Here is a 72,089-nt window from a genome sequence, read left to right as displayed (position 1 = left end):
AAAGAAAACATACAAGTGTTGGTCTTATGAAGAATTAGAACATTATGCTAATGAATGTAAGAAAGCTAATTCTAAACTAATGGAAGCATTAGGAAGTTGGGATTACATAGAAATACTAGAAGAAGAAGCTTTAGAATTGGCTTTAAGTAATAATAAAGGAATAATAGAAATAATAGAAGAGGAAAATGAGTATAATGAAGAACCTGAAGATAATGATGAGTTTGAAGATGAAAGTTATGAAGAAATAAATAATATGATGGAAGGAGAAGTATAAGAAAACTCAGAATCAGATGACAATGATGAGGAAGCAAAATGACTATAGGTCAACTAAAAAGAGCTGAGTATTCATTTGAAGATAATGACCTAGATTAGATAAACAAAGAAAGATGGAATTTCCCCCAGATTACTAAGGATAAAATATTTAAAATTTCTTTCTTTAAAATTGGAACCAAATATGTATGTGAAGAAATGGAAGGAAGTATAGTAATCGAAGATTGTGAACAAAAGGCTATCGAAATTAATATCATAAACTAGAAAAGTATTAAAAAAACATTAAGAAAAAGGAAATTATAGTTATATTTGTATTGGTGCAATACAAGTATATATAACTCCTTTACAAGATTTTGGCAAGGATGTTAGATGCTTGAGTTTTATTTGTGATATTAGACATAAAGAATTTTATGATCAAATAATTAGTGGTATCACATGTAACTTAAGTCAAGGAACGGTAAGCTATATATGTGAACCTAGATATTATGTGAACTTAGAGGATTCATTTGCGTCAAAGTTTTTAGCTATCAAGCTATTAATAGAAGGAGTGAAAATGCATAAAAGAACGCGACCCATACAATTAAGATGGAAGGCGGTTTATAAGTTGGTAAACACTATAGATTCATCTTTTAAAAACAAACAGTCGATGCTCAGAAATATGAGCAAGGAGGAGGTCCTAAGAAGAAAATTACACCTAAAAAAGTAAATCCTAATGAAATTGAAAAAACTTGGGAAGAATTCTTTATGAACCCTGCAATTAGTAATAGATCAAGTAAGATGTTAATTGATAAATCAGGATTACTTAATATTTAAATGACTACAAAACCTAAAATACAGAGAAATATGAGTCTTAAAACACCAAGTCTTAGTAGACAAAATTCAACAATAATAAGAATGAAAAAACAAGGTGATTGTAGACACCCAAATGTGTCTCCCCAAAACCAAACCCAGTGATGAATACCTTTCATGTCATTTTATTATCGAACGAAGCGAAAGTGTGAAAATTCTAGTGATGAGGATGTTTTTATTAAAATATCTCTTCTTTCTGTTTTTGAAAATATTTCTTTTCTTACCCTATTTTTGAAAAACGTGCATTCTAGTTTAGTTTGGTCCATTATATGGGTCCAATAATAGTGTAGTTGGATGGGGCTTGAAAACACCTTTCCAACGATATATTATAAGCCCAATTTCGATGAATAATGAGGAAGTTATGGCCAAAATACTAAACTGGGCTCAAACCGGATTTTACCTACGACCCAATAATCATGTGGAGGGTCCAAAGGTTTAATCCTATTCCTAAACTAATTAGGATTAATTAGAAGCTTCTATAAGTTTTTAAAAGATCTTAATTATCCTTTTTGAAAAGATAAGATTAAAGAATTTGAGTTAAATAAAAACTTTTCTTTTTTAAAACTTTCCTTTTCTTAAATCCTAATTCTATTCGAATTTAAAGATGTTCAAAGACAGTCAGATTTTATTTTCGTGCCTCATAATATTTATCCAAATTTTATATGTTTGGATAGATCTTGAAATTATCTTTCCAATGATATATTATAATATTAAATCCGAGCAATAACGAAAAAGATATGAATGAAATATGAAACTCTATCCAAAACTAACACCGTCCCACTATTTTGGCCATATCTTTTTATCTACAAAATATTTTAATCTGATTCTAATTGGGTTGGAAAGTATACTACAAGAGATTTCCAAAGAAATATTATATGCCTTATTTGGAATTCTAGGTCAAAAGATATGATAAAAACCAAATCCGCAAAAACTGTTGTCCATCAAGTTCTATTTCGATTCGAATTCAGATTCTTTTCTTTATTTTTCAACTATCTTTTTTCCTATAAATAGAGGTCATATCTCCCCTTTTTCAATCATCAACTCTCATCAAGATATCTTGATTTTCTCTCTCTTTCTAAACCAACCCTTTTACAAACACAATTCCTCATACATAAGCACTAGAAACACCTAGCATTGTTCGAAGTTGCCTTCGCCCTAGACGTGAAAGGTTTGATATTTATGAGGGTTTGGTCCCAAATCTCTCTTTCAATTATTTAATTTAATTGTTTTGTTTTTATTATTTTCCTTGAAGTTACTAACGTGTGTATTTTTTTATTAGAAAGAGGTACGAGGCATCCAAGTAAGTGCTTTAATTGTTTAATTGATATTATGATGTAGAAATCATGCTTAGATTGTTACTATGATTCCTAGTATCATGTTAGGATGCTTTTCTTAATTTGATGTTTAGGGTGACAACAATAAATTCCTAGTATCATGTTTGGGGTAAAGAATATAATGTCAATTATGATTTCTATGATGCCTTTTATTGTCTTTCCTAATAGTATCATATTACGGCTAAAGCTTTGATTTTTATTGTTTAGTGACATGCTAGGGTTTGTTATTAATCTTGTTAGTATCATGCCTAGGATCTTGCTATTAAAATTATGCTTTAACATGATTATTATTATTATTATTATTATTATTATTATTATTATTATTATTATTATTATTATTATTATTATTATTATTAATTTTATGATTATAATTATTGTTATGATTATTATTATGTTGCTTGACGATATTTTATTGTTATTGCTTGATCACGCCTTTTATGCATGTTTAAAGGGAATTGGTACTTGTAATCACGCTTAATAAGATAATTGATAATCTTGTTTAGGGTTAATATGATTATAATTCAAGTGATCGCCAATAATAGTTTTATTTGTGCATTAATATTCAACCAACATAGATAAATAGGTTTAGGATTAATCCTATTGATTGCATGTTAATCAGAAAGCGCACATGAATACGATCAGAATAAAGTAGAGGCCTATTATTAGGGCAGGTTCAATCTCTTTTAGGTTGGATTTGTACCTTCATCCCCGAACTACCAGTCATGGTTCCAGACCTACTGGAGTTAACGATTTCTTGGATCGTTAAGGGGTGTAACCTTCACCCTGTGAACAGTTTACAAGTTCCTAAAACTTGTTGGCGACTCTTTTGATTTATCTTCTTTCCCTTTGGACGCCACCGTACTTTAGTGTATGATCACAATAGGGTTCAAGTTTGGGGTAATGCTTGAAATATTCCCTACAGTGATGAAAATCTAGAAGAGGATGAAGAAGAAATATTAGTTCTACTAAAGAAACTAAATGAAAAATATGAAGGTAAAAAAGCCTTAAAACAACCATCAAGGCATAGCATTGATATGGGGTCATATTCTAATTTAGAGTTAAATGAAGATCCAAATAATCCTATTGATAAAAGGAAGATAATTGGATATAAGACCAAAATGGTGAATGAACCAGTATACGAAGATGAAGTTAATATGCAAATGGAAGCTTGTAATGAAATGTCCAGTACTAATCCTAATAACATTTTTATTCCGATTAATGTATGCATTGAGGGTTATAATAAGTATAAATTCATGTGCATATATTGATAGTGGTTGTTCTACATTGGAAAGAGGTCATTATTTCCAGAATTCTTGTGGAAAAAGACTAAAAATCCTATGCAAGTTAGAATTGCTAATAATAGTGTCATGATGCATACGGAGATAATTGAAAAATTACCAATAGAAATTGGAGGAGTTCAATGTGTTATTCCTACTTTATGGGCAACTGATCAACCTACGCATGATATGATAATAGGAAATAATTTTCAGAGATTATACACTCCATACACTCAAACCATTGATTAAATAATCTTTACCATTAATGGTCATTCTCTGTTCTTATACAGAAAATAACAGAGGCTTATACTCATCAGACTATGGAATTTATGCACAGCCAATATGGTGATAGGGTTACTCCTACACAACGAGAGGTTGCACTTAGAATTTTTGAGTGTGATTCATCATTAATAGTCCAGATAAATAAGCAGCAGGAAAAATTATGTGAAAAATTATATTCAATCCACTAGAACATTGGGAAAAGGATAAGGCATTTGCTAAGATGACTCTAACAAATCCTAATAAGATTATTAGAGTAAGAAAATGTCATATACCTACCAAGATATACATGAATTTGGTGAACAAATAAAGAATTTCTGAATAAAAAGATAATTAGGAATAGCAAGAGTCCTCATAATAGTCCAGCATTCATGGTAAGGAATCAAGCAGAAGAGGAAAGAGGTAACGCTAGAATGATCATTAATTATAAACGGCTAAATGACAATACTGTTTTTGATGGCTATTACATTCCTAATAATAAAATTGTGTTATTTAATAATATACAAGGAGCCACATGGTTTTCTAAAATGGATTGTAAGAGTGGCTACTGGCAAATTAAATGGAAGAAGATATCATTCCATTAACAACATTTAGCGCCCCTCAAGGGCATGATGAATGGTTAATAATGCCTTTTAGATTAAAAAATGTCCCACAAATATTCTAGAGAAGAATGGATAATATTTGTAGAGAACTTAATCATTGTTGTTTGGTCTATATAGATGATATTCTAATATTCTCGAAAGATTTAAAACAACATAATGATCTTACAGAGGTAACTCAAAAATGTGTTGAGCATGGTATAATCCTTGGAAAAGATAAATGTGTTTATGCTAAACAAGAAATTGAATTTCTAGGACTAGTAGAAATTAAAACATGACAAATAATATTACAAAAGCATATTTTGGAAAAGATTGAAAAATTCCCAGATAAAATTGAAGATAGAAAACAACTATAAAGATTTCTAGTGTGTTAAACCTATGCTTCTGATTTCATAGAAAATATTGCTCTATTAAGGAAACCATTACAACAAAAACTCAAGAAAGAAATAACATGGAACTGGAAGAAAAGTGATTCCAAAATAGTTCTAGATTTAAAATCTATGTGTAAAGATCTTCCTGTACTAACACTACCTACTTGTGAAGATGATTTCATCCATGAAACATATGCTAGTTATGAGCACTGCTGGAGCGCTGTGTTAAAAAATCAAAGAAGGAGAAAGAATTTACAGGTTCAGTAGTAGAAGTTTTAATAAACTGAGTTAAATTATCCTATAATGCAAAAGGAAATCCTTGCAGTTATTAGAGGAATCGATAAGTTCTTAATCTTCTTAGCCCCTAAACAGTTCTTAATAAGAACTGATTGCAAAGGCATACTCGGTTTTATTAAAAAGAATTTGTCTAATATGCAAGCACAAGGGAGACTCCTGCGTTGGCAATTATGGATTAACCAATTCTCTTTTCCTATTAAACATATTCAAGGATCAAAGAATTCTTTGGCAGACAGTTTGACCAGAAAATTAGCTAATGTCGAATGAAGAAACTCAGGGCAACACAAAAGCCTCCTACATGCACACCAACTTCAAAATATGGATGCAGAGAGGAAAACTCCCATTGATGAAACATAAAAAGCAAATGGAGCGAGTTTCACCCTCCAGTTGGGCCTTGATGCAAGGCTTGATCATTTCAGCAAAACAACAATCACGAGATGGTTTAATCAAGGGTTTCCATCAAGCAGTCCAAAGGCTATTGATGTTTTAAGTAACAATCATGTTATTTCGACTCATCCCTGATATACAAAATATAATACTTAAATAAAATAAGAGATAATGATTTCAGAACATGGTACGAGCTAATAGTTACCAGATCCAGTTGATTTTATGATCATAGAGACTTATGGAGAGAACGAGTAGAGTTTCCTACAAACTCTAAGGTAGCAGCATTATGCATCAATCCATATCCTCTTACTCAAAACGCTCCATTCGTTAAGATACATTACCAAGCTTGGGATTATGGAATACATATGCCTTTCATGATTTCCCTACTCCTGATGACTCGTTCTTTTCAAAGCTTACAAAGTTCCAGCAATATGCATTTAATAAAGTCCGAAGGTTTTATTATGACAAAAAAGAGTATCTTCAGCTAGCAGCAAGGGTGCAATGTGCGAATATGGAAGTTGTGGAAGGAAAGGTCAGTCCGCCTCATTATTTGATAATGTTTGGGAAAGTGGCCTTTAGTACTCAAGATCCCATACTAATTCGTCAAAAGACTGTTAAAAATCCAACTGAAGCCAGAGCACTGGAATTTTTCTACATTTCACAATATCTTAACGATTTTATAAAAAGGAAAGAAAATCAACCTGTTATATTTCATGCTGGTAATACAACAATTGTGGCACCTAACGAGATGAAAGAATATTAAGTAGATGGCATAAACAATACCGAGTCAATCTACAAATATTTAGAAGATGTTGAAAGTGGAAGGTTTATGTCATTTCAAGCCCATGAGTATCTGTTTGAAGCCTTCATAACTTGGGATGAATCATATCCAGCCAAATGTGTTGTAGACTTTGCCATAGAAGAAGAGAATCCTATGTGTGTTCACTATGAAGACAACAAAGATAGTGAGGGGATCCTACAAGATATGATGATGGATGAAATTTGTGAATGCTTGAGCCCACGCCAACAATAATTCAAGAAACTTTCACTGTAGCCACGTTTTGTTAAATTTTCAGTCTTAAAATATCTTTGTAAAAAGCAATGGTGTATAATTGCTTTCATGTTGAGTTAGGATAAGGATCCTGTGTAGTTTTGTTTCCCTATATAAAGGGACTTAGGCCAAGAAGGAAGAGGCAGAGTTGGAAGAGTTAGCTAGAGAATTTCTCTGAAAGCATTAGAGAGTCCTCTAGAGAAAAATACTCACCTTAAGAGACAGATTGGTTCTCAATCTCTCTTAAAGTAGAGAAACTCTAGTTAAACTTATGTATGTTTAAGCTTTCAGTTTGTGTGTTCGTTGTAATATATGAGTGTTGTAATATTTTCAAATTAAATAAAAGTTTCGTTCAAGAAGGGAACGTTATCCCCTTGAACCTTATATACCAAATGAGTTATCTTTATGTTTAAAAAGTTCCATCATAAACACAGTAAGTATTGTTTAATTAGAGATTACGATCTAAGCTAAGGTAGGAAATGAAATATATCTATGCTGTGCCTAATATAAGGAAGACAGGGTTGGGATTAGCTACCTTGGTAAAATCGGAAGCATGGTGGGCTATTAAACTAAAGCCAGAGGTTCCATTGTCGACTAAGTTCAGGTATTGGTTAAAACTCTCTAGTTAAAGAATTATTATTGCGAAGCATGGTGGGCTATTAAACTAAAAGGTTAATTTGTTTTGATATATAAGTAGTAGAGTTGTGATAACTAGTACCGTTAAAAGTCAATAATCGAAAAACAAGTGATTATTACTCTTAATTAAAAAAACGTTATTACTAAGTGTTTCCTTTAGTAGTACTATTAATATTGTCAGCGGTATTATATAGAGTGTCGGTAATATTATTGAAAGTTCCGGTAGTACTATAAAAGAGTCCCAATAGTATTGATAAAAAATAAAAGGGGGACCACTTGCGAGATAGATTGCTATATCTCACAACACTCCGAATCGAACACCTCAGCACATCCATGAGACCATGAATCAACACTACACTTTACAACAACATGATATGACAACTTAGCAGTAACATGAGCTTTAAGTTTTTCCCATATACTACCTCCGTTTCTTTTTAGTTGACACGTATTCCTATTTAGGAAGTTTTTTTTAGTTGATACGTTTCCTCTTGGGGTAACTTTTTTACCTTACATGTACAAGGTACCCCACTTGCTTTTTCCTTCTCTTTCAGTCTATCTCTTCTCCTTAATATATGTGCCTAAATCAAACGCGTCAAATAAATAGAAACGGAGGAAGTATATAAATTAATATCTGACCACCATAAGCTAATTTATGACGATTAAGACCTAATATCTGACAATTATAATCTAATACATGATAAGTATAATCTAATATCTGATCATTATTATCTAATTTCTGACACTTATAATCTAATATGTGATATTTATTTATTTATTTATTTATTTTTAGTGAAAGAGATTTTTTTTTTGGTGAAAGAGAGGGGCAAGCCCCGAGACAAAACAAAAAGCAAAGAAAACAAACAAAAACAAAAATGTAGACACCCATTTGTGTCTCCCCAAAACCAAACCCAGTGATGAATGCCTTTCACTTCGAATCATAATCGAATGAAGTGAAAGTGTGGAAAGTCTAGTGTTGCGGTTAGTTTTTATTAAAAATCTCTCGTTCGGTTTTCGAAAACCTGCTCTATTTTAGGAAAATAGAAAATCCAGTTTAGTTTGGCCCATTACAAGGCTCCAATAATACTGTAGTTGGGTTGGGATCGAAAAGAGTTTTCCAACGATATATTATAAGCCCAATTCCGATGAATAATGAGGAAGTTATGGCCAAATTACTAAATTAGGCCCGGTTTGATCTTTATATGCGGCCCAATGATCTAGAGGAGGGTCTATTATGAATTATCATTCCTAATGCAATTAGGATTGATTATAGTCTTCTAGAATCTTCTAGAAGGTTCTTTTGAATCCTAATGGGATTTAGGGTTGATAATTAAGTTTTATTTGGAATAAAAGAAGTGTTTTAAGCGAAATTACGATTTTATCCCTCGTACGGACTTTTACAACTTAATTTTATCAAAAAATAGAAAACGCATGGAAAAATCTCCTGCAGCGCCAAACTTCAGGCTGTCGCGCGGCGACAGGAGCTGTTGTTGGCGACAGAGGCGTGTTTTATTCCTTTTCGAACTCTGATTTCTTTTTATCAAATCCGGACTATTTCATTATAAATAGCGTCCTTAGACCTTCGTTTTTAATCACCAACTCTCATCAAGAATTTCTTGATTATCTCTCTCTCTTTCTAAACCAACTTTTTACAAACAAAATTCCGCATTCACAAGATCTAGACACACCTAGTCAAATTCGAAATTGCCTTCGCCCTACACGTTAAAGAAAGAGGTACGAGGCATCCAAGTAAGTGCTTTAATTGTTTTATTGATATTATGATATAGAAATCATGCTTTGATTATTTGATTGATTCCTAGTATCATGTTAGGATGTTTTATTGCTTCCTAGTGTCATGTTTAGGGTAACAACTAAAAATTCCTAATATTAATTATGATTTCTATGATGCTTCCTATTTCTTTCTTAATATCATGTTAGTATCATGTTAAGGGTAAAGCTTTGATTTTTATTGTTTAGTGACATGCTAGGATTTGTTATTAATCTTGTTAGTATCATGCCTAGGATCTTGCTATTATTATGCTTTATTTTTAACATGATTATTATTTTAATTATGATTGTCATTTCAATTATGATTATTATTATTAAATATTATTATTATGTTGCTTGGTTTATATTTATTATTTATTGCTTGATCACGCCTTTTATGCATGTTTAAAGGGAATTTGTACTTGTAATCACGCTTAATAAGATAATTAATAATCTTGTTTAAGGTTAATTTGATTATAATTTAAGTGGTCGCCAATAATAGTTTATTTGTGCATTAATATTCAACCAACATAGATTAAACAGGTTTAGGGTTAATCTAATGATTGCATGTTAGCTAGAAAGCGCACATGAATACGAGGAAAATAAAGTAGAGGCCTATTATTAGGGTAGGTTCTTTCTCTTTTAGATCGGATTTGTACCTTCGTCCCCGAACTTCCAGTCTTGATTCCAGACCTATTGGAGTTAACGATCTCTTGGATCGTTAAGGGGTGTAACCTTCACCCTGTGAACGGTTTACAAGTTCCTAAAACTTGTTGGCGACTCTTTTGCTCTAGCTTCCTTCCCTTTGGACGCCACCATAGTTAAGTGTATGATCACAGTGGGGTCCAAGTTTGGGGTAATGCTTGAAATATTCCCTACAAAAACGAAACAGGATCTAAAAGCAAATAAACAACTAGGACTAAGGCTTGCTCGAAGGAACCAACTGCACCCTAGTTACTCCACACAAGTCCTCCAATAAAACGGTCCGAAGATCCTTAGGGACCGCCTCAAAGATGACCATCTTCCGATCAACATGAACATCATAGTTGGCTAACCAATCAGCAGCTCGATTAGCCTCCCTATAGCAGTGAATAATAGTCACTTTCTACTCTAGCCGAGAGATGAGTGCCTTGCACTTTTGAATAGTGTGAATGAAAGGGGAGGAAGAGGGAGAATCCTCAACCAATAATCGGACCACAACTTCCGAATTAACAGTCAATTGTACCATCCTATGACCTTTGTTCCAAATGAAAGCCAAGCCTCGCAGTACACCCAAAAGTTCAGCCTTTATATTGGAGCAAATACCACACTTAGTCGCAAACAAACCATGAAGCTCACCATCACTACCTTAAATCAAACCCCAACACCAGCGAAGCCCGGGTTGCCCTTTGACGCACCATCTGTGTTAAGACGAACCCAACCAACTCTAGGAAAATTCCACTTAATTAGCATCTTCTGTCTCCTTTTCAAATGATCCTCATCATAAATAATGGAATTATCCATGGCCCTTGGAACATCACCAATTCGAGATATCAAGAAAGTCACTTGATCAAAAGGAATGTCAGCCTCTCTAGCAAATGTTTTTTCATTTATCCATCTCCACAACCACCTAATAATCACACCAAAGGTTGTCGCCCTCTCTTCCTCTTGCCAAGTCCCAGACTGAATATTATACAGGATCCAATCTGAACACTCCATATTAGCATATACCTCACTGTCTAACCAACCAAGTTTGCGCCATATGCTCCTAGCAGCTTGGCAGCCCCGCAGAATATGGTTAATCGACTCATCTCCCATCCCACAAATGGCACATCTAGGGTCATTGGTAAGCTTTCTAATGAAGATAACCTCATTAGTCATCAACCTATTACGAACCGCAAGCCAAATAAACATTCTAATTCGCTGAGGAACTCTTAAGTCTCCAAATATCATTCCACCCCTTTTTCTGAGCAACATCCATCTAATACCTATTGGGAGTAATGCAAGTCGAAAGATTTGATTGTATTAAGCTATGTTTAATGATAAGTTTCTTTTCTTGCTTGCCCTGGCAGGGCGGAATTGCCCTGGGGGTGGGGCGAAGAGAAGTAGGCTATTCATCAAACTAGTTAATTCCATACTTTCAAGTTTCCCACTTGCCCGGTCAGACCGGAAAAAGCTTCGAACAACTTTGCAGACTTCTGACCTCGCGCGCCCGGTAGGGCTGATTTGCCCGGTTAAACCGGGCGGAGCCAAAAAAAACCGGGTTTTTTTCCCTGTGTTCTTCGCGCCCGACCGGGCAAGGACTCGAGAACGCGTTTTTTCTCGGGATTTTATTTCCTTATTCTTGATTCTTTTTCATAACCTATAAATACCCTTGAGCTATTATTTTTATAGAGACAGAAAAACACAGAGTATTGTGAAAACCCTAAACACAATAAACACAAAACCATTTCTATAGAGATCTGAGCAATTCTTGAAGTAATTCCAACCTTCCAATCGGGGTACGGAGTTGGAAGGTAGCTGTGTTACCCTTGGGAAGCATTCGTCACTGAGAGCCTCGTACCGGTGGTGGCGAAATACGCTTCTAGGGCAGCCGTAAAACGCGTCACAGCTTTGGTGAGATCTACAATGGAGTATTGTATTTTTGCCCTAATTTCTACATTATTTTCATGGTTACAACATCATATTTCCAACAATCTAGAAGCGTATTTTTGTTGTTACCATGAATTGAGACCTCTTTGTGTTGAACTTTATTTCGGTTGATGCAAGAGTTGTATATTGAAAGCTAACTAGGAAAATTCGTAGTAAGTTCAATTAATAGGGGATTGGGAATTATTGTGATGATTTCTTATATTTTCGATTGACGAAGGAACCTTGATGACTTCAATACTGCTACGTCTCATAAGTTTCATTGGATCTTGATTATGTGATTAATCACTATCAATCATGGAATAGCGTGCATAGTGGAGTGCTGATTGAATCCAAGTTAAAGTTTGTATCTTGCGTAATATACTTCTTGAACAGGGACAAATTTGCGATATCTCCTTTTCTTGAGATATAAATATTAAATGTATTTCCATGATCACATGTTATTGGGATTTGGGAACGTGATAGTGGATGTCCAATGTTGGATTATCTTACGAGTATGAGTGATTGAGTGTAAAGAGATTGTTGTCAATAGCTTAGTCATGTGGTGGCTAGCAATGTATTTGCAGCACATTATTTATGAGAATTTGAGAACGACATGAGTTTTGTATTGCAACCGGTGCTTATGTTTGAGCCAAAGACGGAGTCAAGCCCTCATTGCCGCATCTACGCCTAAGATCGAAGTTTCTTGATGGGAGCGGAATTCAGCCGCAGGCTCCCCTACGGGCTGGCAGAACCATCGACCCTTGGTAGCTGAGCGCGGGTTTCACCCGTGGGTTTGGGCTGCGGGCGCGGGCGCGGGGTTAGGTTGCGGTCGTCGAATTTGGCGGGTATTGCAGATTTTGCATATCATGGTACTAAAGAGTTGAAGCTATATACAGTGGCATTCATAATCGAGAGAACTGCTATGCTCAGGGAAGTTCAGTTCTCCACTCACCTTTTATCTTTGAGCTTTAAATTATTTACATGATTAATTTTGTGTGCTCACATATGTGATACTTATATTATTAATATAATGTGTTATGTGGGGTTTTGGAGCTTGTGAAAGCTTAAATCATACTAGAAAGTTAGTAGGGGTTTGCTGTAATAAGCAGGCAATACTTGATGATTTCCTTGAAGGCTTATTATTTAGTTGTGGACCTTACCTTTGTTAAAAGTCCCGTACTTCTGCTTATTATGTTGTATATTATCCATCGATTAGGTGCATTGATTGATTAGGACTTGTATGTTAGTGTGACTCTTGATTATTCATGAGTGATATTCTTATATATTCTTAATCCAATGGCTAATGGATATTATAATTGTTTAATTTAACTAAGTCCTTTGTGTGAACCTTACAAGTATGTGATTTGAAGGGCAGTTGAATTATATGTGTTATTTCATGGGTACTTAGTTAATTTGTTAGACTTGGAGATGGAGTAGAATTGTAAATGTGTTGCTATTCTACTTGTTGATGTTTGCGTGAAGCATAACTTCTTTTGTGGTCTAAGTGAGACAGTTGTTTATATCTCCTTGTTTATATAGCAGAAGTAAAAGTGTTACCTCGACCAAAGCCTAAAAGAGTTAGGTTGGTCAAGGTTGTTTTTTAGAGAAGAAATCCACAATGAAATAAATAAAGGTATGGTCCTATTGTTTGGAGAGGCCATTTAAATTGCTAGCGTTTTAACGTTGGTTATTGAAATTTATATGGAGGTAGCAATTTATTGTTTTCAACTCTCTTTGTTGGCTAATGGTTTGTCTCACAAAATGTGTTTTAGCCCCCCTCTTGATTATCAGATTGGTTATATATGGGATAACTAAATGCTTGTTGTGTGGGGGTGTTTATGGAAGGTGAGATGTTCCTTATTGTGCTTCGCAGTTTATATTTTAGACTCTGCGATGTTGTGATTATTAAACATGCTGAATCTAATATTGTTTATTTATTCACTCATGTGAGTGATCTTTTCTTAATTCATTCATGTGGAATGTGGGTTTCTTTAGCATAAACCTTTATGATATTAATTTAAAGGACCTAATGTGTGGTCTATATTGAGTTATGCTAATGATATATGAAAATCAATTAAAGCAGAACATACTGGAAATTATGGAAGTAATGAGATCTATGCTGCTTTACTTATTCTAGTTCACAAGTTTAATGTATGTGGAACTATGAGTTAGGTGTTTAAGTCTAGATGACTTTGATATGACGAATCATGTATGTGAAGTTTCTCAAGTACGATTTATATCATGTATTAACCTTGTTGATCATGTGGGTGCTTACTTTGTTTCTTAAGCTTTGGTCTGAACAATGTAGTTGATGAGTGGATCAACTAAGGTAAGTATTATGGCTAAAGCATGAACTAGTTGAGTTCCGTCTTGTGTTTACTTTCATGTTTGAAAGGTTTAGATGGATTGTTTCTTGGTATTCCAGTAATGGTGGATAAGGATCCGAAACCATATGAACATACCATGATAAATGTTACTTGAACTAGTTTGAAGAGAAGAAATATGTGAACATAAACTTAAGCTCTTGTGGAGTCTTCTGCTTGAGATTTATATGTCTTACCTTACCATGGAATGTCCTTCGGTTGTAAGTGCCTTTCAAGGAAACTTGTAAGGTTTTGGTATACCTTGGAAGGGATTGAGGTTAAGATATTGTGTTTTCACGATATACATGTAAGTTTGGTATTGACCCAATGTATTACTCACTTGTATTATGAGCTTGTCACTTTTGCAGTCAGGTTGCGTATGCTTCCTAACATGATTGATTAGAAATCATAGTGTTTGTTAGTGATGCAATCATATGAGACAACTCAAGGTATGAGGCATAACCTTCATATATTAAATTAACTTTTGCGGTTAATGTGGTGAGTGGACTAGACAAGTCATGTGGGGGTCAAATGTAAGTACCCAAACTATGTCAAATGTTTTTCATTCTTGACATGCGAATGTAATGATGTACTACATGTGTGTTTATTATGATGAGAATTGATGTTAGTCAAATGCTAGTCTAATCGTGTGTTGTTGATTACACATGTACCGATTGATTGAGATTTAAGGTCTTAATTTTTATCTATGCCAAGATGAAAGTACGAGATGATGAGCTGAATGGTGTGATTCTAGATGGTAAGATCATTGAATCGACCAAGGTATGTATTGAGCTTATTCTCACTATGTAGAGAATTTGATTTGGTTAATATATTGTTCATGTTGAAACCAGAGTTGTTGGGTATAGATTAGCCTTGATGTTTATTTCAATATGCTAATGATTTGCAAGTTAATTGATGTAACATATTATTCTTGACATGATGTAGCTTTGCAAAAAGAAATTTGTTGGTTCACTTAATTTATCTAGACAGCATCATCCAATCGCTGTTAAAGTTGGGGCAATGCAGGGGATAAAGGTTAAGTAAAACAACAAAAAATATGATTGCCCTATCAGTGTATATTTTTACATGTTTATGGGTTGTTTATTTTAAGTTATTTGCAAAGCAAAAGTGTGATACACTATCCAGTTGGAAGCAAGGATCATTACTAGGGATGATAAGTGTCAAGAATATGAGTTATTGCAAAATGAACTCTGGAAGTTGGACCATTGTGGGGGTAAGTTGATCCTCATGTTCTCTACATTATTTTTCACAAGTGTCATTGTGTGTGTTATCGGGAACTATGGAGGTAGTGACAAAGTAAGACATGGCTTGTGGAAATAGTACTCTGGTTGGAGTATGTAAAGCTAGAGAAGAACCATACAATTCCTTAAATAAGGAATAAAGTATGACTTGGTAAGAGTTTGTCGAAGGGAATGAACTAAAAATCCTCGTGGTACGTCATTCTCATGGTAATTAGTTGTGAGGATGAGTTTATGCTCTTAATATGTCTATAGCCCGAATTGGGTGGTCCTATTGTGAAGGACTTGATAGACGTACCGCCAATATTTATCTATGAGATGAATGTTATTGTTCATGATGAATCTATAGCCCGTATTGGGTGGTTCTATGAGAGAACTTGATAGATTCACCATCGTTGTGAAGTTGAGCTTCATGTTGAATGCATCTAGCCTTATAGTCATCCGAGAAGGGGTTGAACTATAGGAAGCCTAGATAGATGTGCCTATGTGTTTGATTGTGAGATCAAACATCAGTATTTTGATGTATCTATAGCTTCTATAAGTGGTCCAAATAATCGGACTTGATGGATACACCAATGGATAGGTTGGACGTTGTCCTTAATGTTTCATATCCCTTTTGGGTGGTCTATGGGGCATATAGACTAGATGGGGCACCTATGTGAGTGATCAGGGTTGGCATCCTCCTATGGAATCTATGTAGGTTCCTAACAACACTCACTAGAAATCCAAGGGAAAGTTGGCCTCGTATGACGTTTCATGCGGACGCGGAATTATTTCAAGCCTCTAAAGGTATAGTGTGTGGTGTCGGGTTCTTTCAATGATCTTAGGAGTTCAATTTATACTCTATAGAATGTTGAACACCCCACTCCACTAATGTGTTAGTTCAATCCTTATGGGTTATTTCACTTATGCCCTTATCCTTTCATTTACTGCTCAGATTTCTAGATCTCATGTTCGATTGCATTTGTGGGGGATTGTTGGGAGTAATGCAAGTCGAAAGATTCGATTGTATTAAGCTATGTTTAATGATAAGTTTCTTTTCTTGCTTGCCCTGGCAGGGCGGAATTGCCCTGGGGGTGGGGCGAAGAGAAGTAGGCTATTCATCAAACTAGTTAATTCCGTACTTTCAAGTTTCCCACTTGCCCGGTCAGACCGGGCAAAGCTTCGAACAACTTTGCAGCCTTCCGACCTCGCGCGCCCGGTAGGGCTGATTTGCCCGGTCAGACCGGACGGAGCCAAAAAAAAACCGGGTTTTTGCCCTGTGTTCTTCGCGCCCGACCGGGCAAGGACTCGAGAACGCGTTTTTTCTCGGGATTTTATTTCCTTATTCTTGATTCTTTTTCATAACCTATAAATACCCTTGAGCTATTATTTTTATAGAGACAGAAAAACACAGAGTATTGTGAAAACCCTAAACACAATAAACACAAAACCATTCCTATAGAAATCTGAGCAGTTCTTGAAGTAATTTCAACCTTCCAATCGGGGTACGGAGTTGGAAGGTAGTTGTGTTACCCTTGGGGAGCATTCGTCACTGAGAGCCTCATACCAGTGGTGGCGAAATACGCTTCTAAGGCAGCCGTAAAACGCGTCACAGCTTTGGTGAGATCTACAATGGAGTATTGTATTTTTGCCCTAATTTCTACATTATTTTCATGGTTACAACATCATATTTCCAACAATACCCGACTATTATTATCTAATTTCTGATAATTAAGATTTTTTTTTTCCTCAATTTTTTTTTTATAATCTAATACCTGATAAGTATAATCTAATTTATGACTATTATTATCTAATTTCTAACACTTATAATCTAATATCTAATATTTATAATCTAATATATGATTCTTTTATCTAATTTCTGATAATTAAGATTTTTTTTTCCTTAAATTTTTTTCGAGTTATATGACTGGGCTCACGTGAGTTCGTTCTACACAATACTTTGTGAACAACCAGTGCATGTACGCAAATACACTATTTGGTTTTAAGATGACAATTATAGAGTAGTCAATTATAAATTTGCACATTTTGATCTTTTCATAGTGGTTCTGCATGAAAACACAAGAGCTTTCATTTTAGTGATTCATCATTTCAGACTGCTTTGCTACTTGCTAGTACATCTTTAGTCCAAGACACAAGATAAACGTTTTGCAAATCTCATGATGATCTGGCAAGTATCGCTAGAAATGAGTAGTAGTCTTGTGTCTTGGTTATTTACTCCGTTGTTAAAAAAAAAAATCATGATGATTAATTTCCTATCAAAAATACTGTCTAATCAGCCATTAATTGCGAACTACTCGAGCTTGGTTAAAGTTAAAGCTCAATCAAAGATCCACTTGATCAAGATCATATCTTAATGAGCTCAATCTACCTATTGCGAATTTAAACAATTCTTAAATTTATTACATTTATTTTTGCTCTAAAAGACCTCTAGTGATTTAACAATCTATGGATACCTACCCAAATTATCTCAACGACCTAATCATATACTAAGTATAAATTAAATTGTGACTCAAAATCTAATAGGGTTGAATTTAAACGCATATATCTCTCAAACTACAAATGATTTTGAGGTGATTTAAGTTGGAGTTGATAGTTTGGTTCAAGAGCTTTCAACCGATAGGTCATATGCCCAATTCTGATAAAAAATAAGAAAGTTATGGTCGTTTTACGAAGAACTGACGTTGCTGGAAATATGCTAACGAAGTACACGATAAGGCACAACCGTGCCTAAAAGAGATACGCCCATGCCTGGTCAAAATTTCAGTTTTTTGGATCCGGTTTCAACTTAATTATTTTAGAGATAATTTCCTAAAATTATATCTTTTCTATGACGGCTATTTGAGTATACTTGGGGAACAATCTTAGGGTTTTATTAGGGTTTCCTTGTGTTATAAAAGGACCCTTTAATTGATCAATTAGATCATACCTTTTTGAGCCATTAGATTTAAGACTCATTGTATTTTTCTCTCGTTCTTTCTCCATTATAGTGAAAAAGCTTTAGAATCCCCCACCCGTGGATGTAGGTCTAATTTGACTGAACCACGTAAATCCTTGTGTTCTTTATTTAATTATCTTCTTTATTGTTTTTCTCGTTCTTATTTTTCATTGATTTGTTCCGCATTAATTAAACACAATTACACCTTTATTTCCTAACAAGTGGTATCTAGAGCCAAGGTTTTAAGATCTTAGGTTTTAGGTGTTTATAGATTAGTTTGATTAAATTATGCCAATGAAATTTGACATTGAGAAATTCGATAGGCAAGTGAATTTTGGCCTATGGCAATTGAAGATGAAAGCCATCTTGGTTCAAAGTGGTTGTCACAAGGCTCTTGAAGGTGTATCCAAAAAGCCTCCGGGCATGACAAAGGATACGTGGGAAAAGATCGATTTGAAGGCTCTTTCGGCAATTCAATTATGTCTCTTTGATGATGTTTTGAGCGAGGTTGCCAAGGAGACGACTGTTGCGGGTTTATGGTTGAAGTTGGAGCCACTTTATATGACAAAGAGTGTGACAGACCGTCTACTAATTAAATCTGATCTAGACTTCATGATCTTTGTCTAGAAGAAGGTAAACCTCTTAAGTCTTATTTAGATGAATTATTCTCTATTATTATGGATTTGCAAAACATTGATGTTGAGATCAATGATGAGGATATGGCTATTAGGTTTTTGTATTCTTACCCGTCTACGTATAAGCACTTTCGAGATACTTTATTGTATGGTAGAGATGTTTTGAGTTTGGAAGATGTTAAGGATGCCTTAACCCTGAGAGATTTAATTGACAATAAGTTGGTTAATAAACCTAATAATCAAGCTCAAAAATAATTCTTTAGTTGCTCATGGTGGTAATAAGAATTTTGGTAAAGGAAAAGTTTGTAACTATTGTCATGTGAAGGGTCATATCAAAGCCGAGTGTTGGAAATTAAAGAAGAAGAATGAGGAGAAGTCCAATGAGGACAAATCCGCATATATTGCCAGCACCGACGATGATGATGATTATGCACTTTAGGGTTACGAGGTTCGGGGTTGCGGTTTGTATGATCTCTTCATGATAAGTGCCCCTTTGAGATCTCTTGGTAAAACGAGAAACCGTGTGGATTTTTTGGTATGGAGTCTATGATAGATTGTTTTTTTATTTTCGTTTGTAATAAAGTAGCAATCTTGGTTATGCATTAGATTTTGATCTAGTTATGCTATTTCTTGTCTCAATTTTGGTACTTTTTATGATTTATTAAGTACAATTGCAATTTAGAATTTCTTGATGTAATGTTTATTTTTCTAGAATTGCTTAAGTTTTTTTTGTTTGGTTTTGAGATGAACGAAAAAGTGTTTGAAGAGAGTTTGAATTGGTTAATTTTGATAAGCATGCTTGGCGTTGTGACATTATACTCTCAATCTAGATCATGTGATGGTTTTGTGTACGGAATTTTGTGTTCGGAGACGCACCGGTTCACAAGTTATGGAAGATGTTTGTTTTGTTAATTGCCTAATGTGAGTAGGCTTATGAAGTTTTATTTAAGGTGGAGGTTTTATGTTTTACTATGAGCATTACTTCTTGGTTTTTTGGTTCAAGGTAAAGTAACCTTGTTTGGTCGATTTCAAGTCAAGGTGGAGATTGTTAAATTGTGACTCGAAATCTAGTAGGGTTGACTTTGAAAGCAGATATCTCTCAAAATACAAATTATTTTGCGGTGATTCAAGTTGGAGGTGATAGCTTGGTTCAAGAGCTTTCCAACGATAGGTCATATGCCCAATTCCGATAAGAAACAAGAAAGTTATGACCGTTTTACAAAGAACTGACGTTGTTGAAAATATGCTGACGAAGTACACGATAAGGCACAACCGTGCCTAAAAGAGACACGCCCATGCCTAGTCAAAATTCCAAATTTTCGGATCCGTAGTCCACAAGGGAAGCTGGTCTATAGAAAAGTAAATATGGAGTAACTTTTGATTTTTCTATGAACTGAGGTGGTTAATGCGCGCAATGCATCATAGCTAGCAATATTAGGAGAACTCCTTCAGTTTGGCCTTATACTCCCTCCGTTTTTAAATACTTGCTCCATTTCTCCACGCGCGGAGTTTTTGGAGAAATTGGATAAACTAATAAAATATGGAGGTAGTGGGGTAGTTGAGAAAATAAAAAATTGTAAAAAGCAAAAGTAGTGAAAGAATAGGAGGAGAGAGAGTATTATATTGGGTCCACTAAGTGTGAGAAATTAATTCAATATTGTAAAAAGTTTCCATAAAAGGAAATGGAGCAAGTATTTAAAAACGACCGAAAAAGGAAAGTGAAGCAAGTATTTAAAAACGGAGGGAGTATATAACACAACTTTAGTGGTTAATAGCATTACTGAGAAAAACTATATAAACAAATATTTTTAGGGGTATAAATATCCGTCACACTATTAGAGCTATAAATATCCGAATAAACATTTTAGAGGATATAATTGTCCAAACACTATTCATAAGAGTTATCTCATACTTTTTTTTTTTTTTTTTTTTTTTTTGATTGATGAAGCAAGTTATCTCATACTTTTTAAAAGGTGAGGGATCTTATACGGAATATACTGTAATTGACTAACAAGTCAAACCAAAGTCAACACATGCTATATCTAGTCTTCTTTCTTAATTTTATCCAAACCTTACCTATAAGGCTATACTTCCTCCATTCTGTTAATATTGCAACAAGGAGAAAATTACGCATCTCAAAACACATTTTATATGCTAAATATCTATAATTGTGTAAAAGTAAAAATTATAAAAAGTTGATATTGTGAAAGTATTTTATGAGACGAACCCAACAAGATCCCACTTGACTATATTTTGCTTAACGTATAACTCATATTATATGGTCAAACAAGAGTGATGAATAGTGCAAAAAGTCCATTGTTGCAATATTAATAGAACAGAGGAAGTAATATATATATTCCTTATATTGTTAAAACTTAAGTTATAATAATTTGTTATCCCTACCTTATAAAAAGTGGGAAGTTGTTCTTATGAATAGTGCACGGACCTTTTTGCCCTTCAAAATGTTTATTTACCTTCTTACCCCTTTATAATCCTTACCCATTAATGAGTTTTGCACTTTAATTTCTATCTCCTCAATCTTTATTCACCATCCCTGAGTAGAAGAAAACCCAGAGAAGATGAAGCACAATAGCTCAATGGAGGCTATATTTTTAATTTATTGCACAACATTTTACGTTATCAATCTGTCATATGAAGATTAAAATAGTACTCCGTACTTAAAAATAATTTGCAATAATTATTCCCATAAACAATAATTGTAACTCAAGAATTGCTAGAGTTTGTAACTTTTTTTTTTTTTAGGAAACTGATCGTTCTTTTATAATTCCAACAATTTATATACTTGGCTTTCCTATTTCTCCTTCATCTTAATGTCTCCTTCACCTTTAAAAAAAAGGTTAGTATTGTTCAATGTATTATTTCACAGGGCGACTAGCAAGAATTTGAAGTAATAGCTACCACCTTGGCAACCAAGCTAATGTACGTTTAGATTGCATTAACAATATCCCTAAGACCCTAACTAGACTTCGGGTTCTAAAGTGGGCTATCAAACACTAGTAGAATAAACGTAATGGCAAGCGGTTCAAACCCCCTAATGGCAAGCGGTTTTGAACCGCATGGGATTAGGGGGCTTGCCATTAGCCATTTAAATGGCAAGCGGTTCAGAACCGCTTGCCATTACTAGAGAAAGGGCAGCGGTTTTGGCGCCAAACCGCTTGCCATTTATAATTTTGGAAGCGGAATTGCATAACCGCTTGCCATTTGGGGCTTCCCAGCCATTAACTATTTTCTACTAGTGAAAGTCATTTCCTTTTCCTAGACTCTACTAGAACAACTTAGCAACAACATGAATAAGTACATATGTTTCTTCATACAAGAACACTGCCACATACAACATATTATGCTCAATGTTTGGTTGTAATTGTTGCTTTTGAACATTTTGTTTGTAACATTTTCAAGGTTATGGTTTAAGAATATTATGCGTTAGGTTAGATGCTTTAGTTGTTCCAATAAACCTTAAAACTATGACCTAAATTCGTAAGGCTTTATTAAAAAAAATCACTTATTTTAAACACATAATGTAAAATAGTAATCGTCCACAACTAAAGTAATCGTTGTTCCACCCAAACACTGCCAAGTTTTAGCTACACTTGTGATAATTACGTACACATGTGATAAATGGATATTGTCATTCCTAAATACAAGCTGAAAAAAAGCTAACTCGAAATGGCTTGCCATTCCGCGCGCAGCGCGCGCGTTGGCTGCCCTAGTATCTTAAAAATACGAAACATCATGACTATGTTATGTTATAAGGCTATAATCTTGGATCGAAAATGAACCAGGAGGATGATGCAACAATAATACACTATCCAAAAGGTTTGCCTAGCAGATGAATAGATAAATTCACACTTAAATTTTGGGGTTGGCTTAGAGTGTGTGTGAATTGTTCACAGCCTAGTGCCCCAAAGAATCATTCACAAACACCACAATCACCACCTTTTAATTAAACAAAACATGGCCAAAGTTGAAGTTCCTAACAAGCAAATCAACATGATCAAGAAAGAGATCATCTAAAGATATCACGAATATATTTTTTTTTATGCATAAAGTAATCCCATTTCACCACTTAAAAACATCCACACACAACTTTAATTTGTTCCCCTCTAACTTAAATAAAACAAGTTAGCAACAATTAGAATCTCATATTACTATACATCAATGATCTGAGACATCCAATAAGCTACTTACACTACTTATACCACGGCCTCTAGCTTTCCTGGGTATTTATTGAACTTGTAATATATATTTTTTTATTAAAAATTCAATAATTAAATGGAATATTGAAACTTTTTGTTGAGTTAGTGATTTATACGAAGTACTTTATAGTACCATTTTAAATAAATTGTCATAACTATTTGACTTTTTTTACTATTCACTTATACAATAACTTTGGCTATAATTTTTAATAATTAATGCATTAAAAAAATTATACTCTATATTATGAAATTTATTGTTAAATACAGGTATTAATAAAAAGATTCAACGAAGTTTTTTGATAAACTAGGACGGCTAATGCACGCATCATAGCTAGCTATACGCTGGGAGCTTTTTGGTTTGGCCTTATTGCCAGCATTGATAATTAAAAATACCTAAGCAAATATTTTTAGCAAATAAATGTTTACCCATTATTCTTAAGAGTTAAACATTAATATGGCCAAGGGGCATAATTTCTCTAGATTATTCATAAATATAGAACAAATATATATTTAAGTTATATATGTAAGTAAATATTTTAGGGGACATCGTTGTCTCAACACTATTCATAAAAATGAAGTATAACACAAGGGTACGTAAATATATATGTAAAAATGAAGTATAATACAAGGGTAAATATATATGTACTACCTCCGGTCCAAATTACTCGCAACTTTGGGGTATTATTTGTGAGACATAAAATATTCCAAAGTTGCGAGTAATTTGGATCGGGGGTAGTATATAAACATGTTAAGGGGCATAAATGTCTCAATTGTTTGTTAATACTTTTGAAAAAGGTAGGGGTTTACTTCGGAGTAATATTTTGTACTCCGTATTTAATTCATTTGCTTATCAAATTTTCTCAAATAGCGTGTTAAGAAAGTGTGTTGGTAGTGTATAAAAGAAAATTGTATAAATGTATTCCCTCGATATTTTAATAAGTTTTACATTTTGACCAAGCATGCATCCCAAGACACGACTTTGACCATTAATTTATCGAATTATGTGTAAGTAAAATTATAGGAAAATTGATATTATGAAAGTATACATTAATAACGAATCCAACAATGCATCATACACTCAGTAATATTTGTTCTTTTTATGTATTTGTAAATTAATCAAATCAAAATCATTATGTAAATAATAAAAAAAAAGTCATAGTGTAACAATTAATAAAACACAAAGAAAATAAGGTCAATATATATAGGACATTTGGCGCCATGTGTGTTAAATTGGACAATCTCTTCTATTTTGAACAAAGATAATACTCTCAATCTATAATCTATAATATTATTAAAACTCAAGGGATTAACATGCATGTTAACCACATGTGTTATTCTTATGTCATCACTTTATTCCAAAATTAATGTCACTTTATTACTTAATTTACATTCATGAATTGTAACTTTTGATTAAGTATTCTAAAAGTTTTTTAGCATTATATGCAATTCCCTACTTAATTGTAAAACAAATACTACTACCTCTTTCTATCCCCAACTAATTTTTACCATTTTTATAAATGTATTTTTTTTTTTCACTTTTTAACATAACATGGAATATCGCACTATCGCCCAAACTCCAAACTAGTTATAAAATAAAACTTTAATTTTACCCCACGCAAAATATAAATTAGGGTCTATTCACTTCAGTTTAATTTCAATTCAATTAAGCTCCTATCAGTCCAGTTCAGTTCAGCTCCAATCAATTCAGTTCAGTTCAGTTGAGCTCCTAATTTCATTATCCCATAAAATATTCATTTTAGCTCTATTCAGTTCAGTTCAGCTCCAATTAGTTCAATTCAATTTAAGTTCAACTTCAATTAGTTCAGTTCAGCTCAAGTTCGACTTTAATCAGTTCAATTTAGCTCAATTCACTAAATTTGAACGGACCTTATTTTCACGGAATACTATTGATTTGTCAACAAAACCTTAATAAAAACACATAGTACACCTTTAATTTATTCTCCCTCCAAATTTAAAACCCTAAAAAAAATTAAACAAAACACATATCCTCTGACACTCTGACACATATCACACCCCCCTTTACACTTTGCATAAATCACTCCCAACACTCCCATTTTCACTTCACTCTTTCACTCCTCCTCCTTTCTCTCTCCTCCCCTCTTTTCCGCCATTGTTAAACCTTCAAAACCCTAACTCCTCCATCAATGGCGTCGTCAATCGATCCTCACTCATACACAAATTCATCTCACCCTTTCACTACCCACATCTCACTCTCTCTCTTCTTCGACTTCTCTTCCTCAATCATCTACTCCTCCGCTCTTCTCTCTCTCTCCTCCCCTTTCTCCGGCGACCTCTCCCTCGATACTCGCGCTCTTTCGATAACCTCCATTATCGACCCTGATACCAAAACCCCAATTCCATTTTCTCTCTCCTCTGAAATTGACCCCATTAAAGGTGCTCTTCTCACTGTTACTCTCTCTGATCAATCCAAGTTTCTTGTTTCGTTTCAAACTTCGCCTAATTCTTCTGCTCTTCAATGGCTGACGCCTCCTCAGACGTTTAATAAGACGTTGCCGTTTGTTTATACTCAATGTCAGGCGATTCATGCGAGGTCGATTTTTCCTTGCCAGGATACTCCGGCGGCGAGGATCACGTATTCGGCGAAGATCAATATCCCTCGGGTTCTGTCTGCTGTTATGTCTGCTCGACATGTCGAGCGCCGTGTTCCTACTGCTGGTGAGATCATTGTTTTTTCTTACTATTATGAATTAAATTAATTCTGTCAAGTAATGAATACTCGCAACCATAAAGAATAAACCAATGTTTAGAATAGTGAAAGTGTATTAGACTATTGAAGAAAGGTTTCAATTGGTACCATTTTTTTTTTATCTAAGCTATTGTAGATTGCGAAATTTGGAGAATAAAATGGACAGTTAAGTTGGAATGGAGTATGAATTGTCTGCTTAACAATTTTTTGATTTTTGGTAAATCAAGAAAGACTTAATATTTTATTTATTTTTTATTTTTTTATTGGGTTGGGTCACTGGGTGGGTAACTGTATACTTCGTTTATACATTTATGAAGAATGTTTCATTCATGTGATATCTTGGTTTCTAAGAAAAAAAAAAAAGTGATATAAGATTATATATTCTGTCCTGTGTATGTCTCTGATATTTTTTAAGTGGCTTCTAAGATGGAACTTTGGCCTTTATACAAAAGTAAATAGGATGAATAATAAAAATTATTTTTGAAGATGAGTAGTTTTGAAGTTGCATATCTTGTTTTTAATTATGAAGAATGTTGTATCTATGTGATATCTTATTTTAGCTTGTAAAATTGTATCCTTTGCCTGGTATATACGTCTCTAATTTTCCTTTTGTGGTGCTTGAGATCAAACTTTGACCTTTGCTGTAAACAAGATGAATTATAGAATGTTTTGTAGAAAGTAATTTTGAAGGTAGAGCAGGATCTTGCTCCCACTCTATAGGTGGGCATCATAGCTTCACAAGAGCAATCACTAATGATAATATGGTCACTTTTATCAAAGGTTGATTTCAAATGTGTGCGCGCCCATGCGTGCGAGTTGGTGGGGAGCAGGAGGAGGGGGGTGGGGTTGGGGGGCTTTTATGGAGTGGTAGGAGTAGGACTGTAGTACTGTCCATACATCTTTTTGTTTGGTCTTTCCATTGTCCCTGGTTGTGGTCAATGTTTTGATATACTTATTACATTTCTTGGTTGATTTATTTTGTTTTGAAAATCTGCAGCAGTGTCCTGCTTAGTTAGTGGAGTATTAATGTTCGAATCTGCTTATTCTAGTAAATGACAGAATTTTTCTAGTGAAAAGATTTGGCCATGAAAAATCATGCATGTTTCTTACTATCATGTTACTCATACTGCGTATTTTAAAATTAAATATAAATTTGAACTTTCGAAGTAGTATGGTTAAGCTCTGTGACATATCAATGTTCCAAGTTTTGATCTACATTATGATGGACAATGTTGATTCACAGGTGAGGCAGGAGCAGCATGTGATGATTCAATGTGGTGTGCGGAAGATAGGATTGTGGAGGAGTTTGTCATGGAGCAGCCAATACCACCATACCTTTTTGCATTTGCAGTTGGAGAAATTAGCCACAGAGAGGTAGGTCCAAGGACGAGAGTGTATGCTGAGTCAGTGCCTTCAGTTTTAGATTCAGCTGCAAGAGAGTTTGCAGGAACTGAGGATATGATTAGACAAGGGGAGAAGTTATTTGGACCTTATGATTGGGAAAGGTTTGATTTGTTAGTTCTGCCTCCTAGCTTTCCATATGGAGGTATGGAGAACCCAAGGATGGTGTTTCTAACACCTACGGTCATTAAAGGGGATGCAACTGGAGCGCAAGTGGTGGCTCATGAACTTGCCCACAGCTGGACTGGAAATTTAATTACCAATAAGAATAACGAACACTTTTGGTTGAATGAGGTACATCTTACCCTGTTGACAATATAGGTTTTATGCATCTCAATTTCATTTCATCACTGTCTACCAAACATGCAATTCAGTACTTCTGGTGTGGGTATTCGGAAATACGTATATCATATTGCTAAATGTTGGACTATTTTCATATATTTTGTTGTGTGCTTGATTCAGAGTGATAGCTGCAGTAATCATATGACCATGGATGTTACTGTAACAGGATAATTGTCCCTGGTAATTGTTACTTTTACTTTAGTCAATAGTGAGAGTTTACTGTTTGTCAAGGGTCAAAACAGATTTTAAGTCAATAGTGAGAGTTTAGTCAGTTTACTGTTTGTAGTGAAGAGCGTTTTTATCTTCAGATACTAAAATAAAATGATGAATAGAGAATCAAAGGTTGCAATACTTGCAAACCTTCTTTCTTTTATTTTGTTGGGGAGAGGGAGATTAAAACAAATAGAGTAAACGTGTTGCATACATATTAAATTCTGTACTGCAAATTTACAATAAATTACTATATATTTGTATTGCTTATCTTGAAAGTACATGTAAGCTAAGTTTGCTATTTTACCAGTTTGAAATTGGATCATGAATGGAATGTCTCCAGGCCTTAAAATTGTTCAATTTTGGCCCTTGAAAACTTAATTGGTCATCATGTTTGAAACTGCTAACCTTTAATATCATGTATAGAACTACTAACCTTTTCTGTTTGTGATATTCAGGGTTTTACAACTTACGCAGAAAGAAGAATTGTTGAGGTGGTGCAAGGGGAAGACAGGGCTGCTTTAAATATTGGTATAGGTTGGAAAGGCTTGAATGATGAAATGGAAAGATTTAAAGACAACATGGAATTTACAAAGCTTAAAACAAACCAAGAAGGAGTGGATCCAGATGATGTATATTCACAGGTTCCATATGAGAAAGGCTTTCAGTTCCTTTGGCGCATTGAACGTCAGGTTTGTTAGATCGACTTTATACTTCATAAGTAGTATGTTACAAGGGTATTAATGTTTACACAGATTAACTAGGGATATATGCACTCTGTTGCTCTATGATTTTGCAGATTGGCAGACCTGCTTTTGATGAATTCGTTAAGAAGTATATTACCACCTTTAAGTTCCAGTCAATTGATACTGAGACCTTCTTGGACTTCCTGAAAGCTAATGTCCCTGACATAGAAAAGGAAATCAATTTGGAGCTGTGGACTGAGGGCACAGGAATTCCACCTGATGCTCTGGCACCGGAATCCAAGCTTTATACTAAGATTACATCCCTTGCGCATGAATTCATAAATGGGCGGATGCCAAGGGATGACGAAGTTGCTGAATGGGGAGGGCAGGAATGGGAGCTGTACTTAGAGTTCCTGCCTAAATCTGTTGAAGCTTCACAGGTAGCATTTCCTCTTGTTGTCAAAGCATTTCTGCTGTCATTTATTTGATCTATTTTTCCGCTTGTAATTATCATGCAAAATTTTTCCTTGTTATATCACTGATATATTTTAAACTGTTACTGTTGTTGAGTTTGGTGAGATGTCATTTGTGCTTGAAAGTAGCATGATTGTGGGATGCTATAGATTATTTAACAGGGTATTTGCATTGTTTCATGAATCTTTGGAGTTATCTCCATTATCTTAGAATGGATTAAGAACAACTGCAGGAATCATATTATGTTAAATTTTATTGATTGGTCATAATTTTTTAGTCCATCGTCGTCCAAGTGGTCGCTGCTCATTTCATCAGTCGATAGCCTTCTTATGTGTGCAATATTTAGCAATTTACTCCATGTCACATCACCACTCCATTTTCTGTGAATCTCTCTCTCTCTGTACTAGAAACCTCCCATTACAAATATTTTGTTCTTTTTGAACTGGGTCATGAAATAAGTTAGGTAAACATGAAGCTTTGGCTGTTTCTATTTTCTTGCATGTCCTATCAGAAGCATAAGGCATATGGAATAATTTGAAGTCGTGTTTTAACATTGATGTAAAGTTGTCACATGTACCATGTATTATTGAACCAAGCATAAGGAATCTTTTGATTGATTAACAGGTGTCAGCACTGGATGCACGCTACCGACTTGCAGAATCAAAAGACTATGAAGTGAAAGTGGCATTTCTTCAACTGGCAATTTCATCTGGTTGCCGAGATTATTATGGTGAGGTAGAGAAGACCTTAAAGGAGGTTGGGAGGATGAAGTATCTTCGCCCCCTTTATACTTACCTTGTGCAAGGTCCTGGAAAGGAAGAAGAGAAAATATTGGCAAAAAGGGTGTTTGCAGAAACACGGGCCTGCTATCACCCAATAGCGCAAGGCGTGGTGGAAGCGATTCTATCCAAGCATCTGTAACTCTGGCTAGTTACAACTTACAAGTGGGGAACAAGGTTTTTAACGCTTCTGCCTTGTTATATTGGCACTCCTCTGTGGTTATCAATGCCCGTTTTGCCATAGGACTCGGAAGTGTGGAGATAAAGCATGGAAGATTGGGAGTGCTTATATCTGTACCTATAGGCAATTAGCCAATTAGTCAATGAGTAGCTAACAATGTGAACGTATTTAATCTTGTTTTGGTGTTTAAAAATTGTGCATTGAATACTTAAAGAGTACTACTTTGCCCTTTTATGAAATAACCAAGCTAGGTCATGAAACGAATTGTTCTTCAAAGATTCAAAGGGGAAAAGAATCTAATAAAAGAGCAAGAACCGAACACATCAGATACTTATTTCTTAATTAATTAACAACAATAATAATAATAATAATTAAAAAAAAAACTTTCTGAATAAGTAGTTCTAAATAACATGTAGTCGACACAAAATTCTGTGTTTATATTTACTACTGGTATTACAACAGTTTTTGTAATTTGTCAACTGGTGACAGCATCATAGAATAAAAAGAGACAGCATTTTTTTTGGAACAAGTCTGGTGGTGAGTACCAAAGATATAAGTCTTCTTTCACAGAAGGGTTGTGCTGTACAATCAACATCCTGCGATCAACGTCCTGCTCCCACAGAAAAATTTGAACACCATAAGTATGAATTAAATCAAGAAAACCTAACACGCTAGCTAACAATGATTGGGTATACCCCATAATCGTTAATTTGTTAGCTAACATGTTAGATATATTTTTGTATAATAATAGAACGGTATAACTGTATATGTAAGGGTAATAAACTAATAATCATTTACTAATTAAAGCAGGGCATTGCAGTCAGACAGAGTAATTGGCATAATTGTTAGATATTTAGCTTAATTCTTAGACCAAACCGCTTTACAATGATGTGCTATATGATGTGATATTCATGAATTCAGATTTTAGATAAACTTAAAGAACTGTAACTACTTTAAAATTTTAAGGGGAAAGGAAGTGAATTCTTACCTCAAAGAATGATAGCTTTAATGCTTTGGAGTTCACCGTAAGCATCAGTTATGCTCATCCGATCTTGAGCTGACTCCATTGAGCATGTCACCCCAATCTCCATCACTGAGACCATGTAACTTATCCTCTGTGCACTTGTAGCTTCTCTATAAATTCTGGTATCGCTGACTGCATAATCAAGATTGTCCAAAAGACTTGGATCAACAATCTGCATCACATTATCAGGTAAAGCTGTCTTCACGTAAGTGTGAAGGTTGAGACCTTCAATGAAAGCTTCATCAGTGGGTCGTTTGCCTGTCATCATTTCTAGAAGCAGGATTCCAAAGCTGTAAACATCACCAGCTGTTGACGCATCAGCTCCAAGCCCATACTCTGTCCACAAATAATTATTCATCAGATAAGACTGATACAGAAAAAACTTCTCTTATGAACTCATGAACATAAGAGAAGAATAGCTTCATACTAAAAGGAAATACTCCTTTAATATACTGCCTCTGTGAATAAACACATTTTTATACTTTTGGGATAGTCACAGTTGGGTGTTCCTATTTTGTAATCTTATATTTGATGCATCACCAAAATTTTGCACCAATAATAAAGTATTGAGTAAAAAAAAATAATAATAATAATAATAAAATAAAAACAAAAAATAAAAAATAAATAAATAAACTAGAAAAAAAGTAGTCGGCTTACCAAATCTGCTTTAGATTTCATATATTTATGCAGGCTAAAAAGGGAGGTAATAAAGAAAAAAGTTATGCTAAGGAAGCAAGGAGATAGAGTTTAGAAAGGAAAACGAGTCATTAAAGAAGCAACTTTGTAGAAACTACCTGGTGCAGCATAACCAATAGTCCCTTTAACTCCAGCTGAACTACTCTGATTTGGGTATGAGGATTGTGGAACAAACCTTGCTGAGACCAAAATCTCCAACATGAGCAACCATATCATTGTCAAGTATGACATTGCTTGGTTTTAAGTCACGGTGCACAATAGATTTTTCACAGCCATGGTGGAGATAATCAAGTGCACAAGCCACGTCAAGAGCAATATTCACCCTCTGAAGAAGGGTGAGCTTTAATCCAACTTCAAGAATCTCATTGCTATTGTCCTCAATTGAGTGCAACCAGCTCTCCAGGCTCCCACCATGCAGAAACTCATACAGAAGAGCTTTAAAATCATTACCCTGAAAATCAATACTAGAGCAAGCTGTTATGATTCTGACAAGATTTCGATGACGTATGTTTCTTAATGCCTCGCACTCTTTTAGAAAACTCCTTGAAGCACCTTGCTGTTGAAGCTTGAGTACTTTCACAGCAACCACCATTTGGTTTGGCTCAAGCACCCCTTTAAATACAGACCCATACGTACCTGCACCAAGTAAATTTGATGTAGAGAATCCATCTGTTGCTTTTAACAGCATATTGTACGACACTTTCAAGAAAGGCTCCCTAAAATATGATCTGGTGAGAGAGAGTTCTTGTTTCTTTTTGTGATGAATCCAATACAAAGAAAACAAGATGGCCACACCAATAAATGCACAACCACAAGATATAATCAGTTTGAGCTTGAGAGAGAGTTTCTTTTTAGTTGCTTCTTTTCTTGTGCACCTTGGTAGATGCAATTCAAAGATGCCACCACAAAGCTTTTCATTTCCCATGAGGGACACCACACTTGCATTAGCAAAAATACCATCTACAGGAACCTCACCATCAAAGTCGTTATACGATAAATTCAGATATGTTAAGGCAAATTTTGAAAAGTACCCAGAAATATGGCCAGAGAGCTTGTTCAGAGAAAGGTCAAGTTCCTGCATACTTTTAAGAAAGCTCAATGAGGAAGTAATAGGTCCGTGGAAGAAATTACCTTGCATATACAAGTACAACAGGCTGACACAACTAGCAAGGCCACTTTGTACTTCACCAGACAACTTATTGTTAGAAATATCTAACCCTACCAGGCTCAATTGCTTGCTTACCTCAAAAGGAAGTGGTCCTTCCAGATGGTTTTGTGCTAGACCTAATTCAACCAGGTTAGTTAAACCCTCAAAAAGTTCCTTTGGTATAGTTCCAGTGAGTTGATTTTGAGTCATAATCAAGAAATTAATATTTTGGCAATTCCCAAGACTAACAGGTATGGTTCCTTCCAATAAATTGGCATACAATTGAAGCTCACTTAACTTGGATAAGTTCCCTAAAGACTCAGGAATTGTGCCAGTTAATCTGTTTGAGCTAAAGTCTAGTCCTCCTAGGTTATGAAGCTTTCCAATATCAGTAGGAATTGTTCCTGTTAATTGGTTGCCATACAGGTTCAAGAGGACAAGGTTAAACAAACGACTCATACCTACAGGAACTTCACCAGATAACATATTGTTGTCGAAGCCTAGTGATCTAATTCTGGTTGACAGATTGACCATGGATTTTGGTAATACACCTCCAAAATAGTTGGAACCCACATCAAGAGCCGTCAATTCACTGCAATTGACCAAGGAAGCTACAAATTTCAAATCATCAGCATCTCCACTTCCTAGGTGGTTGTGATTGATAAGTAGTGTCTGGAGATGTTTTACGCGTCCAAGGTTTATTGATACTTTACCCTTAAATCTATTTTTACGGAGTTCAAGGCGAGTAAGACCCGAAAGATTTGACAAGGAAACTGGAAGAGGTCCAGAAAACTGGTTACCAGCCAGGTTAAGAACACTAAGGCGTGGAAGTGTGGATGCTATGTTTGTTGGAAGACTTCCATGAAGTTGGTTGTAATGAAATGAAAGCACGGTAAGATACGAGAGATTATAGATAGAGGGAGGGACCATCCCAGTAAGATGGTTTGACCCAAAGGCAATGAAAGAGAGATTTTTCAGCTGACCTATGGTTTCAGGAATTGTTCCCTCGAAGGAATTAAATGATCCAGATAAGAATTCTAAAGAGGTAAAGTTCTGAATAGTTCTAAAAATAGGTCCCTTTAAATTGTTGCTATGAATATACAAACCTTTAAGCATAGAAAGGGAGCTAAGTTCTTGGGGGAATCTGCCAACCAGATTGTTCTCACTTATATCAAGATACTCAAGGTGAAGGCACTTAGATAAGGTGACTGGAATTGCCCCAGTGAGTGAGTTTTGGTATAAACTCAGGCCTGACAGCCTGAGTAGGAAACCGATCTGAGCAGGAATTGAACCTCCTAACGAGTTGTTATGAAGAATTACATTATGGAGAAATGTGAGGTTTCCTATATATGGGGATATGGTACCAACCAAACCTCTTGACGACAAGTCTATGAGGACAACCCTTTTGTGGCGGTGGCCACATGTAATCCCTTCCCAGTGACAATGATGAAGGGAATGATTCCAGGAATTTAAGGCCCCTTTTGGATCTCTTTGTATCTTGCTCTTTAAGGCTAACAGTGCAAAATGGTCAGTCATGTTACCTCTGGCATCAGAACTAATGCTAGAGGTAGTAGCAGTACCAGCACAAGTAGCAAAATACAGTATCAATAAGATAACGAAGAACAGAAGGTGTTTCTTATGAAGTGAAGAAGAAGGAACATATAAACGGAAATCACTCATGGAAAAAAGAGTAATGTTCTCTCATAGTCCACCCCCATTTTTTGTTGCTGTTGTTGCATATTATCTTTGTATTATTTTGTGATGTTTGATAACTCCTAGACTTTTAAATTTATACTACATTTTATGACATGGTCTAAAGCTGACTAGCATTTAAAACACAAGTGAAATGCACGCTAGCTAAGTCTTCTAGGATAATGTCCAGGAATATTCTAGGAATTCCGTTAACTTTGTATCTTCTTAAATCTGTCCATCTGATGGTGTTGGAACCCAATATGTATCACTTGTGAGTGTCCCACATTGGAGAAAGAGGAGATGTGGTTCCACTTTATAAGGTAGAGGAGTAACTCCTACTATTGCCAATTGGTTTTAGTATGGAAGCTCCAAAGCCTTGTTTGTGGACCAAACTCTCCTCCTCCTTGTTCGGGTAGCCCAGGCCCATTTTCATATTGTTTCGAAATTTAACTCTATATTTCCCATTCATAATAGTTGGTCACATTACAATATATATAGACAGTAGGAATACCTAACCCTAATATTCCTTATTATCTTAACTTCCTAAACTCAATATCTTACGTATATCTTTTCACAATAATATCTTATATGATATTATTCTCATAATATCATATCACAATATACATTCCTATCTCAATAGATGGGACTATATGGTGAGGTTTTTGACACAACGGCCTTGAATTATGTTACCCTGCAATTCATGAATATGAATGCAAAAATTCACCTTGAATATCTAACTTCTCAAATCACGTTTAAGGTAGCCAAATTTCAACTATTAATCTTTACTCACACAACTTGCAATCTGAACGCAGAGATTCGACTTCAAACCACAGATTTATAGGATTATAGGAAATTTACATGCTAACCTTTGTTCCCTGGATTTTGGTAGCAATGGTCAAATCATACTTGACTCTTTTTTTTTTTCTTTCCGCTGACTATGGATTCAGAATAATAGCCCTCGCCAAGGGGCAGGAAGAAAATGGTTCATATTAGGTCAATTCTATCCGCTGCATCATTATAGTAAAAACTAAAAAGACCAATTGACTCGTACTAACCTTAGTCATTAGTATTGAATAAGCCAACAGTAGAAGTTATACATTTTGGGAAACAAGTATGGGATGCTGAAGACAGCCCATTTTGTACTCTCTATTGATATAAAAAATGATGAACTTCTAGTTCCTAATTTCCTACAAGAAGTGCATAAGCTACAAAGAACAACCATAAGTTAGAAGCATATAGGAACAAACATATGTTACTCCCTCAGTTTCTATCTGTTGGTTACGTTTGAATTCTTATTGTGAGAAAAATGGTCAAAGCATAACCAACAAAAAATAATATAGGGATTATTAAAATGTTAGATTATTGGAAAAACAAAGAAAATACAGGATGATAATCAAAAAGACATGTCAACTGTTTTTTTTTTGGAAGGAGTCAACTGTATCTTTGACTGTATTGCTTGACTATGTTCATGCTTGACAGTATGAATCTAAATTCAAACCTAATAATGTTAGAAAAACAGGAAAAAAAAAACATAATTGTCGTGGCATCTTCCCTACTCTTCCTTATCTTTTGAGGACAACGTTTCCTCTTAAGTATTTTCTTACCAAATAAGATTACATTATAGAAACTTTTCCATTAATTTCCGAGTCACTTGGAGAAATTGTAACACTATAAAATTTGAGAATCCTCTTAAACAAAGATCTACATTTTTGACGCAGCTTAATCTGTAATATACACATTCCATCATAGAAGTAATTTCAGAGATCAGATAAGTTATTGCTTTAGTTCAAGCATTGGCATTTTGTTTTGCTTTGTTTTGAATTTTTATTTTCATATGTCCCCCAATTCCCTTAAAATGGGTTAGAATATTAAGTGCATACCTTTTTCCATAGAAGTCACAAAACTCACAATCAATGAAAAGTGCATCACAAGAAACATTATGTGGTTTACGTATCACTGATAGTAACAATCCAAGTGTGATAACAAGAAATATGAAACAGCACAGAAGGAACAACAAAGTGGAAAAGAAAAGAATACTATGGTTGACTAATAGAAATTGACTCTAGACTTGCCTTTTCCTTGGCCCATTTATATCCATGGAAAAGGAAGGAATTTGGTTGACTAGGAGATAATTTCCATCCCAATTGTTACTCCTTCAACCTTTTTAAAGCAAGATGCAATGCTGCCAGCTAGATTGAGTATATTCTTGACCAGGCAGTGAGGAATTGAGTCAAATCAGTATTAACATTCCTGGCCCAGAGCTCCTAACTAGAGCAACAATGAAATGATCCTTCACAATCACGGTGTCACTTTCATAAGTGATTGACCCTTCAACAAATTCTCAATAGAAACAAGATATATTTTACATTTACACCAACAGAACTTTTCACACTTGTTCAGACATAGAAGCAAAATACCAATCCTCTCTTTAGGTAGTCAGGTGTTCCATTTTCCTTGGATTAAGAAGAGAAAGGCAGAATGGCTAATATGTTAACCATCTGACACTGAATGACTAAAATCAATATCCTTTAACCCCATTAAAACCTTTGTTTTACTTAAGAGAATTCAAGGTTTTTTTTGCTTAATAGTAGTTAGTTGGTTACACAAGTCAGATGAACAGTGAACTACTAAAAATTTGAAACACTGACCATTAATTATGCTACTCATAGTTCTTTAGAAAGGACCAAGTGTAATGAAGCAAAAGGGGTCATGGAATCGAGGGATGAATAAAAATCAGAGTTTGCAAATTTGCAGATCTTGGAAGTAATATAATCTGACTTAGGAACGATTTGAACTCTGACTAATAAGGGGCATTTTTGAGCTAAGATTTATGAATTTAGAAAGTTCTGTATCCTAGATACGAGGCAAAAGGTGAAGCCATGAAGGCATACAGTAAATGAAACAGCTTGCAAAAAATTTGACCAAAAGTTACATTCAAATATAGAGTATTTTATACGAACATAATAAAAATAAGCTTTATGAACCAATAATGTTTCACAGGGATGCATCATAAATTCATAATGCCATGTCGTAGTAAACACAAAAAAATAATAGTGTCCCAGATTTTCCATTTTCATTAATAAAATTATCTCTATAATTTTATTTTTAATTCTAATTTGGCACATTTTTGCTAACCGTACAATTTTGACAAATTATACCCTTAGTTGTCAATTAGTAAAAACTTTCTATAAAAAAAAAATAAATAAATAAAAATAAATAAATAAATAAAAAAAAAAATCCTTTTCTGGAAAGTAACAAATCCAATAGCAATTTACACACCAAGCGAATATTGTTATAGTAGGAAATGTAGGATATAACCAAGCAAAGACAACTTGGTAGCCACTTTGTTCATAGCCTTGTGGTAAAGAAGGCTATATAGGTAAAGGGAGTGATATGTAGCAACAGTGGTCAATATGATGGCATCTCCCTTGTGAATTTGTGATACTAGGCAACTTAGATGCATTATCAGTAACACATACGCGCAACATTCCACTATTCCATGTAAAATTATGTAAACATAAAATTCTATTCTTTTAGTTTATGATCTTGTACCATATGAGATACTACCTCCGTTACATATTATTTGCAACGATTTGACATAAAGTAGAGAGGAAAAATGTCTAATCGTTGCAAATAATATGTAACGGAGGTAGTATATGAACTTTGATTCAAATACTAAGATTAGTAAGATATGAGCAAGTATAACAACTTAGCAGTTAGCACCCATCTCTAGCATGTAAATAGATAAGTTACAATATTCTGAAAAAGAAACACAGAATGACATATTAAAACAAATAAAAATGGTTTGCATCAAGAACAAAACAGTTTTTATATGGGTTGAATAACTAACCTGAATTTGTAAACCAGGAACCATTTAATAAGCAGTTTTACATTTCACCATGAGAGATATCTCATTTCCCTTTCATCAACTTCGATACGTAATTACCTGCCATTGATATGCATCTGCAAATAACAAATGCATTATAATGTCAAATCTACTTGACAATCTTCTTCAGGATAGACAAATTTCTACTGGATGCTCCAATACAAGAGAGACCATAATGATCATGAAACATAATAGGCAGTTATTTTTTCTGACACAATCCATCATGAAACAATGGTCAAAAAACATATTCAAACCAATTTTTCCCAAATATTTCAAAAATTAGGTGTTATGGTACATTTATCATAATAATATTCTTCTGATTTTCTCATCTTGTCAGATGATCCAAAATTATTATTGTGACTCTGCTGTTTTTGTCAATCAGTGTACATTACATTTTAGAAGACAAAAGAGAGGATTGACGGTAGTCATGATCTTCAAAGAGTGAACATACCACTGTAAAAGGGAAGTGAGCATTTTTTCATACGAATATATTATATGTAATCCAGAGTGGGGTATAAATAGCATGATCTCTCTTCACAATTTAGCAGATACAAAGTAATTACTCAACTAGACTTCCTTTGTGGGCTGCAAGGTCAGCTCAGCTGTGTCTACAGGTGAAGCCCAAGAAGGGTGGAATAGTCCAAAAACAAACTTGGCAGATAAGGAAGAAGCTATAGGAGATAAGCAATATCCTCTGCAATTACTACCAGAAAGAATTTGTAATAGACTAACATTAACAAGGGTAGTTTGGGAATTTTAGTACTTTTAGGTTAGTAGCCCTTATTTCTAACTAAGCCTTAGTATAAATAAGGGATAGTGTATGCATTAGCTATCATGTGAATTGTGAGGAAAAATGTTGAGAGTAGTAACCTCAAGTTACTAGGAGAGTGATAACCTAAAGTTATCAAGAGAGTGATGGCCTTAAGCTATTAATCTATCTTTTTGTATCCAAATTCTGCCATTATTAATCTAAATTATCAAGCTTTTATATCTTAATTAGTCCTTAAATTAGAAAATCCTAAGTCAGTCCATAACAGAATTGACCACTTGTGGGATGGGGGCTTCCTTTTCTGTAACTGAGTTAGTTCAAAATAACTACAAAGATTTCAAATTACAATTCAACAGCAATTGCAACAAATCAAACATTGTAACAAGTAGTTGCAGAGAATCAAGCATCTGCAGGACAGGCATGGATATTTTGGACAAGATGGCTCTAAGTTAAAACATACGAAGTATATCCATAACATTTACATCCAATTAATAACTTTAAGGCCCTAATAATCTTGGAATATCATCAAAACCATGCAATATAGCAAACACAATAAAGGATCTCGAACAGAAAAAAATAAAAAGTAAAAAATAAAAAATTCAGAAACAAGCTGAATAACAAACCTTTTTCATGTTATTCTTTGACATCTTTGGTTTCCTTTGAATACACAGCATGCTCTAACCAATTAAAGGAACCATAAACAGGATAAAATAATGCTACAGAGTATATACAGAATAGTTCATCTGCAAGCTTGCCTGTATAATTGTAGAAGTATTCCTCATCAATAAGTCTGTCAACAGAAACGCGCATGACATTTCAGAACAGAAAGTGGACTTCGCAACAGAGAGAAGCATCTGAAAGGAAGTTGCCATCATGCACCTTAGTATATTTCAAATAACATCCCTTAACTATATATATCAGACGATACGCTGAATAGTGAAAATAAAAAACTCACTGGTGAGAATGATAGATAGTTAGAGACAGGGAGCTGCTTCTCCCATAATCATATTACTGCAACATATATTTTAACATTTACATGCTGATGCTCAAGCTATAAAGTATCTCCTTCAGTGAATCGGAAAATACATTGCCAGAAAATTAAAAAGATCCATAAATATCTCCTTCAGTGGATTTGGGTAAAGTGACTTGGATTTGGGTGTCGTGTCCGACACAGCGTCAGATCCTCCGACACTCTAGGTTTTACAAAAATTTCATATACAGGACACCATATATTTGGGTGTCGTGCCATGTCAAAGTCCCGGAAGATTCGACACGCAACACCTGAAGTACAATAGGGTATCGAAGTGACATAGCCTGGGGCTAAGCCGCTAACCTTCTAGGAAATTATTTACTAAGGCTTAAATCACATCCTTCAGCTTAAAACAAGAAGAATAATCACTTGCTTGTCTATTGAACGCATCTTCAGACACTAACCATTACAATGTCATGGGATCTCTTATGCAGCTCAGAATTACAATCTCTGCGATAAGTATAGGAACAGTAGGCATGACAGCAAGTTATATTGAGGTTAGTCAACAGCAATTCCCTGATAACAACAACCACCATGGTTAGTACTTTTTTTGGGGGGTGGGAGTAACTAACCAGCAGCTGGTTGAACTAAATATTACTTACGATTTTGGTTGTTTAAAGCATCCAAGAAAAGGGACCTCCATAGAGCATGTTTACAAGCACTCTGATATCTTCTTTCACAGGCTGAACAAGTGCTTCACATAAGACATAACCTTACATTTCACTCAACTCATATCTCAAGGCATGCCAAAGCACATTAAATGGCCCAATTTAATGCCTGTGTTCCCATATATCTTCTGCAACACCCATTCCATCTTCCTGAGTTCAATTAACACATAGACCATAGACTAACAGACAATGCCACAATGGTAGTTTGGTCCACATAGTACATAGCACAAATGCTGTTTATGTACTTACACAGGAATACGAGGAACTTCCACGTCGCAGAGATCAAACAAGTTTCTTCATATGACACTCAGCCCATATTTTTCAGTTAGCTTCAGAAACTTTAGATCCAGGACATTTGTTAATATTCTATGGCAACTACTTGTATTGAATATAAATCATTGAGGGCTTGAGGTGGTAATGTATACCTCTTCCTAGAAGGTAACTAGGTGAGCAAGATATCTTCTCTTATGCAATATGAAGAACTATCAATGTCGACATGGTGTTAGACTCACATAGCCCCATAATCGTTGTATCTTCCTGTTTCTAGCATTGATACCATTACATTCAACAAAAGACAAAGGCAATATCAACTGAGCAAAAGAGCAAAAAAAAAAAAAAAAAAAAAAAAGAGCATGACTCCTCATAGAATCCACAAGTAAGCAAGCCAAATAAACATAAATACATATTTATAGTGTATATAATTCGTAAACGATCTGAAAAACTCTTGAAGGGGAAGCAATCATTTCAACCATCCTGCAACAATAACAAGGACCTCCACAATACATCAAAAAACCCAAAAAGACACTTAAATCATAGCCAAAAGTAATTTGGTTCTATTTCATTAAAACTCATGATACAATTCACCAATTCCAAATTCCAACCTCTACAATTCTCCACTACTAAGAACAACATAAAAATTCCCAAATAAAAATAAACCTTTATAAGAAAAACACAATTAAAAACTTACAACAAAATAGACAATAAAATCATCTCAACCCTGCTACTGCTGCTGCTCATCCTCAAGCTTCTTAATATAAGCTTTCAAAACCAGCACCAAATCCCTAGCAGGAGCCTGAATTGTACCCACAAGAGCATTCCCAGGACTCTTCAAAGACCCAAGCAATTTCGCGAAAACCTCAGCTTTAGAAGGCATAGTTTCCAATCTCTTAACTTCATCAGGCCCATAAAACTTACCCTCAAAACAAGCACCAGTAAAATCATTGTCCTCAAGCTTTCTCTCCTTCTGGAAAGTTCTATAAGGCTTAATTGCAACTGGGATTTCTTCAGAATGAACAAAAAGCCAAGCATTCATACCTTTCATACAAGGTTTAATGGCTTCCCATTGGGTATCCTGAACTGCTTTCTCAACAAGGGTGTTCTTAGCAACAAGTAAAGTAGTGTTTTCTGGGAGTGATTTCCTGAGGTCTTGGAACTGTTTAACTGTGAAACCTTTGTAATTGATTGCTGCTAATAAGTAGCAGTTTTCGAGATGTTTTTGCACTGTTTCGACTGTTTCTTCCTTCTTTGTGCGACTGATTGCGGCTTTGATGGTGGTTGTGGGGTGTTTGTGGGTGGAGAGATTGTGGGGTTTGAAGGAAAAGAAGGGATTTGGAGAAAGAGAGGAGAGAGAATGAGTGGGTTTGATTGTGGAGGGAAGGGGTTTGGAGAGGAAAAGGGTGGACTCCATTGTTGTTGCAGAAGATGAAGAGATGAGGTTGAAAGGGCGAAAATGGAGGGAGATGAGGCTTATCTGTATCTTCTCTATTTTTTTTTTTTTTCTTTTTTTTCAATGCGGAATTGGTGATCCGGCGTTTAGTGTAATAGACCTCACAAAACTAACTCATACGAAGTGCTCGGTTATACGGAGTATGGTTTTAAGTAGGGGTGAGCATGGGACAGGTACCCGTACTGTTAGTACTAACGGTTTGAGTACCCGATAACCAAAATCACTAAAAGTGATACCCATAACCGGAACCGATAAGTTCGGGTACCCGGATTTTTGGATCGGTTATCGGGCACCTAATAAGATATCCAATAATGATAATTAAACTTAATTATGTATTTATTATGATATAATTTACAACTAATTATAAACAATAACATATGATCTTGACCAAATTATTAATAATATTGCTAATCATTGATATTATAAAGTGATTATGAAGTAAAGTAAAAGTTAAGATTTATACTAATAGATTTAAGTAGGGAAAAAAAAGCAAAAAAAATGCTTATCGGATCGGATCGGGTAACCATTAATTTTAAAATGATACCCATAACCATACCCGATAACAAATTATCGGAACGGGTACCCGAACCGTTATGGTTATCGGATCGGGTTTAAATCCTCTGTCCTATTTTTTATGTTCCATTTGTGTTCCACTTAATATTATTGGTTGTAATAATTACAAGGTCCCACTTTTCAAATTTTAAAAGGCAAATAAATATTTTAAGAACCAATCATATTTAGTGGAACACCAATGGGACACAAAATATGGGACATATGATTTTTCTTCCTATCGGATCGGATACCCTATTTTTCGGAACGGTTACGGATCGATTTTTCGGGTTGTTTTGCTCAGCCCTGATTTTAAGCCTAAACTCTACTCAAAATCATTTGACTCTACATAAACCTAATAAATTAATCATCGATAATTATATGAATGTTACTTATACCCTTCATATTTCTGTGAATGTTATTAATTGAGTGGTGATTTCCATACTTATATGATATATTGGCTTAAAATAATTTCATTTCATAACTATTTTGAATTCTTGATATTGTTAGTGTTAGGGGTTTAAATTTGTTAGCACCTTAGTGGTCTTAGTGATTTTCAATAGTGAACCATATGCAAGTGTTAACCCCACTAATAAGTCAAGCTACTAATTCTTTAAAGATCCCTTAAAAGCAAAAAATATTTTTTGCCTAGTCTTCCAAAAAGTAAATGACTTTGGACTACTTAAAAATACAACCATCTTTAAGAAGCATCTATTTTAAATAATGAAGAGTCTTTCAAAATGAAGACGGGGAAGGAGAGCCGGAGAGGGGGATGACAGAGTGATGGGGAGAGGGTTGGGGGGGGGGGTTGTTTCAAGAAAAATTAAAAATAAAATTAAACTTTTTTTTTTAAAAAAATGAAGAAAATGAAATTTTGACTTTTACCACTGAAAAAATCACAAAATTATTTTGTACTACCAAAAATTTTAAAAGATTATTTTACCATAAAAAAATTTAAAAATTGTTTTTTACCCCCTTCCGTAAAAAAACTAACGGAATTTTTTAAATTATTTGATTTTCATACCAAACACATCATTTTTAGGGGTTTCAAGGGGCATTTTGTTCTTTAGAACCAATTTGAGGTCAATATTGACAAAAAAGCGATCGAAAATGCTTTCTTTTGCTTGTTTAAAATGGGTTCGCGTGAACAACGCAAAACGAGGCATTTACGATCATTTTTTATCAATTCTGACTTCAAATTGGATCCAAAAGACCAAAATGCCCCCCTTAACCTATGAACAACATGTTTTGCACACGAAAATCGAAGATTTTTTCTAAACTGTTACATTTAACAGTTTTCTTGACAGTAGGTGGTAAAAAACAATTTTGAGAAATGTTTTTGGTGGTAAAATAAAACTTTTAAAATTGTTGGTAGTAAAAAAACAATTTTGTTATTTTTTTTTTTTTGTGTGGTAAAAGTCAAAAAATCATAAAGAAAATTATAAAAATTAAAATAAGCCATTCTAACCAATTAAATTGCAACACGTGTCACATTTAACCCAACACATGTCACATTTAATCCAAGTTATCATGTTTTAATTTTATATAAAACAACAACCCTCAAATATGGTTTAGTTTTTATTATAAAATAAGGGGAAAAGGGAGAAGATTAGAGAGAGATGTAGATGGGAATTGTATTGTCTATATTCATCCATTTCATGACCATCTATATATATACAAGATGTGAACATTGTAACTTATATGGACAATGAAGAGTCCATTCATGAGAGGGTTAATGTGGACTAATGACAAAGGAGGGTTACAAGGATGCTATTAAGACCATACTTAAGGTGGTCATAAAAGAGATAATTACAAGCTATAATGGGCATACATTATTATTTTGTAACACTCCCCCTTGGAAGCCCATTATCTAAGAGAGATTTAATGCGCTTATATGCTGCCTCGTTAAAAACCTTTCCAGGAAAAACTCAATGGGAAAAAACCATGGATAAGGGAAAAAGAGTGCAGCGCGCAATTACTCCCCCTCATTATTATATCACTGAAGATCTTTAAGACGACGCAATCCAATACGATAAACTAACTTTTTAAATGTTGCGGTCGGAAGAGCCTTAGTGAATAAGTCTGCTAAATTTTCACTTGAACGAATCTGCAATACTTTTATATCTCCATTCTTCTGAAGATCATGAGTGAAGAAAAATTTGGGTAAGATGTGCTTTGTTCTGTCACCTTTGATATATCCTTCCTTAAGTTGAGCAATACAAGCTGCATTATCCTCATATAGAGTTGTCGGTGCCTCTTTCCCAGATGATAAGCCACAAACTTCTTTTATGTGTTGAATTACCGACCTTAACCATACACATTCACGACTAGCCTCGTGAATTGCTAAAATCTCAGAATGATTGGAAGAAGTAGCTGCAATGGTTTGTTTCATGGAACGCCAAGAAATGGCAGTACCACCATACGTGAACACATATCCAGATTGTGATCGACCATTATGAGGATCAGATAAATAACCTACATTTGCAAAACCAATCAAATTTTCTTTGGACAACTTTGGGAAAAATAAACCTATATCCTTCGTACCTTGAAGATAACGAAGTAAATGTTTGATCCCATTCCAATGCCTCCGAGTTGGACATGAACTAAACCTTGCTAATAAATTAACTGAAAATGATATGTCGGGTCGTGTATGACTTGCAAGGTACATTAGTGCTCCAATTGCACTAAGATATGGTACTTCAGGACCAAGAATTTCTTCATCATTATCTCGAGGTCGGAATGGATCTTTCTCTACTTCAAGTAATCTTACAGCCATAGGGCTGCTCAATGGATGTGTTGTATCCATAGAAAATCTTTTAAGAACCTTTTCTATGTATGTTGATTGATGTACAAGGATTCCATTCTCTAGGTGCTCTATTTGTAACCCTAAGCAGAATTTTGTCTTTCCAAGATCTTTCATTTCGAACTCTTTCTTTAAATAATTGACAGTCACTGAGATCTCTTCAGGAGTTCCAATGATATTCAAATCATCAACGAACATACACCGCAATTATAACAAATCCTGATCCAAATTTCTTTATAAAAATACATGGGCTAATAGGATCATTCTTATAACCTTCCTTTGACAAATACTCACTTAGACGGTTATACCACATACGCCCAGATTGTTTCAATCCATAAAGAGATTTGTTCAATTTAATACATAAATGTTCTCGAGAACTAGATTTTGCTGCTTCTGGCAACTTGAATCCTTCTGGGAGCTTCATGTAAATGTCATTATCCAGTGGGCCATATAAGTAAGCTGTGACTACATCCATCAAACGTAAGTCAAGTCCTTCTCTTATTGCCAGACAAATCAAAAATCTAAAAGTAGTTGCATCCACCACAGGAGAATATGTCTCCTCATAATCAATACCAGGTCTTTGTGAGAATCCTTGTGCAACTAAGCGTGCCTTATATCTTACAACTTCACCCTTTTCATTTCTCTTTCGCACAAAGACCCATTTATATCCCACTGGTTTTACACCTTCAGGTGTACGGACTACAGGTCCGAATACTTCTCTTTTTACAAGAGATTTTAATTCTGATTCAATTGCTTCTTTCCATTTTGGCCAATCATTTCTTTGTCTACGTTCTTCAATGGATTTTGGTTCATGATCCTCATTATTATCCATAACATCTAATGCTATATTGCATGCAAAAACATCATCGACGTCGATTTGATTTCGGTTCCATGTAATTCCAGACATGATATAATTTGTTGAAATTTCTTCATTATCAGGTACCTGAATTTCTTCCTGTATCATATCTAAATTCTCTTCTGGAGATCCTTCGAAATTTGTTTCTTCAATTTGACCATCATCAATCAATGCTCCTTTTCTTTTCCGAGGATTCTTATCTTTGGAACCTATTGGTCTTCCACGTTTCTGACGTGGTTTAGACTTATTAGCAAATTTATTATGTCCTTCCGAGACATCTAATTTAAATGGAGCATTTACAGCTGGAATATGTAACTTGGTCACTCTTTTTGGGTCAGCAAACGAGTCTGGCAATTGATTCGCTAAACTTTGTAAATGAATTATCTTTTGAACTTACAGTTCACATTGTTTAGTTCGAGGATCAAGATGGGATAATGATAATTCATTCCATTTAATTTCCTTTTCCAGCTCTCTCTTTTCTCCCCCTAATGTTGGGAAAAGTGACCCGTTAAAATGACAATCTGCAAAACGACCCGTAAATAAATCCCCTGTTGTAGGTTCAAGATATTTAATTATTGACGGGGATTCAAACCCAACATAGATCCCCAACCTCCTTTGAGGACCCATCTTAGAGCGTTGTGGTGGAGCTATTGGAACATAAACCGCACATCCAAAAATTCTTAGATGGGAAATATTTGGTTCCTGACCATAAACCAATTGTAATGGGGAGAACTTATGATAACTTGTTGGCCTAATGCGAATTAGTGCTGCTGCATGTAATATAGCATGTCCCCAAGCAGAAATTGGGAGATTGGATTTCATAAGCAATGGTCTAGCAATTAACTGAAGACGTTTAATTAATGACTCAGCCAAACCGTTTTGTGTATGAACATGAGCTACAGGATGTTCAACATTTATCCCAATGGACATGCAATAATCATTGAAAGCTTGAGATGTAAATTCATCAACATTATCAAGCCGAATAGTCTTAATAGGAGTATCTGGAAAATGTGCCCGTAACTTAATCAATTGGGCAAGTAATCTCGCAAACGCCAGGTTACGAGTTGATAACAAGGACACATGTGACCATCTAGTTGATGCATCAATTAAAACCATAAAATATCTAAATGGTCCACATGGGGGATGTATGGGCCCACAAATATCTCCTTGTATACGTTCCAGAAAACTAATTGATTCAAAATTAATTTTAGCTGGTGATGGGCGAATTATTAACTTGCCTTCTGAGCAAGCAGCACATGAAAAATTATTATGAAGAATCTGATGGCTCTTCAAAGAATGTCCACATGAATTCGTAATTATTTTTCGCATCATTATTGAACCGGGATGGCCTAACCGGTCATGCCAAACAACAAAATTATCAGTAAACTTCTGGTTTACTATAGCATGAGTTTCAATAGTATTGATTTTTGTGTAGTACAAACCACTGGAGAATGTAGGGAGTTTCTCTAAAACATGTTTTGTGCCTTGAGTTATATTTGTGATTTGAAGGAATTCGTTATTTTCTTCATTGATTGTCTCAATATGATAACCATTGTTGCGAATATCCTTAAAACTTAATAAATTTCTTTGAGACAATGGGGAGTATAAAGCATCAATTATTTTAATTTCAGTTCCCCAAGGCAATTTTATAATGGCTCTTCCGGAGCCCTCAATAATATTTGTACTACCCGATCTGGTACTCACATTAATCCTTTTCATCATTAATGTAGAGAAGTATTTTTTATTTCTAAGTATTGTATGAGTAGTTGCACTGTCAGCAAGACACAATTCTTCACCATTCATAGCAAACTGAACTTGAGTAATATCCATGTTCTTCATGAAATAAAATATATGTCAAAATAATAAGCATAAAAATAAAGATGATAAATAAATAATTCAATAAAAACACCCAAATAGTTCATAAATTCATTAAGCATATAAAGTCCTTATTACAATCATAGAAAATAACATAAGTAAATAACTAGATAAAGTCTAATACTTAAAGTTGACATAAAATAATATAAATTTAATTATTCCCTTCCGAAGCAGTGAAGAAATCACCAACTTCTAAATGAGTTGTACTGCCAAAATCAAAATTATTCCCTTCCGGGGAAGTAAGGAAATTAGCAACATCGAAATGATTTGCATTGCCAAAATCAAAATCACCTTCACCTTCTTCAAGAACAAGGTTTGCCTCAACTTTCTTTCCTTTCTTCAATGATTCTTGATAAAGTTCAACAAGATGCTTTGGAGTTCTACAAACCCGAGACCAATGGCCTTTTCCTCCACAACAGTAACATATATTGGTCTCAGTTTTCTCTTTATCATCCCTACGTTCCCACTTCTGGTGGGAATGAGAATTTGTGTAATGACCTCCACGACCTCTACCATATCCACTAAAACCACGCCCACGACCGCGACCACGCCATTGGCCACGACCGCGACCACGACCTCTACCTCGACCACTACTGTTGGAATGGTCTCTGTTTTTAGTTTCTTTCCCGCTATGAGTTGTCACATTCGCTTCAGGGAATGGAGTAGATCCAGTAGGACGCGATTCATGATTTTTCATTAACAGCTCGTTATTTTGCTCAGCCACAAGAAGACAAGATATTAATTCAGAATATTTTTTAAAACCTTTTTCTCTATATTGTGTCTGCAGGACAATATTATTAGCGTGGAAAGTGGAGTATGTCTTTTCAAGCATTTCTGCATCAGTAATATTTTCTCCACATAATTTCAATTGAGAAGTTATTTTAAACATAGCTGAGTTACATTCACTAACAAATTTAAAATCTTGCAATCTCAAATTCAACCAATCATAACGAGTTCTAGGGAGTATCACTGTTTTTTGGTGGTCATACCTTTCCTTTAGATTACTCCAAAGGATTTGTGGGTCTTTCACAGTTAAATATTCATTTTTGAGCCCTTCATGGAGGTGATGGCGAAGGAAAATCATGGCTTTAGCCTTATCTTGAGGTGTTGCCTCATTAGCCTCCTTAATGGTTTCACCAAGGTCTTTAGCATCTAGGTGTATTTCAGCATCTAACACCCATGATAGATAATTCTTTCCGGTAATATCAAGGGCCACAAATTCAAGCTTGGCAAGGTTCGACATTTTCACTATACAAAATAACAATACAAGATTAAACAGCATACAATAAACATATACTACATAAAAACAATAATAATACTGTCAATGATTTAATCACATATGAAAGGGATATCATGAGTTATACTACTAAAATGTCTCGTAAAATATGTTAAGAAGCAAAATTAATATCACGACCTCTACGTAATGAAGCAGAAATAATATCATCATGATATCTAATAATCATAAACTAATAATCATAAACTAACATAATTCGGAAGCATATAAGGTGAAGGTGAAAAAATTCTATGAAAGTGGCCGCATATTCTAACATCATGATATAATCATAAACTAAGAACTTTAGTATGTCAGAACCGCATATAATCATAAACTAACATCATGATATAGAACAATTCCTAACATCAATACTTGATATATACGGAGTAACACCTTGTAAAAAAAAAAAAGGGTAATTCCCATTGATACACTCCAGGTATTGACTTTTCTCAGCGGTACCACATTTTTTTTTTGACTTCCTGCTGATACACTTGAGGTTTTGACTTTATAATTGACGTGATTAAATCTGTTAATAAGACGTTAATAACTTAGTAATTCTAGGTTAAAAGCTGAGATTAGGTGAAAAGACTAAAATGCCCCCTTTTAATCCTTCCCTCCATCACCCATAATTAAACCCCTTCCCCTTCCATTTATGTCGATTTGACACAAAACAAACTCCTTGTTCAAATTTCATCTCTCTCTCCTCTGCTCTCTGCATCATTCACGACGAAGTCCAAGGGTTTTGCAAGGGAATTGCGCTGATCTTTTTGGTCTACAAAATCATTAGAGGATAATCTAGCACAATTCAGGTACTTTAGCACTACTACTGTTCATTTTTGCATGATTTGGTGCAGTTGTGATGTTCTTTTTTCTTTGCGATTTTAAGTTAAATTCATGATGTAAATGTTGTATATTTGTGCGATTTTAGGGTTTTTTTTCAGGTATATTAGGTGCGTGATTATGTGTGTTCAATTATTTATGTAGAGTATGTATTTAATTTGGATGAAATGGCATGATCCTGTTTCATTGATTTACTTGAATTGGAATGTATTTGCTTATTTGATTGATTGTTGGATACCTGAATTGGGATTTATGTGCATGTTATAGGTAATTGGATACCTGATTTGGAATTTATTTGAATGTTGTGGATTGTTGGATATGATTTTGAATTTATATGCATGTTGTAAGTGTGTATACTGTTTACCTTCTTTTGCAGAATGGGTGATGTTGTGTTAAGGTTTCATTACTTTGATAAGCATGTTGATCTTGCTGTTGACTTAGATAGATGTAATTTGCTTGATTTGGTTATGGATTTTGAGGACACTGCTGCAGTAGACTCTGAGTTTCCTATAGTCAACCCATCATTTGGTTATGGTTTCAATGAAAAGAATCACCCTTTACTAGATGATGCTGATCTTTTTAAGATGATTCACACCCTAGGTGAGTGTGAGATTTATCACATTTGGGTAGGTTTTGCTAAGAAACCAAGTGCCTTGAATAGAATAACCAATAGGCTAAGGAACAAGTCCAAATCTGCACAACCTTTTGCTGCACCTTCCCAATCTGAACCACCCCATATTGATCAACCTTCTGATACTGCACCCTCAAATGAACAACCCCCTCAAATTGAAACAGATCAACTTGTTCCTGAAACCGAACCTCCCCTTTTTGACCCTTCAAAATGAAACAGATCAACTTGTTCCTGGTTTCAATCTTGGTGAAGAAGATGAGGATTCTGATGGAGATGTTGCACTAAAGGGTTCTATTCCAGCAGATGAGCTAGCACAAGTAACTAGGATTCCAAAAGTGAAGGACAGTTGGAAACCATCAAAATGGTTTGATTTTTTTGATGATGAAGATGATGAGGATTATTTTCAGAGATTGTACAAGAATGGTGAGATGTATGAGGATGCTGACTTTGGTAAAATAACACTCAGACCTTGGATGATTTTTACTGACAAGGCTCACTTCAAGGACACTCTGAAAGATTTTGCTGTTCAAGAAAGGTTTGCCATCAATGTAGAGTATGCTGACAACAAGAGATACAGTGCAGTTTGCCAATCTGAATGCTGTGATTGGAGATTGCATGCCAGCAGACTGGCAGATGGCAGAACATGGGCAATCAAGAAAATATGGCCCAATATACACACTTGCAGGGGCTTAGAGACTTACAACCCCATCTGCAATGTGAAATGGGCATCTCAGAAAGTCATGGAAGACATCAGGGCTAACCCAGACATTCCTGGGAAAGCACTCAATGAACTCCTTTTTCAGAGATATGGCATCTACATGAGGCAGTCAACCTTGTACAGGTTAAAGAGCTATGTGATTGAGCAGTTGTTTGGAGGGCATGATGAGTCATATAGACTACTGCCAATGTATGCTAAGATGTGCATAGAAACAAACCCAGAGTCCAAGGCTTTTTGTGCATGGAATGAAACAGAGTCTATCCCTAAACAGCTTCAATTTTCAAGCCTTTTTATATCATTCACTGGACAATGGAAAGGTCTTTTAAGGGGTGTTAGACCTTTAATTGGTGTAGATGGAACCCACCTCAAAGGTAACTATGGGGGGGGGGGGGGGGGTATTGCTCTCTGCTGTGGGAATAGATGGCAATAATGAGATCTTCCTCATAGCATATGCTGTAGTTGGCCAAGAAGACAAGCAGTCATGGACCTACTTCTTTTGGCATTTGCTGAACATTGTAAAAGATTCATCAAGAGAGCATTGGACTATTATTTCTGATAGGCAAAAGGCAAGTGTTTGTTGCTTTTTTCAAATTTTCATTCTCTTTTTTTTTATATGCAAACATACAAATGCTCATGCTGTAGTCATTGTTTCAGGGAGTTGAACTTGCACTAGAACAAGTATGGCTAAAAGCTGACAGGAGGTTCTGCTGTAGGCATCTAAGTAGAAACTACAAGAAGCTATTTCCAGGCCCTATGATGTATGTTCTATTCTGGAGAGCATGCAATGCTTCTTCAGCTTTCACATTCAGGAAAGCTATGGAGAAGTTGCAGAAAGCAGGAGGAGATGATGTCATGACTTGGTTTGCAGAATTGGGAGAGAAGTCTAAGTGGAGTAAGCATGCATTTGACCCAAATGTTTGCAATGACTCTAATACATCCAATTTTGTAGAGAGCTTCAACTCTACTCTAGGGGTGAATAGGTGTAGGCCTATTTTGACTTTGCTAGAAGGTATTAACCCACCTCTTACTGTATTAACATTGTCATTTTATTCTGATTTGGTTTGTTTTTCTAAGTAAGATAATGTTGTGCAGGAATAAGGAGGGTATGTATGGTTAGAATAGCAACAAGAATGGAGAATGCAAAGTCTTAGAATGATGAAGACATAAATCCAAAAATTGTGAAGCTAGTGAAAGAAATAGGAAAAGCTAGCTCAAAATGCAGAGTATTCAAGTCCAGCCCAGGTGAATATGAAATTCAGGAGGGAAGATCACAATTTCCTCTCAGCTTAAACAAGAAAGTTTGTTCTTGTGGGGCATGGCAACTGACAGGTGTGCCTTGTAGGCATGCCATTAGGGCTTGCATTGATGCCAAGTTGGACCCACATGACTTTGTCAGTTCCTGGTACTCTGTGAAGACTTATAAGCAAGCTTATAGTGTCTGCATCAACCCAATTCCTGACACAGAGCAATGGCCTGCAGATGAGTCAGGTAGAATCATCATGCCTCCTAAGATGAAGAGGGGAATTGGAAGACCAAGCAGGAACAGAAAGAGGGAAGAAGGTGAGGAGCAACCTGGAAAAAGGTCAAAAACAGTGAAATGCAGCAAATGTGGTTGCTTTGGGCATAATAAGACAACCTGCAAGGGAGGCTTAACAGGAAAAGAGTTGAAGACAAATGAGCCTGTTGTCATCAAGAACCCTAGGGTCAGAGACCAAAGTAATGCAGCAAAGGCAGCAAAGCAATCTGAAGCACTTGGATCTCAGTCTGCAGCAACTCAACCTTCAGCATCTCAAGCAGCAGCTTCAACCAAAAAAACTAAGGGAAAGAAGGGCAGACCCTCAGCTGAGCAACAAACAGTGCTGACAGCCTCACAGTTGCCTAGCCAACCAATCCAGATGTCTCAAGGAAACTCTCAAAGCTAGCAAGTGTTCTGTTTTGCAAAGTAGTAGCAAATGCTTTTTTGGTGATTTGGATAGAAAGTCAAAATTTGTAGTCAACTCTATATGTTTTGGATTTTTTTGCTGAACTTACATGGTAATGTTGAAGAATTATGCCATTTTGTCTATATTAAGAATGGTGGCCACATTTTGAATGATTTTCCAGACTTTAAAGAATGTTGGCAACTGATGCCATTTTGTTCAGCTTGTTAATTTTAGTTGATCTCAATGATTGATTCATTCAAAACCAAGAAAATACAACCTTACTCAATCAAAATGCAAATTATTTTTCCATTTTCATTCAAAACCAAGAAAATACAACCTTACTTTTATAATTTGTTCCTAGTACACTTAGTCTCTGAAGTACGTGGCAACTAAATACACAATGCTCATTTCAGGGTTACAAACAGTAAAATAAGATACATCACAAGAGCAATTCTAACAACCATATAAACATAGCTTGCAAACTCATATGCTTTGTCTGTGAAATCAATAAATTCCTCTCTTAATACTCTCAAATTGGATGATTCTTCATGATTGGCTATAATTTGATCTTCAGGAACCCACATGAACAAACCACAATGCCTGCACTTGTAATATGATCTCCCTGGATTCGAAATTGAGTCAGACACCCTAATATCAGCAAGTCTTGGTGGATTACAATTGCATTGAATTCGTCTCACCCACATGGACCTCCCAAATCTGCTGCCAGAAGAGGAACCACTGCCTGCAGAACCAGCCATGTCAGAACAGCAGGGACCAACAGAAATAAAAAGAAAAGAAGAAGAGGTGAGCTCGAAAAAATGGAGGGGAAATTTTATGGAGAATAGAAGAGGGAAAGTGGGGTTTTATAGGGAGAAAATAAGGTTTGGGAAGTTGGAGGGAAATAACAGCAACATTAAGGGGGAAATTTTGGAGGGAAATGATTAAAAAAATGGGGGTATATTAGTCATTTCATCTATTACTAAGCCTAAAATGTGAATAAAATAAGTTATTAACGTCTTATTAACAGACTTAATCACGTCAATTATAAAGTCAAAACCTCAAGTGTATCAGCAGGAAGTCAAAAAAAAAATGTGGTACCGCTGAGAAAAGTCAATACCTGGAGTGTATCAATGGGAATTTCCCAAAAAAAAAACATATTGTAACGTGAAGGTGGAAAACATTTGCTATAAAATATAAATTGCTAGCATACTTACGAATAATATAATATCTAGCATCAATATTTGATACGTGTTAACTAATATTATAAAATAAATACCTTTGGACTTTTTTTTCTTGGATAGTATACTTACGGAGTGATCAATATAATAGTTTCGTTTAGAGTATGGTGCTGATAACGTATTATAAAATAAGGGGAAAAGGGAGAAGATTAGAGAGAGATGTAGATGGGAATTGTATTGTCTATATTCATCCATTTCATGACCATCTATATATATACAAGATGTGAACATTGTAACTTATATGGACAATGAAGAGTCCATTCATGAGAGGGTTAATGTGGACTAATGACAAAGGAGGGTTACAAGGATGCTATTAAGACCATACTTAAGGTGGTCATAAAAGAGATAATTACAAGCTATAATGGCCATACATTATTATTTTGTAACAGTTTTGAAATAATCGAAAGAATATTTTATTTTTAGAATTGAAATAATCGAAAGAATCTTTTATTTTTAGAAGACCCGGCAAAGATCATTTTATACATAATAATTTTTCCTATTTTTAATACACTTTTAATCATTCAAACCTTACTATAATTTATCAGCTCTATTGGTTTTTTATTCACTTTGATGCGTGCAAAAGATAAATAAAACTTTTATTTAGAGGTGGAGGGAGTAAATTTGAGCTAAAATTTCATTATTTGAGAGATTGGAACTAAATTGAAATTCTATATAAAAAAATTAACTAGAACAAGACCTATTTTTTATTGGGGGAGGGGGGATTATGAGTTAGGAGTCTTGTGACTTGTGCATTGGACATTTTATGTGGGGTTTAAGTAGGAGATGTAGCATTTCACCCCTTTATTTTGGGGAGAAATTGATTTTATTACTCGTTTGTTCTTTTGAATTGAACTAATCTAAATCGATATGTCGTAATTGGACACTAAAATAATGTTTCAGGCTTGGTAAAGAAAATAATAGAGTTGTATTAAATTGAATTAGTTTGGACTAAATAATGAAGTTGAAGTGAAATAAATAGAAATGTTGATGAGCAAGTCTGAAAGAAACTGGTCTAATTTGCTCTCTTAAAATGACACGTGTTTGTTCCGATCTTACTCAAAAGAGTCGAATCTCATTTGTTCTCTTAAAATGAAACGTGAATGGTCTGATCTTAGTCATAACAGTCACATCTCATTTGCCATCCTGAAATGACACATGTTAATTCTGATCTTACTCAAAAGAGTAAGGTCTCACTTATTCTATTGAAATGAAATGTGTATGATCTGACCTTACTAAAAAAATTCAGGTCTCATTTCCTATCTTAAAATGACACGTGTTTGTTCTTTTTTTTTTTTAAAAAAACTATCAGTCTCATTTGCTCTCTTGAAATGACACGTATTTGTTTTTATCTTACTCAAAACAGTTGGATCTCATTTGTCCTCTTAAAATGACACGTGTTTATTTTGATCTTATTTAATTGCCCCGAGGCTCATTTGTTCTCTTGACATAAATATATGTTATGACCTTACTCTGTATTAAAGTCTAGTTTGATTTGGCGGAATATTTGGAATTTGGTACCCCCTCCGTCTCTAAATTACATTCCTACTTCTAGCATTTATTTCTCACACAATAGAGAGAAGTAGGAATGTAATTTAGGGACGGAAAGGAGTAATGTTTAATTTAATGTGCTAGTTTGACTTAGTCATATTTTTGTAATGATGCATAAGAAAAAACATAATTCCATTATGTCCAATTCATATTAACTTGTACTTGTATATGTTTAAACTACCTCCATTTTTAAAATTCCTTTACCCTTTCCATTTTTAATCGTTTCTAAGTTTCTTAACTTTCTTTACATGTAACACCCCTGATTATGTGAGTCATGAAAATGACTTTTGCACTGTACATTACTGATTAAAGACAAAATAATCTTATATTGTACTTCGTTCTTCATATTGTACTTGTTCAGTGACAATGAATTTAAAACCAATAATATCAGATGCAACCAATTTATCAAATTGAATAATCTAACAAACATTTAAAGCATATAATCACCTATAATCCTAGAATTTCACATCCTTGCTGTAGAGAGAACTACAGATGATGACACAATTCTAAAATTGGGTATAATTTCTATATGAATCAAAAAGAATGGTGATGTGCTTCGAGTCGGTTGCTCGTACATGCTTCTTAGCTTTGTGATGCTAAAATCAACCAGATGAACACCCTGATCGGCCTGAAGAGAATTCTTTCTCTAAAATGAAATCAACAGCATCTTCCACTGTATCCACAACCTGAAAAAAATTAACCAATATAAAATTACAAACTTGATTTCTATTACACCAATAATCATTCATACATATCTCTACATTATGTGACTCATTTGACTTACCAGATCTGCGGGATACTCTTGGTGATTTCCTTTCCCTTGGAACATACCTGTTCGGGTCAAAACAGATATCCAAGGATCTCCAGCCTGAAAGTTGGCAAGATAAATTAATTCAGCAACATGCAGGATTGAAGGAAACTCAGACTTAGGTACTAGTATCCTAGATGACTATGTGTCCGAGTGTTAAACTTGGCTATTATGTGAAAGAATTCTATGGTTTTGCTCACATTGAAGTGTCTTAAGTGCCCAACACATATCAGAGAGTCGAGGATTTGACACAAGAACTCAAGGGGAAGTGAACAGCCTGAGTAACATAAATTACCGGTCAAACGATAACATAGAGAAACTAACCTGTCTTGCACCTTTTATGTCTACTGATGGATTATCACCGACCATGTAAAGAGCACTGAAGTAATTCTTAGATTGATTTATGTTCATGTGACCATCTAGAGACTCATGATTCATATCGCAATGAATTTGTCTTAAAGTGGCTTCTGCATTCTTGAAAGCAATAGGCTCAGGTTTTCCATAAATTACACACTCAAGTGGAGTATGATGAACTCTGCACCAAATGTAAGAGAAGCAAAATAACCCAACTATCAATTTCACATCCCATATCATAAGGTGAATTTAATTTACAAGTTACAAATTGCTCTTAGGTTTAGACAAGCTGATAAAGTAGTTCATTGACCACCAAATACATGCACAATCCCTGTTCCCCTATTCTAATTCCCTATAAAAATTGCTTGTCAAAAGGATGATCACGATTCGTTCAGCCCCAGATCACATGCACACACAACTTTTTTAGCCAATTACTGTATTAGCTTTGCTAAATCTTAGTCTACAATAAGTTACACTCCTTCAGTCCTTCCTGGATGTAAAATCACATTGTAATCATAACTCATAACTCCTCATATTAATGGATTAGAAAGATTCAATCAATATTATCCGTAATGTGAATCAAAAAGTTCTAATATTGGCTACTTGATTGAGAATTTTAACAGTTATATCCAACCGTAGTATAGTGGTAGCGGTTCATACTCATTTTATCTTCATTGATGGCTAGCATCTACTGACCGGGTTTTGTTTGAGTTCAAGTTTGAATTCACTGACTAGTTTTTTTTGTAAGAGGATTTGAAGAAACTTCTTGCGGATTATGTTACTGTAGAGGGCGTATTACTGAATAACTATAGTTCTGCAGAAGAGTACATTTTTTAGTAACCAAGCATCCCAAAACTACATAACCCATGTAACTAATCTGTCATTATTTCTGGTTGAGGATATACCATAAGCCTAATATATTTCCCAAACTTGTCTAGAAAAACATTTTAAATCAAATCTCTATCATTAACCCAAGTATAAGGAATTTAGTAAGAAGAAAACACAAAGACCACGACAAAACTCACCAAATAAGAAAAAAATACCAAAGAGCTCAAGCTGCATGCCAATATGAGTAGAAACAGCTAACAATTATATTGTGAACAAATCTCTCAGAGTTCACTAAAGTGCAGGCTTAGACATTACCTGTGGAATATACTTTCCAGTGCAATCCTAAAGGCTCCCACACCAAGACGTTTATCTGGAAATGCAGCCTAACATTGACAATTTGGCATTTTGCCACCAAAGAGATACATTAACCGATAATAAATTTTATTTTTCTTTATCAATATTAGGGCTGACAACTGGGCTTGTTTCAGTCATGTTCTCTTCATCTTATAAAAAATAGTTAGTAATCAATATTTGTATTGTTCAATACGGAGTAATTCTGATTTAATCAGTAACAATCAGCTCAGTACAGTATATAACTTCAGTTCAATAAAATCAAATGCCCTTATAATGTGTTCCATTGTCCAATCATCCAATGTTAAACTTATCGATAAGCAGAGGGAGTAATAATCATAGGCAATAAATATCGATAGACAAAAGTTTTAAATGGTAATTGGAAGTTTGGAACCAATGTAGCCAATCTGAAACTGTTTGAAAATGGGAAAACTCAATTTTGTTTTAGGCAGGACTATATTCATTTTATATTGAGGTTAACCACAGCTGAAAATCTCCATTGGCTAGTATTTTTTATTAATTTTGCAATTTTTACAAAAATAAAATAAAAACTAGTCTTACTTTGTTCTCAGAAATTTTCGGACAAACATACATTCGCCAAAGTCCAAACACAAAATACGAAAAAGTTCAGCAAAAAAATTAATAATAATAATGAAAAAAAAACCAACCTGATATTCAAGATCATCAGCCGCAAAATATAAGGCTGGTTGACCTCCATTCTCCTGTCCAGAAGGGTCTCCAGTTCTCAAAATATCACAAAGAACCTAAACACAAGATGATCCAATTCAGGACATGAAATCAGAGTAAAGAGAATATACGAAGTAACATGGATTCAAAATTATTGATGGGAAGACTTGAAAAAGACCACAACTTAAAATCCGAAGGTCAGAAGATAATACACAGCAAAATCTACATCAAAGATTAATTTTAATGTGAGGCAAGCTTTATGTGCATATACAGAATATTTTAGAAGAACCAAGTTATGAATGAAGAGGAATTAGAGTAAATTGTAAATACATATATAGATTAAGGTTCTTGTGAAAACCACTCATATTATATCCTTTTACATGGTAGTTTGGGCAGGATAAGGTTAATTAAAATAATTTCATTTCAAAATTTCACCTTAATTAGAGTAAACTACTGCATCGATGATTCATCCTAATGTATAAAATGATATGCTGATAATGACAAATAGCCTTTTTCTTTTTCATTTTGCTGTGACAAACTTCTTGAAGTATTTCTTCTCTAACGAACTTTGAGCATGTTTTACATAAGCATCTTAAATAATGTAATATGAAGCTTACACCACAATAGGAAGAGTTTATTAGAGTAATTAGACACTATCCAAAGAAGTTGAAATAACAAATCAAAATACGAACAGGTTCTTGCAAGATGTCTATTAGCTAACTGTGAAGCTCAAGAAAACCATAGATCTAAATCATCTAATAGCATCAGTATGATTGAAAAAGTTGGTTCATGAGTTGTTACATAACAATGGGGCCTAGGTTAAGAATCCCTTCGAAGACTGGTAAAAATTACCCACTACCTTCATCCCCTAGCTAGTTTGTTATTTCTTGGTGGTTGATTTAGCTTGACATATTTTATTAATGTTAGGCTATTTCATGGAATAATATCAGCTCATTATACTAAGAAAAAGGGAGTAAGCTTAAAGCATAATTACTTCAGTTCCTTAAGAAAAAGGGTGTCAGCATGAAGCTTGATTGCTTCAGTTCCTTTTAAGGCTTCCATTGTGAAAGAAAGTCAGTCTCCTAGGACAAATAAGAGAATTACCTGGATATCCCTTCCCCAGTCAACAGGATCACTCACAATAAATGCTGCCTTAACTTTCTCCATGTACACATCACAGGAAGAAGCCAACTTTGTCAGGGGGCTGCTTCGATCAATTCTGGACGTAGTCGTCCAGTTCTTATATTGTGATACAGGATCAATGTCCTTAAAGAATGATGCATACTCATCTATAGAGAGCACTTTACTGTAAAATGCAAATGGCAACTAAGTAAAGGAAGTCCAAAAGATGCAAGCTAGAATTAGAACTAAGAGGAGAAAATTTTCGATACAACATACTTGAAACCATACTCACTCATTACCATAGCGGGTTCTCCCTTTCCAGTAGCGACAATGAGTTCATCCTGATACCTATGCCAATTGAAGTTGAGAGATTGATGGAAAATAAATTTCAAAATAAAAAGGAAGGGAAATTCAAATATTAGTCACTATAGTAAGTTTACAAGTTAAAGAGTTAGACAATTCTTAGTTATCTACATGCATGTATCAAAGTAATTAAGCTGTTGATATTATCCAGAATTTAGAGTGCACAGAGGAAACAGTTTTTAGGAAAAACAGTGATTTGTTAACTGCGAAGAAAGAACAGATGGGCCAAAGGAGTTTGTTTCTGTTTTATTAACTGTGAAGAAAATTAGAACAGAAAAAGAAAAGGAGAAACAGATCTTGCATTTTAAAAAAGGATATTTTGATTAGAGATTATCTTTCAGCTTGCTAGATCACAGTTAACTTTTTTTTGAAAATGATGAGAGATGATCCAAGGATTTGTTTTGCTTTTCTCTTTCTTTTGCTTCTTTGGGCACAAAGGTTGCCATGTGTAGCAAAGTTTGTATATCATGGCAATATATCGGCTTATATGATACAGTCCATTTCATAATTACAATGACAATTAGTTTCTCTGTTTAACAATTAATACAATAGGAGCAAAGACCGCACATTAACATTTTCATTCATAATCTTTCTTTTTCCTGTTAATTTCACTTGTACTGGTTGACATAGGACACATTAGCTGAAATTAACTATTAAAGAATATACTGTATATATAAAACAAATCATCCAATGATGAAAAAGAAGTCCAGCATATAACAATAAATTTAAATGCCAATGCTAGAAAAGAAAGACAGCTAAATATAAAATGAAATGAAGCTTACCTTCCCAATAGATTCCTAAATAATGAGTGACCTTGTACAATCTGCAATAGTAAAAACAAAAGGAAACTATGCGAAGGTCATATCAGCAAGATAACTGTCACAGAAGGATGGAGGAAAAAATTGTAGTAGAGTCTTACAGTCTGAACTCTGAACAAAACATGATTGATGAAATAGAAGTAGCTACCTGAGAAGGCATAATATTCACGCCTAAAAGTTCACTCAACTCTAATGCTCGTTGTGATTCTGGCACACCACCTCCTATTTGTAAAAATTAACAGTTCACTTCAAGTGTTGCATTCGCTTAGACAATTCTATTAGCATTACAATTTCCATAACACAAAAGCTTCTTATGAGAATATCCGCACATTATGTCCCAATTTCTTATGATATAAGATTTAACACAATTTGACCAATATGCCTCAAGTAGTAGGCAAATGAACTCAGTTGATACAAAACTAAACATCACTTTACCACATTGTCATAAAAGTTGTCAAATGTGACAGAGGAGTACACAAATTAGCTTTGTGTGACAAATGAATACAAATCTTAGCTCGTGTGACTAAGGATAAAACTTGTGACATACAACACTTATTTCTCATCAGATAGGTCATGTAAGGTTTTATTTCATTTTTCTCTAAATTTTGTTGCCTCACTAATCATATTGTTTTCCTTTAACTGTATTTCTCTCTATTCACACCAATTTAACAATAAGAATAAAATAGCATAGCTCTGCTTTTAACCAATGAAACTACAACCTACTACAAGTCTACAACAATACGGTGATAGGATGATACAAATGAAGAACATAATATTTTCTTAAAATGATTTACGCGATTAAAGCTTAGATACTGTAAGGAATAGTAATTTGAGGAAAATGAGAGAGAATTGTGAAGAGCGAGAGACACAAAAGAAGCAAAGTATAATTGGGACAAAAACCGTGACAATACCTTCACAACACATCTAAATTAAGATTAAAGAACAAAGGAAATATGGAGAGGAATACTGATTTACAAAAGAGAAAGAAGAAAGGAAATATTTGAGGTACGGGGAGAATTTTCCCCAACTAGTTAAAGGATGAATGTTAAAAATTCACAGCTTAACTATCTTTGCAAATATAAATATATAGGGTCAAATGTCAAATAACGCTAAGCTTTATACTTATTAGTCAAACTAAGCTTAGTTATATACACATTTGTTAAACAAGATAAACAAACCTAAGTTTTATAATTGTCATAGTCGACAACTTTTATACCAATGTGGCACTAGAGTGTTGAGTTTTATACAAATTCGGTAGATTGGCATTAAATACTTGGTATATGATTCCCAACTTCTCTCCATCACTCGACATAATAGAAGTCATTTCAACTATTACCAATCAAATTCCACCATTAATACAAATTGTAGTCATTCTTTTGGACATTCAACGGAAAGAACAAGTGATTAAGAGACTATATGATCTAGATAGAAGGATTACTTCCAAACTATTGCAAACATACACGATTTCCGTCTGTAATTATGATGAAAAGGTTTTGTAGTCAACAATCATCTTCAAAGACTAACAATTCAAAAGTCAACAAGCTTAGTTAGATGAAGTCTAGGGGTAGTACCCAAATCCTAGGATTGAATCCCATATACATCCTACCCTTTGTAGCTCCTTGAGCACCCAACAAAAATCTTCAAGGACTAATGTCATCCAACTCATACCCCATAACTATGGACAAGACTACAACTAACCTAAGATAAATGAACGGATTAAGATAATTAACTCTTGTTTTTGGTAAAGGGAAATACTTAATTCCAAAAACTAGTAATCTAATCAGCGAAAAGAGCAAAAATTTCCAAATTCAACCACAAAATCCCAAAACCATTTCAAATTATATATAGTGAAATCATCAATCAACAAAACAAAAACAAACAAAAATAAGTAAATATTGTACCATTGGTCAAGAACAGAAAAGGGACCTTCATAGAACCTGAAAAATTGAACAGTAAAATTTATTACTCGTAAATTTAATACTACTAAGTACTCCCTCCGTCCCAATTTAATCAATCACATTATTAATTCAAATTACACTAACAATAGTCGAGGGAGTAAAAAAAAAACATACTACATACCATTTTGGTACAATCTTTGGAGAGCTTGACGAGATCCTCCAATGGGTGTGCCGCCGCGAAGAATAACTCCATCAATATCAAATGCGATTCCAAAGGGTGGACTGAAACAAGAAATAGCAACAAGAAAACACCCATTATAGAAGAAGAAATACAAAGTAAAAATTAGAAGTTAGTTTGGAAAGAAAAGCATAAGATGAAAAGCAGACCATTTGGAGTTGTGGAGAGAAAGAGAAGGAAGCATTTGCATTTGAGGTTGAGAGAACATTGATGGATGGATGCTGGATTGCTCTTGCTTGGCGCCCTGCCTCTATGAAGTATGAACTACAGTCTACAGACTACGGAGTACGTTAATTGTTTTTAGATTTAACTCTCTCTATTTATTTATTTTTTTTTTTTTTTTTGAAATACTTTTAGGGCCTGTTTCGATTAACTGAACTACAGACTACGGAGTACGTTAATTGTTTTTAGATTTAACTCTCTCTATTTATTTTATTTTATTTATTTATTATTTTTTTTAGAAATACTTTTAGGGCCTGTTTCGATTAACTGAACTCAGCTGAACTGAACTGAACTAAACTGAACTGAACTGAGCTGAACTGAACTGAACTGAACTTATTAATTAGTGATTTTTAACTACGGATTAGTGATCTTTGATTATTTATTGATTATTTATTACTATACATATGTGTATATACAAATGTACATATTAAAATATTTACGAAAAATATACTATATAATTATAAAATTTATGGAAAATATATTAAAAACTTGAAACCTCTAAACATTTTAAACACATATACTATTTAATTTAAAAATAAAATAGTATTATGACAAAAGAACACAAAACACTTACATGTATCTAACCCATTTGAACAATGAATTGTATTATTATTATTATTATTATTATTATTACTATTATTATTATTATTATTATTATTATTATTATTATTATTATTATTATTATTATTATTATTATTATTATTATTATTTAGTGATGATGATGATTATTATTATTATTATTTATTGATTATTATTATTAGTATTATTATTATTATTGTTATTATTATTATTATTTATTGATGATTATTATTATTTATTGATTATTATTATTAGTATTATTATTTCAATTATTATTATTATTATTATTATTATTATTATTATTATTATTATTATTATTATTATTATTATTATTATTATTATTATTATTATTATTATTATTATTATTTATTACTTAGCTGCCCCAATTGACAATATTTTGTAACGAATATGTTTCTCTCGGTCCTTTTCCCCAGAGCTTGACAACTTTGGCGGAAATTGATCTTCTCTAATGGTAATCCGCAGCTTGTTTTTTAAAAAAAAGGTGTCAATTGGGGTAACTAGGTCATATTCATTTAAGTCGGATCGATTCGGGAAATTTGAGTCATAGAAAAGTATTGTATCCTTACAAGTCGAAATTTGAATCGGGTTTTTTAGAGTTAAGTCCGATTTGACAAGTTAGTCTGGTCAGTTTTGACACCTAAACTGCACCTAACCAAAATATTATTGAAGTAGCAATCATAGACTACACCCGCATAAACTTAAACAACGTAAATATATTGTTGCATAACTACATTTTTATTATAATTTGATCTCAAATCAGGTAGATTTAACAAATTTAGTAGGGCACCTTAAAAACAGAATATACCTCCAAGAAATTGCAAATCGCCTTCCCACTGCATTGAATTATAACATCATCCGAACGTAGGCCTGCAGAATCAGCAGGAGAGCCCGACATTATCTGTATTAAGTCGCAAAATCACAAAAAATTGATGAAACAAATTTAATAATCTACACCATAAAGTACTAATTTTAATAATATTAATGGGTCAATAAGAATAAACTTTACTACAAAACATCAAGCATGAAGAACTAAAGAAGATAAAGGGAATACTAGAGTACCTTAGATGATAAAGGAAATTAGAATTGTATCCAAGTCTAAAATAAAACATATATCATCATATTGTAAAACGGATGCTTTATTTTTACTATCTCATTTACCAATACACATCTTTACCATTCATTTTAATCATACATATAAAAAAAATAATCTTTTAAAAACGTACATTGAAATAATACCATTGACAATTTACATAATTATACATTTATACTTCCTTTAATAAATAAGCTAAGTTAAAAAAAAAAAAAAAAAAAAAAAAAAAAGGATTATTGGTCATGTGTGGATAAGTTGTCCGTACATTGTCTTTACCCTTATCACTCTCGCTCGGTAGAAGTTGTCATTATAATTACACCTTGGGATATAGCATACAAATCTTGGCACTAAAAAGTTGGGAAACATGATCACACCAGGGACTTTATAATTGTATTCCAACCTCTAAATAAAGATAAAAGTGGTACGTTAGTATCCCATACTTTCTCAATTATTACTAGTTATTGCATTTTGCTTAATTATAAGTTTCACATTAATTGTAACATATCTTAATGAATAATCTATATCTTATACATCAATGTAGGTTCCTCTTTTTATCTCTTCTTATCGATCTTTTGCTTCTACACATAACTAGTTATTACAAAGTTTCTGCATGTATGTTATAATTAATACTCCATCTGTCTCCTTTTGATAGTCCCTTATGGACTAAATTTAGTCTCAAAATATTCACTCCATTTGCTTTTTCCAACAACCATTAATATTAATTTTTTACCCAAACTCCCTCCAATTTGCAATAATATTTGTGCAAATTTAAATTTCTCATGTAAATTTTCTTTTTCCATGCACTTTTATTACTTTCTCTCTCTACTTTTTTACATACCCAATGTCAATTTACTTTTTCAATGTACTTTTACTATTCTTATTTATGTTTATTAATTCCCGTGAAAAAAGCCCATAAGGGACTATCAAAAGGGGACGGAGGGAGTGTAGGGAATTATAGGTACTACGCAGCGGAAAAACATGAATCATATTCATACAGTACCTAATCCCAAGATCTAATGCATAACACATAAAGAACATATAATCGTACATTTGAAGCGTGATTCCACGTGCGATCGAGCAAGAACAATGGGAGATAAAGAACCTCAAGCGTGATTCCTCTACTTGGTCCACGGGCACAGATTAAGACCTTCACTAATGCTAGTTAGTTGCAATTGAACCCTTCAATTGACCTTCTATGGAGAAGTGCGAGCAACGAACCACCATGAACCACCACGAACCACCACACGCGTCACCAAGGTGGCCGGCCGTACGGACGAGGGGAGGAGAGAGAAAGCCGTGAGTTAGAGAGAGGAATTAGGGTCTTTGGGATTGGTTGCCTTGATGTCAAAATACACTGTGTGTGAATTATGACTGCTTGCAAGCAACCCTAGGCATGGATCTTATTTATAGATATCATCTCTAAATAAGAGCCCATGTCAAAATCCCAAAACCTAATTCTCATCTAACTATACTAGCCCAATCCATTTCATGATTAGTTAGTTGCTCATGAGGCCCATTAATGGGCCTCTTACTTGCTTAACCCAATACCCTTATTGTGTGACCTCATAGGATCCATTCTAGTAGGCTTTGGACTATTTGACTAGCCCAAAGATCATTGATCATAGTCTAGCAACAGATAATGACGACCCAAAAGAACGAACTTATTATCTCCATAATAGTGATCCTTGATATATCTAGTAATTGCACTTATCGAAGACACAATTCCTTCAATCTCCCACTTGTCTGAGACAAGTGCGCAATATTCAAATTCCTTAAGTCAATGTGTGTCGATTTGATAATATGATTGCATCTCATGTCGTGATCATATTAATCTACAAATCTTTTCTTGAAAACTGAGTTAGAATTACAAAACAAATGATTACTATGTAATCCATTTGAGCACGACCATGCATTTTCTGAATTCTCCCTCTTCAAGGGGCCAAGACACATTCCTATTTAATAGGCAGACTCAATCCAATCTTGTGGAAACCAAGGCTCCCACTCAAATCATGAGGTAACCAGGAAACACCCTTTATAATCTCCAGTTACGGGAAGACGTTTGAATGTACACAGTTACATCAATCATTGAATGAAATCAATGTTCCACTCATGTCAAAGGAATCCACTAATATATCCGGAAGTTCTATACTTGAACTTCAAAGTAGGTCTATAGTTCGATCATGCATCATTCATGCATACCCATGTGATTGACCGAGCTTCACTACGCTCCTATAGCCCATGAAACTGCGCTATCCAATCAATCTTACATGCTAGTCCAATTTATGAAATCATTTATGTCCACTTTAATGATTCCGAACTAGGAACTTAAATAATGTATGAATTTAGTTCACCTGTGGGGTTTCATTCACCAGGTTATTTAAAAAAATTAACCTGATGAGCCCATCAATCCATAATTATTTTGGACATTTTATTTAATCTTGAAACCACGATTAAATAAGATTGAAACTTTGTTTCAATTGATAAACATAATTCTGCAAATGAATGTATTACATATGTAACTTGTTTTTCTCCAAAAACAAATATAACTTCTAATTACATCATTTGCCTCAATCCAGTTTCATTAGCATGTTTCTCATGCTTTGGAAATGGAAGGGGTTTAGTAAGTAGAGTTCATGAGACATTCTCATAAACACGAATTTTGCAATTTCTAAATTTTATAATCATATTCATCTCCATACATTAAGAATTTTCCTTCGCCCTTTTGCAAGGAACTTTGGAATTTCTAACTTGTATTCCAACGTTATATTGGATTTTGATTGAAATCTATCATCACTTGTTCTTAAAAACATGTGAATCAAATAGACGAGTATAGTCCATGACATGCATGATGCATCCTTTGCAAACTGCATAAGGATCATCACTCAAGACCTTAATTTCATCAACCTTTCTCAAAGTATTGAATCATAAGCATTGTGCCATGTTACATGGGATTGAAACTCCTTTCAATATAATGTTGAACCTTATAAGAATCTTATCAATATAAGTTTCTTAACCAAAATCAAACATCAATCAAAACCTATCTCTATAGATTTTGAATCCCAAATGTACTCATCATTCTCTTCAAGGTTTTTCATACAAAATGCACTACCCAGTACCCACCACTTGACTCTTCAAGCAATGAATAATTTGCTCTTTATACTAGACCAAGAAGACTTCATAGCTCCCACTAAACATCTTGTACACACAAGACCTTTTCTTCATTTTACGAGAACATCAAACAATTTGATTAACTCAAAATTAAGAACACTAACTCCATGATGCTATGCATCCCTAGGATTATTGGATCTTCAAACTTTTGATTGTATCATATACAAATCTTCTTTCATGAACAATTTCAATAAAGTGTTTTGAAGTCCATCTACCATATCTTATAAGGTAGTAATCACTAAAATATCTTTAATAGATCTTTGCAACATGACTAATATAAAGTTTTCATCGTAGTCATAGTCATACTATGAATTAGTTGAATCCTTTAATAAGTCTTTGCTTTAGTTAATTTTTTTTTTCTTTCTTGTCTGTTTTGCTTATAATGGGTCTCACCCAATTAGGCAAATTATTCAAGTGTCATACACTTGCTTACATATTTAGAATCTATTTCAGATTTCCTGGTTTTTAAACCACTTGGAGTTATAACTTGTCAAATCATCTTTGTTACTTGCATAATCATCATGTTCCAAAATGAATGTTTTAGAACTCTTAGTCAATACGAAATCATATTTCTTTGGCTAAGTTTTACATATGCTAGTCATCATTGTGAGTTTTTATGCAACAATTGAAACTCATACAACAACTTTGTTTAGTTTTCACTGAGAAACGACAATTGAGGATGTGCACTTGGAATGTACTACCTTCGACACATGGTTATTATTCCCATTACACTTAATGAGACCATGCGTTGTCACTTGTAACATGAGGTGAATCATGCTCATATTGTTGCTTTGATTCGATTACTTCTCAAATTTCTTCAAGAATTTCGAATTAGCTTTTCTTGAACTCTTTCAAGGCTCTCGAACTTTTCGAGATTCGTATACTCCCACTTGCCTTTTTGAGGAGGCACTTTTTAGCATAGGGTGAACCAATCATGGTTTGAGCCATGTTTGTTTGTTGCTTTTCTCGAACTCTTTCGAGATTTATACTACTCCCACTTGACCTTTTGGAACAATTTCCATAAGGGCACCTACTTGAGCAACAAACATTTTGTGCTAAGTATGATTTGTGTAGTAGTACCCCGTGCTCTGTATAGGAATTGATCGTGCATTAAACGATTTAATACAACTTTTATTCCTTGCTTTGTAGAAAGACTTTATAAGAACTCTTCTTATCCATATCACATATGAAACCTTTGCTACATTTTGATTTGACCTATGTTTTTTTGTTTAGTTTTGTAGCTTATCTTAAAAGTATATCCCTTGAACAATGGTTGGAATATAGGTAATTTACATCCATTATCAAAATATATCTTATATTGATTGATAGCTCCCTTCATAAACACTTCACAAGGTTTTCTTTCGGAGTTTGTCGTAAAACGATTTCACAACTCTTGGATGTTCATCAAAGTCTTGGCTTAAATTCTCATTATTACGATCATATCGCAATACTTTGAATGTGTTGCCAAGTATATGTATTGACTTAAATTTTCACAATTACAATCATATTGTAATGCAATCATTATCTTGTCAAGTTGATACTGAACTTCATACTGAACCTTTTGAACATTTTCAAAATTTTCATACTTATGCTTCAACTAAGCACATGTGATCATATCACAAATGAAGTTTCATTGTCCATCTCTAGCCTTTGAACCTTTGGTTTTCTTACATCGATATGTATTCAACCTTGAGTTCTCATCATCATTTCTCTAAATGGTGACTTTGTCAATAATTTCAAATTAGAATGATATTTACATAATCAATGGATTCATAATCCAATGATATTGAAAGTCCATCCCTTTGGATCTTCCGCATGCAATGTTCATTTTCATTCGAATTTAAGACATTTTAGAGACAATTCATATATAGAAATGGTTTAATTATTTCTATCATATAGAACTTTGAACCTATTTAGCAATCTCAAAACACATTATGACTCAATGAAGCATAGAATAACATTTATTCCACATTTTTGAATCTTCGATGCTTATTCATTACTAACATTGAATGGTGCTTTGATAATGGCAAGAATGAATAACATTTATTTATTTCTAGCCAATAACAAGGTAAGGTGAAATATAGGTTCTACTTGTAAAGTTGCAACTTTTGCTTCCAAACTTGTAGATTCTACATGTGAAGTAGCAACATTTGCTTCTAAACTTGTAGATTTATTTCTCCTTTAGCCATACTTCTTCATTTAGTTCAACCTCATTCTCAATGAGAGAGAACTAAACAAGACATCATATGTCCAAGAAGTAGTAGCAATGTGCTAAATCAATTTCTATAATATACTTCTTAAATTGGAACATTTCCATTCTTTTACCTTCCAAGTATATGAGGTAGTTTCTAATCAATTAGAATTGGTCCATTTAATTTGAAACATTTGTTGTTCATAACAACTTTTAGCGTATAAGTAGTTCTAGGTTTGAGAAGTAGCAACTTGTTTGCATTTCTTGGCCTATAACTTCTTAATGCAATCCTCATACATTCCTAAACCTTTCCCATTTGAGCCATTTAGAACACTTCTCTTAGGTTCAAAATGATGCTTTGCTTAACTACTTTAAGCACTTTTCATGATTTTGCTAAGTCTATTCAATCATTATTCATAATAGAGTTTAATCAACTATTTAACTCTTATATAAAATGGATGAAGAATAGCGTCATTTGATCAACTTTTGATCATAGAAATTTCCAATCACTTTCTTATATCCA

At 34.2% G+C, this 72,089-nt stretch overlaps 3 protein-coding genes and 1 pseudogene across 5 annotated transcripts; 1 reads left to right on the top strand and 3 right to left on the bottom strand.

Moving 5' to 3' along the window:
• Positions 1 to 25,186: 25,186 nt before the first annotated feature.
• Positions 25,187 to 30,197, top strand: LOC145641918 (leucine aminopeptidase-like). The gene is made up of 5 exons (XM_081692947.1): positions 25,187 to 25,833; positions 27,108 to 27,559; positions 28,276 to 28,509; positions 28,617 to 28,943; positions 29,602 to 30,197. Exons 1-5 carry the CDS (start codon positions 25,302 to 25,304, stop codon positions 29,896 to 29,898), a joined length of 1,842 nt encoding a protein of 613 aa, XP_081549073.1. The 5' UTR covers positions 25,187 to 25,301; the 3' UTR covers positions 29,899 to 30,197.
• Positions 30,198 to 30,299: 102 nt separating this feature from the next.
• Positions 30,300 to 35,739, bottom strand: LOC145556188 (putative receptor-like protein kinase At3g47110 pseudogene; annotated as a pseudogene). Of its 2 annotated transcripts, XR_014091795.1 has the most exons (3): positions 31,756 to 35,739; positions 30,926 to 31,297; positions 30,300 to 30,547 (listed from the first exon to the last, which is right to left on the bottom strand). The product of XR_014091795.1 is annotated as a putative receptor-like protein kinase At3g47110 pseudogene, transcript variant X2 (transcript). The 2 variants fall into 2 exon arrangements; XR_014091794.1 differs by having other exon boundaries at positions 30,926 to 35,739.
• A 5,923-nt stretch (positions 35,740 to 41,662) lies between these two features.
• Positions 41,663 to 42,635, bottom strand: LOC145641917 (large ribosomal subunit protein uL10c). The gene has a single exon (XM_081692946.1). The coding sequence runs from the start codon at positions 42,534 to 42,536 to the stop codon at positions 41,850 to 41,852; it is 687 nt and encodes a 228-aa protein (XP_081549072.1). The 5' UTR covers positions 42,537 to 42,635; the 3' UTR covers positions 41,663 to 41,849.
• A 14,511-nt stretch (positions 42,636 to 57,146) lies between these two features.
• Positions 57,147 to 64,574, bottom strand: LOC145556187 (mitochondrial hydrolase YKR070W-like). Its single transcript, XM_081617829.1, has 12 exons — positions 64,445 to 64,574; positions 64,239 to 64,339; positions 64,061 to 64,096; positions 62,308 to 62,381; positions 62,124 to 62,164; positions 61,255 to 61,326; positions 60,961 to 61,162; positions 59,838 to 59,933; positions 59,134 to 59,201; positions 57,961 to 58,171; positions 57,613 to 57,696; positions 57,147 to 57,514 (listed from the first exon to the last, which is right to left on the bottom strand). The coding sequence occupies exons 1-12, from the start codon at positions 64,501 to 64,503 to the stop codon at positions 57,431 to 57,433; spliced, it is 1,128 nt and encodes a 375-aa protein (XP_081473955.1). The 5' UTR covers positions 64,504 to 64,574; the 3' UTR covers positions 57,147 to 57,430.
• Between the last annotated feature and the right edge of the window lie 7,515 nt (positions 64,575 to 72,089).

The sequence above is a fragment of the Chenopodium album genome, chromosome 8 (assembly GCF_948465745.1).
Source record: "Chenopodium album chromosome 8, dcCheAlbu1.1, whole genome shotgun sequence".
In the NCBI taxonomy this organism is placed as follows: domain Eukaryota; kingdom Viridiplantae; phylum Streptophyta; class Magnoliopsida; order Caryophyllales; family Amaranthaceae; genus Chenopodium; species Chenopodium album.
This window is presented reverse-complemented; position numbering and strand designations above follow the sequence as displayed.

What these genes read in the sequence shown, in the direction of transcription:
- LOC145641918 (XM_081692947.1), top strand. Translation starts at nt 25,302, where the DNA reads ATGGCGTCGTCAATCGATCCTCACTCATACACAAATTCATCTCACCCT. An exon ending in GCGCCGTGTTCCTACTGCTG is followed by an intron (nt 25,834 to 27,107) that starts GTGAGATCATTG and finishes GTTGATTCACAG; the next exon opens with GTGAGGCAGGAGCAGCATGT. An exon ending in TTTGGCGCATTGAACGTCAG is followed by an intron (nt 28,510 to 28,616) that starts GTTTGTTAGATC and finishes ATGATTTTGCAG; the next exon opens with ATTGGCAGACCTGCTTTTGA.
- LOC145556187 (XM_081617829.1), bottom strand. Translation starts at nt 64,503, where the DNA reads ATGTTCTCTCAACCTCAAATGCAAATGCTTCCTTCTCTTTCTCTCCAC. An exon ending in TCTCTCCACAACTCCAAATG is followed by an intron (nt 64,340 to 64,444) that starts GTCTGCTTTTCA and finishes TTCTTGTTTCAG; the next exon opens with TCCACCCTTTGGAATCGCAT. An exon ending in ACATAAAAGGTGCAAGACAG is followed by an intron (nt 57,697 to 57,960) that starts GTTAGTTTCTCT and finishes GCCAACTTTCAG; the next exon opens with GCTGGAGATCCTTGGATATC.
- LOC145641917 (XM_081692946.1), bottom strand. Translation starts at nt 42,536, where the DNA reads ATGGAGTCCACCCTTTTCCTCTCCAAACCCCTTCCCTCCACAATCAAA.